Source organism: Bidens hawaiensis, unplaced genomic scaffold (genome assembly GCF_021521415.1).
Source record: "Bidens hawaiensis isolate Kalapana, Puna unplaced genomic scaffold, B.hawaiensis_p1.1 tig00026651_1, whole genome shotgun sequence".
Lineage (NCBI taxonomy): Eukaryota > Viridiplantae > Streptophyta > Magnoliopsida > Asterales > Asteraceae > Bidens > Bidens hawaiensis.
The window spans coordinates 107,966-180,054 of NW_027494295.1; the positions used below are offsets into that span (position 1 = coordinate 107,966).

A 72,089-nucleotide genomic window follows, 5' to 3' on the forward strand; every position below is an offset into this window, starting at 1 on the left:
CTTTTTGTACAACGTCCCCTTATTACACGTACGTATGTCATGTGCCAAATAACGCCCCCTAGCTATTTTTATTATATAAATAATGATAATAGTAATTATTATTTAACGTAGTTAATTTAATGAATTAAATATGCATTAATTGATGTTTATTAAATAATAGGGTGTTGATGGGTATTCTATGACAATAAGATTACAATCTTGTGTTGTCATTTTATTTTTACTCTCAATTACCATGGATTATCTTAAGAGGCATAACACAACCATACATACCATAAAAAAATTAAATTTTAGTGATTAAACTTAAATAAATAAAAATATTCATTAGCATTAAAAATTTCATAATTCAAACTAAAAGAAAAAAAACAAATCTAAAAATCACAAGGTCGATTATCCCTTTTCGCCATCTCATGTTTTCACTTAGTAATAAGAATATGTAAATTGTAGATATATGATTTATTAAGAAATTAACAATTGGGATTTGTTTCACATGAATATGATAGGAATCATATTCTAGCTTAAGTCTTAATTGTCATTTGTCTATTTTGGGAAGGGGTTAAGTGTAATTGTATTTCTATAAATAGGTATCAATAACCAATAGGGAGAGGAGAGTATGTTTTAGGTTTAAGATGGCATTGCCATGGCTCCCGTGTATGCGGTGAGAGAGGGCTCGGCCCTGGAATTATCATGTAATCTTTCTTTACGTTTTCACTAATACAACCTTTCGGTCCTTTGTATTTCTTATTCTTTTATCCAAACTTAATCAATTACAACCAAAACATATCAAACTCTATCATTGGTCCGACCTGCCTTTGACCTGCCATTTTATTCAGTCAATCATGGAAACCCTAAATCAGCAAGCTCGTCTGGATATTCATGAACAACATATTCAACAACTTCAATCGGATGTAACTGAGATCAAGGCTTCTCTCTCCACTTTAATTGCAGATTGGGAGGAATCAAGGGAATTTCGATTGGCCTTTTTAGCCTGGATGAAATCACAGGAGAAGCTCGATGGTTCGTTTAGCTCCGGGATCTCCGATCTAGAATATTCATCCGGCGCCACACCTGGTTCGGGAGGCAATTTCGGTGAGTTCTTTCCCTATTCTCGTTCCAACTCTGATTCCGGCACGGATTCTGGCCTCAAATCAGACTCCGAGGGGGATTTTTCTGGTGGTCTTCCATCTGTAATAGCTCAACTGGAGGCACTCGTGTCCAGATCTGATGAGAGAGAAAAACAGAACGTCGATGGTTCGTCGGGATCTGGATTTTCCGGCGAGGTTTTCTCTGGGTCTGATTCAAAATCTATTACTCCTACACCATCGATTTTGGATTCAGCTAAATCGGAACATGAAGTCTCGATATTAACATTCAAATCAGATTCAAAATATATTACACTACCAGATGCGTCTCTAGATCTGGAAATTGGCTATGTGGTGGATCGTTTCTCAGGCTCTATTCCTAATTCTCCATCTCTACTCGTTCAGTTGGAGGCAATAATCACCCATTCTGAAGTCAATTCATTTAGCGTGGGTAATCTACCCAGATCTGACATACATTCAACCTTTGAGTGGAAACGGGTTGGGACTTTGGTTGGCTCGCCTATACCCGACCTCCTGCTTTTGCTTTGAAGCTGTTTGTTTTAGATGAGGATCCTAAACCACCTGATCCGTATACAAACCTTAAATCAGATTTGTTATGGAAACTGTTTCATGGTTGATGCAAGACTGCAAGTCAGGTTGCTGTGGGTGTTGTTGGTTCATATCATTTGTGGATAGTGCATGGGCAGGGTCGACCACCTGAAGACGCAACCAAGACGATCTCCATATTGGATTTGAAATTAGTTAGCCGATTCCAGTCTTGAGGACAAGACTGTTGATATAATGCTAAATATATATGTTTCCCTTGTTTAGTTAATTTAATATTTTAATTGTTTTTGTTCGTTTTTAGCCAAGATTTGTATACTACTAACATTTCTATGTTTCGTAGGTTCTGGGATTTGATCGTGATTAAAAAGGGCGAAAAATGAGCTAAAACGAGCCGAAACGGAGATCCGGAACGCGTCAGGAAGAACCGGAACAGAGAACCGGTCAGACCTGGCCGATCCGACCGGCCCCCATGGAAAAGCACGCCACGCCTAGGGGAAAGGCAAAAATCCCTTAGCGCGGCGTCTAGGCACTACTGATGGGTTTTTAATTCGTTTTTGGTTATTGTCGGGCCAGGTTTTCGCTATTTAAACACCTTTAACTTAAACCTGACATAACCTGAAAGCCACCAGCCGATTTTGGGAGTTCTTGGAGCTATCTTACGAGTCTTGTGATGATTTTAAAGGCAATAGAACATCCGGTGAAGAGCTAGACGTTTAAGATCGAAGAATACGGGTTTTATCGCATTTAATCTTTCGTTCTTTATTATTACACCATGTTTTCAGTTTCTATTACCTTGTTTGATTTAGATTATATGATGCTAGGCTAAACCTCATGAACTACCTAGGTCGTGATGAACCTTAGTTCGGTTTGATTTTATTTGGATTTTCGTTTCGTTATGGATATTATGTTCTAAGTAAACGGTTGAGTTTGATTTAGCTGATGCGTATGATTGCTTGGTTTTGTTTACTTGAATTTATTGTTTCACATTGCCCTTGTTGGTTGTTTCATAGGATAAGGTTTTGTTAGGTCATTTTTGTGTGTTCTTGACTAGTTTATTATTGATATCGATTAAGATCATAGAAATAATAAAATCAATTAAACAAATAAAAGTGAGCTGCTAATCTAAAAAGCTGTAAAGTGATAGGCTATTAATAGATTTTTGCTTGTCGGGATTGCTAGATTTAGTTCTTCATAAGGAGTCCGTCTAGATTTGATTGTCAGCTTAGTCTATTAAATTAATTGGGTTTGCTTTGCTATCTTTTGAATTCCGCGCTGTAAGGTAGGTTTTCGTCATAAAAGATACTTAGACATAAGCAATTAAATAACCGTAAGGAAGTTTAATATAAAACTGGTGAGTCTTAAAACTTGTTAGAAATCCATAGGCGTCTTCTTGAAGTTCAAGGGTCTTGTTCGGGTTTTCTGTCAAGGGTCTATCTTATGATCCCGGTTCCATAACTTACGTTTTTCCATTTAAATTAATAACCGTAACTTTGGGGATTCCGGTCTGGGTAGTTATTTTAATCATCTGAATTAATCTAAGTTTTTCTAAATTGTTTATTAGTTAAAACTAATTAGGGTTTAAGTTTTATTAATTAATTAATAAGTAATGATTATGTTTTATTATAATTATTATAATAATTAGGGTTTGTTTTATTATTATATTAATTAGTTTATTAATAGTTAAATTAAATTAATCATTAGTTAATTATTATTAGAGTTTTAATTAATTAGTTTTAAAATCTCCCTCAAATATTATTAATAAATAGTCGTGTCTTGTAGTTGAGTCTAATTTGCTAGTTTCGTAATTTAAAGAGTCTCGTGGGTTTGATATCCGGACTTACTTAGCTGTACTAGAGTCGACCGGTTCACTTGCCGGTTAGTAGTTTAAGTTAAGTTTAAGAGTCTAGAATTATTACTTAGTGTCTAGATTAGTTTATTTTTGTTAATAATTTTTTAACTACTTTAAGCACATCAAGTTTTTGGTGCCGTTTCCGGGGACTTTTGGCGATTGTGTTGCTAGCTTTGATTGGACTTACTTGCTATATACATGCTATTTTGTTTTTGCTTTTGAGTTTTTAGGGTTTTAGTTGATTAGATAATTACGTGTTTATTTATTTATTTTTTTTTCTTTGAGTCGTAGGTGTCTAGTTGTCTGTGTCTTTTGCTTGTTTAGATTCTTATAATTATGTGTGAAATTTGTAATGGACCTCACTCTACCATTAAATGTCCATACAATAGTAACCTTAATTGTGATACGTGTGGTGATCCTCATTTACATTATGATTGTCCATACAAGGGTTCTCGCTTTATTTGTTATAGATGCGCTGGTTGTCATATGACTCGTGCATGTCCATATAATCGTACTAACCCTTCTGTGCAGCCGGTACAAAATTTTTCACAGGGACCTTTTCCCTATTATTTTGATAATTCGTATCAGCAACCTCAGCAAAACCAGGAGCAGTGTTATGATCAATTTTCTAAAAGCCATTCTGATGAGGATGTAGCTGCTATGGGTAGGATAGAAAAGATGTTGGTCCAATATATGGCTACAGATACCCAAAAGATGCTCGTTGAGCATGATACCATCTTCAAAAATCACTAGGATATTATTACAGATCTCCAACGTCAAGTAGAAGAAATTTCTAGGAGACTGGATGAAGAAGATGAAATGGAGATGTTAAGATCCTTGGAATATGTTGAGCACTCAGATGAGGAGATCATTCAAGTAACTGAGACAAAAATGGATGTTGAAGTTCCACCTCCGGTTTCACATGCTATTATTGATTTTTGGAGTGACTCTGATGATGAGATTAACGAAGAGGAGAGTGTACAGCTGGAGGAGCAACCGACACCTGGTTATAAGTATGACGCGGAAGGCAACTATTTGGGATACATGAATCGGTTAGGCGAGTTGTTCTCGACGTTTCCAGAAGAAGGGAAAGAGCCAGTCATGGAATATGTAGATGAAGAAGAGGAGCTCATCCCGGATACGGAGACACAAGTGGCTGATGAAATCCCACCTCAGGTTTTACAGGTATATGTTGCTAATTGTACTGAGTTTTGTAGTGACTCCGATGATGATTGTGACGAGGAGGAGTGAGCTGCATATCTGAGATCAGTTATGGTGAAACCTGTGTTTGAGGAAGAGATAGAATTGGGAGAGTCATTTGAGCTAATGTTTGGTGTTGAGGATATGGTTAAGGTTGATAATGAACTTAATGAGGAAGATGAATTCTTGAATCTGGAGTTGGATGGATTGTCGGATTATGACGGGGGAGACACATTAGACGTTAATGAGGATGTTGCGTTTCTCGAGGCCCTACTTGTAGAGGACAGTGTAGATGAGGATGTGGTGTTAGAGGAAGAACATTATTGCCGACCCGTGGACTGTGTTTTGAATGCTTATCGGGAATTAAAACCACGGGAGAAGGTCGAGGATGATAGGTCACCTGAAAACCGAAGTTGAGTTTACTTTGGAAGATGGTCTACGGGAGTGAAAAAGCCATTACAAGTCAAACACGACCAGTCTTCTCGATACTTACAACATATTCGGCTCTTGCCAGGTAAATTTAAATATAGGTGGTTTGACCCGTTACTGACTTTTAATTCTAATTTAATATTTTGCGGTTCCATCATTGATATATTAATGTTTGATAAATTTCGGGTTGAACTAAACGGGTTAGATAGGGTCCAGATAAAGAAGAAACCTCCTGATTAAGTTCAAGTGTGGGGAGGTTTCGCGGAGTTTGTATATTTAATCGAGTCACTAACGTAGATTTTGTAGTTCGTCTTTGTTTTTTTGCGTTTTTAAGTTTTGTTAGTTTGAAGATTGAGTGAGCTAGAGAAACGATCCCAAGGAAGAATATAATGAAAAAGACAAGCGTGGGGATGATGTAGCAGTGGAGCCGTATACTTTATATTTATTATTTGCTCCTGATTTTTCATGATTATTTTATATATTTATCGGTTGGTGAAAATATTTTGAATGCTTAATATCTATCAGTTTGATAAGATATATTTCTAGATATTGTTTGTTGAATTTTTGCCGCTTACGGTCGTGTGTGAGAGAAGGAGTTACTATTTGCTGATCACGTTCGTAGTTGGAAGGCATTCATGGAAGAAGACTTTGGCATTATGTTTCATGCGCAAATTACCAGCTAAGTCTTTTCCATTATCTAGCTTGTTAACTTTTTATTTTGCTTTAGTTTTTATTTTTTTAAGTCTTTACTTTTTTGTAGTCCGACTTTATTTTATTTTATTTTTGTTTTAAGTCATCCTTATCCTTGCATTGAGGACAATGCAAAATTTAAGTGTGGAGATGGGACACAATTGTTTTAACTAATTTTAGTTTTGTTTTTGTTTTAGTATTTGGTTTAAAAAAAATAAAAAAAATAAAAAAATAATTAAAAAAAATGTTTTAAAAATGTCCATTGAGTCTAGTTTTTGTTGCGTTAAAGTGGGAGATGATGATTTTATCGGAAATTGGTTTTTCAAACTACTAATAATATGAGATAAATAAAAGAAAGAGCACTTAACTTGGGATGTGTCGGTAGGCTCAACCTTGAAAATGAAAGGGCAATTTGATAAAATGGGTCGGAAATCTCTTGTGGGTAAAGCGTTTTGTCCGTAGAAAATAAGTAATGAAAGGTCGGGCCATACTCAAGCCTCAATTATTGGTATGAAAAAGTGGAAATATTATAGAGTTTAAAAAATTCTGAATACGTTATCATATGATGCTTGGGTAGGTTTAACGTTAGAGTATGCCGTGTAGCTTGTGATATAAACTTAAAACTGCTAGTTTAGTGTTTTACACCTCATTGGCGTATGGTTTTATAACCTCAAATCTTGTATTGATGGGATGCTTCGAGTCCGGAGACCATGGGTCTGTATGCCGACTATTCATCTGGGTATTCACAATTCCAAATGGGGTTGTGAATATTTAAATAAAGCCAAAAAGAGCAAACCCTTATAAGTCTAGAAACATGATCACAAGAGTACAAAAGTACAAATTCACTACATACTTGATCATCCACGCTGTTAGCCATGTGGGGTCCCCTTGCTCGCGTCTCATTACCATTAAGAAACGGACCACAAAGGACACACCACATGTAATCCTTACAGATGAAATTTTGCATACTCACCTATGTTGATGGGTTCGGGGTGTTGCTTGATAACGGTGGTATGTCATGTTGTGGGGAACACTAGCTATAAATTAATTGAACTTTAATCATATCTAATGGCTGCTTGGTAGACTTTGATGCTTAAGCTTAGGTGGATAAACAATACCCTTGATCGTCTTAACTATTCATGAAAAAATAGAGCAACAAAAGTTTTAAATTTGCTAATTTTGAGGTTTAAGTCAAGTTGGGGTGGTCTGGTCCGGTAAAAACTGAAAATAAGCAGGTCTTAATTGTGTAAACCACTGAGTAAAAAAATGTCGGATCATATTTGTCCCGGTAAAGATTAAGGCATGGGTTTAAGTGGACAACAATATCGGTGATCGCGGTTTTTGCGTTTTTCTAAGCTTTAAAATTAACCTATATGTTTGTTAGACTGTAATTTTCCGATTCTGATCCAACTGCATCAAACTTTTTCAGGGACGAAAAAAGAATAAGCGTGGGGATATTTGATATAATGCTAAATATATATGTTTCCCTTGTTTAGTTTATTTAATATTTTAATTGTTTTTGTTCGTTTTTAGCCAAGATTTGTATACTACTAACATTTCTATGTTTCGTAGGTTCCGGGATTTGATCGTGATTAAAAAGGGCGAAAAATGAGCTAAAGCGAGCCGAAATGGAGATCCGGAACGCGTAAGGAAGAACCGGAACAGAGAACTGGTCAGACCTGGCCGTTCCGACCGGCCCCCTTGGAAAAGCACGCCGCGCCTAGGGGAAAGGAAAAAATCCCTTAGCGCGGCGTCTAGGCACTACTGATGGGTTTTTAATTCGTTTTTGGTTATTGTCGGGCCTGGTTTTCGCTATTTAAACACCTTTAACTTAAACCTGACATAACCTGAAAGCCACCAGCCGATTTTGGGAGTTCTTGGAGCTATCTTACGAGTCTTGTGGTGATTTTGAAGGCAAGAGAACATCCGGTGAAGAGCTAGACGTTTAAGATCGAAGAATACGGGTTTTATCGCATTTAATCTTTCGTTCTTTATTATTACACCATGTTTTCAGTTTCTATTACCTTGTTTGATTTAGATTATATGATGCTAGGCTAAACCTCATAAACTACCTAGGTCGTGATGAACCTTAGTTCGGTTTGATTTTATTTGGATTTTCGTTTCGTTATGGATATTATGTTCTAAGTAAACGGTTGAGTTTGATTTAGCTGATGCGTATGATTGCTTGGTTTTGTTTACTTGAATTTATTGTTTCACATTGCCCTTGTTGGTTGTTTCATAGGATAAGGTTTTGTTAGGTCATTTATTGTGTGTTCTTGACTAGTTTATGATTGATATCGATTAAGATCATAGAAATAATAAAATCAATTAAACAAATAAAAGTGAGCTGCTAATCTAAAAAGCTGTAAAGTGATAGGCTATTAATAGATTTTTGCTTGTCGGGATTGCTAGATTTAGTTCTTCATAAGGAGTCCGTCTAGATTTGATTGTCAGCTTAGTCTATTAAATTAATTGGGTTTGCTTTGCTATCTTTTGAATTCCGCGCTGTAAGGTAGGTTTTCGTCATAAAAGATACTTAGACATAAGCAATTAAATAACCGTAAGGAAGTTTAATATAAAACTGGTGAGTCTTAAAACTTGTTAGAAATCCATAGGCGTCTTCTTGAAGTTCAAGGGTCCTGTTCGGGTTTTCTATCAAGGGTCTATCTTATGATCTCGGTTCCATAACTTACGTTTTTCCATTTAAATTAATAACCGTAACTTTGGGGATTCCGGTCTGGGTAGTTATTTTTAATCATCTGAATTAATCTAAGTTTTTCTAAATTGTTTATTAGTTAAAACTAATTAGGGTTTAAGTTTTATTAATTAATTAATAAGTAATGATTATGTTTTATTATAATTATTATAATAATTAGGGTTTGTTTTATTATTATATTAATTAATTTATTAATAGTAAATTAAAGTAATCATTAGTTAATTATTATTAGAGTTTTAATTAATTAGTTTTAAAATCTCCCTCAAATATTATTAATAAATAGTCGTGTCTTGTAGTTGAGTCTAATTTGCTAGTTTCGTAATTTAAAGAGTCTCGTGGGTTCGATATCCGGACTTACTTAGCTGTACTAGAGTCGACCGGTTCACTTGCCGGTTAGTAGTTTAAGTTAAGTTTAAGGGTCTAGAATTATTACTTAGTGTCTAGATTAGTTTATTTTAGTTAATAATTATTTGACTACTTTAAGCACATTAACTGTTTTGAAGGGGGAGGTAATGATAGGAATCATATTTTAGTTTAAGTCCTAATTGTCATTTGTCTATTTTGAGAGGGGGTTAAGTGTAATTGTATTTCTATAAATAGGTATCAATAGCCAATAGGGAGAGGAGAGTATGTTTTAGGTTTAAGATGGCGTTGCCATGGCTCCCATGTATGCGGTGAGAGAGGGCTCGACCCTGGGATTATCTTGTAATCTTTTTTTACGTTTTCACTAATACAACCGTTCGGTCCTTTGTATTTCTTATTCTCTTATCCAAACTTAATCAATTACAACCAAAACATATCAAACTCTATCAGACATGATAATTTCAGGTTGTGTCCTATGTAGAAATATGTTTTACTACTTTCACCTATAAGAGCATTCACTAACAGCTCATCTATGTTTATGTGAGTGAGTGAAGAAAAAGGAAAAAATTACTGTTTATGAGTAAATTTGGAGAAATATCTTTCGTCATTTATAATTATTTTTAATGTTTTTGAAAGTGATTGTGAGTTGATGAACGAGAAATAATGATAAAATGATTAAAAATATATATTATTTATTTAAAAAGGAAGTGAGAAATATGGTATTTTTTAGGATAATCATAGAGATTAAGATAGACTAGCCACTTTGAATGCTATAAGAGAACATGTCCTCAATATTATTGTGAGCGGGTTCTTTATATTATGTAGAGTAATTGTAAGTGGAGTAGATATAGAAACTTATGTTGATGAGTAAATTTGGAGAAACATTGTTTACCCTCTATAAACTTTTAATGTTTTTTGAAAGTCACTGTGAGTAGTAAAAGAGAAACAAATGTAATTATAAAAGTATAAAAATTATTATTTAATTAAAAATAAGGGATAAAATATAGTGGTTTTTAGTGTAATTATAGAGATGAAGATAGAGAAAATGTAATAATAAAAGTATACTTTTACTTTTATCATTACATTTTTTTTCTACTCCACTCACAATTTTAAAAACATTAAAAAACTATAGAGGGTGAACGGTGTTTCTTTAAATTTATTGATTAACAAAAGTTTCTTTATATACTTCACTCACAACCATTAGCAACTACTCTATAATATATATATATATATATATATATATATATGGTTGTTGGGTATGCAACTAATATATAATACTAGCTTATCCTCCATATTACGGGGTTGTTTTATATTATTCGTTTATAATATATATATGTATATATATATATATATTTGGATTTTAATTTTATTTATCGTAAAGAAGTTAATAATAATATACTTAGGATTTGATAATGAAATGGTTTCACAAGTAAATGAGATGTTATAACCCGGTTGAAAAGCTATATATGTTTGGTGAGACCCATAACCCACTTATTTTTTTACTACAAAATTGTTTCTTAATTACAAATATTTTTTTTTTTTTGAAAAAATCTATATTAATTTTTAGTATGTCCCTATTTTATTTGATTTTCATATCAAATATTTGGTGAGATTAATTTTTAATTTATTGAGATGTTATAACTCATTAAAGGACTATCTGGATTTGGTGAGATGTATACCCGTGAATTCGGGTCAAATGCATGAGAAGCCTACATTTACAAATAACGCAATCTGATGACTTGAGTGAATATAAGGAGCAACCAGAGAGTTTTTAAAGATTTCGTTTATATATATTATAGATTTGAAAATGAGTATTGACCATGCAAATATCAACCATATATCTATTTTAATAATTAATATTCTAGCTTGGGGCACCTCAAGGAACCGGTTATAGAACCTGGAATCACAACTCGAGAAAGGAAAAAAGGGAGCCAGCAGGTGGACCACTACGAACCCAAGCTACCCGATGAAGGTACCCGAGCTCCACCCCCACCACCATTAGTTAGTGTCACAAAAAGTAACTTTACTTTTTAAAAAAAATTATTATTATTTAATATGAATGTGTCAAGTGTTGTATTGTTGTAAAACTCTTAAAATCAAAAGCTTGTAGAAGACAATGGTCATTTCTTATTTATGGTGCTCTATGTCTTGATTTTGGTTTCCCATCTTCTACTTGTGTGTACTTGAGTGTGTATGCTTTTTTAAACTTCCATTTCCCTTCGATCTATGTTCGAAGGGTTTATAATTCTTCGGTTCCTAGTCGTGCGAATCTCGCAAATTGTTCCCTTTCTCATCCTTTAAGAAACTAGACACCTTTTCTTTGCTACTAGATTCATACATGTTAGGAAATAAATATGTAAAAAGGGAATTTCCTAATCCAATATTCTTTCCAAAACTTTGTTTTATTGTGTAATCCCATCTTTCTTTCGAAGAAAACCTTGACGCGGACATCATTTGCTTTCAACTCCTTCTCAACTTTTATAATATTCAACCATGTGCTAGGCAGGGCCGGCCCTTGGGAGGGGCAGCGTGGCCAACTGTCACAACCCAATTTAAGCTTATTTAAAAAAGAAAACTGAATTTGCACATTTAATTCCATGTCATAAGTCATTTACACAATATAAACCTATTTAAAATTTAAATCCATATAAAAAAGCTTAAACTTTGGATCCATATTTTTACTCGCATTGGCCTAGGAAATTCTTAATGATTCTCAAGGACGGCACTGCCGCTAGGAATAATTTGTATTGCCATACATCCATAATCCTTATTAGAAAGATTACATGTATAGAGATGATGCACAAAAACCACAAATTCGTTATCGTAGAATATCCGAAGTAGTTAAAAACATCTTAAGATTCTCAACACAGTTAAGCATGTTCATATATAGCTTAATATGTTAACACCTTATTCTTATCTAAATCACATAATTTAATGATAGATATAGCTAAATATATTTGCCCCTCACTTTTAAAGATAATAAACTTCTATCAAAACTTATAAATATAAGATCACATTAAACTTTCTATATTATCGAGTCCTTGCGAATCTATTTACTAGTGAATTTGTTATTTTTTCTCTTGCAGATAAGATCACGCTAAAATTTATACCCTGATCACGTAGCATTACATATGGTCTAAGACTAGATTTGGATACACTGAAGTTCCAGAAATAATTAGGACACATCAAGCTTTTGACGTTGTTCTTGAAAAGGTAGCTAGAATTAGTTTTCATCTTAAAATGGAAACTGTGGTTTTTTGTATTAATAGATTCATAGGGATTGTTTATATGGTGTCAAGCACTATTTGCACATATTAATTACAACCTCTATTTCTATTCTTTAATCCAGGTAAGGCGTTGATGCGCATAGCTTGAATGTGGAACATTTATACAATTACATTAAGTAATCGCCAAGGGCGATTGTGACATGTACCAAAAAATTGGTCTATGACAACCTTTATTTCACAAAAAAAGTTGCATTAGGTGAAGTTGTATTAGACCTGGTGCAATCTTTTTGTTAGATAATGCAACTGTTTCTTTCAAATGCAACTCTTTAAAAGTGTTGCATTTGAAGAAAACAGTTGCGTTATCTAAGAAAAAGGTTGCACTAGATCTAATGCAACTTCACGCAACTTTTTTTGTGAAATAAAGGTTGCCATAGACCAATTTTTTTTGTAGTGGTGATTTGTTTAAAAATTTAATGATGCTCAATGTAAAGTATTTAAAGAAACACTTATTAATGAAAGTAAAGATCTCAATAAATCTTTAATTTCTCGCGCAAACACCTAGTTTTTCGAGTCTTGATTCTGAATATATGTGGGTGTGAAGTCGTGTTACAATTACGAATGTTTGGTCACCTTATGAATAGGTTAGCTCGACTTAGCTAATTGAGTCAACTTAATGTAGTTAGTTAAGCCTAAATGAGTCACTTAGGTAGTTAAACCGGCTCATAAATATTGTCATGGAATGATAATCTCAATCTTATTAAATTTGCAACAATCCAGGTGACAATACCTCTTTGATTCAATAGAACCAAAGGTTACCCAGAACAAAAATACGTATCAAATATAGAAACGACGATACTAGCAGATTGCCAACACAACAATCTGGAATACAAAGAAGACCAATCAACAGTGAGAAGATTGATTAAACACGAAGAACACCGAAACCCAAGTTTGGGAAGATAATGGTAACAAATGAAACGAAGCGATGATATAACATTAACATACTTAATACATCATCATTTAAACTATAACACAACTTGAAAATTAACTTGCATAGAAAATATATAACATTTTAACAAATATTCCCTCAAATCCTTGGTATCAAAGTTGTCATACCTAAAAACCCGGGTGAGCGAATTAAGTTGAATTTACACATTTAAAGACCTAGTTATTATACAACGGAAAACAAAACAATATAAAACCAAAATGTTTACATCTTCAGCTACATCATAAATCAACTACTAAGAATAGCATCTAACATGTGACCTCTCTTGACACAACCATCATGCTCACGCATTAACATGCGTGAGCACACAATTGAGATCCCAGTCTAGGTTCGGTAAGGTAATTAAATGAGCTCCTCTTATCGGTGTCATCTAGGCACACCTAGGGGTCGTGTCTAAGAATGACGCACAACTTCGCAAAGAATATATAATAACCTACTTACTTGTACCTACATGTAGATTTTATTAATAGCTAACAAGTTAACATGTAGCTTTTAACCGATACACTTAAAGATGCAGTACTCTCATTTCTTCGGTGGTCTTTAAATATCAGGATCCACCATAGTGGAACCGTGTAGGCATCGCACAATAATAACTATTCATTCACTTATTGTAAATAATATCCCTAAAGACTCGTTCATAGATAACTTTTTTTTTTATCTTATGTCTAGACTTACTACATCAGTTTCTCTTTTTCTCTATAACCTACAAATATAAAAAATAACTATGAGTAATATATATTTTGTATCTATATTGAGACTCTTAGTACATTACTTTAAGTGTGGCTAGCGTAATGGTAGGTAAGTTTTCAAAACTATATACCTTATTTAGTAATATTGGCTAGAGTAGCTATATTAACAAATGATACTCTTGTTGTGGGTTGTCATTAGCGGGCATATGTTAGGATCATTTTTTTCAAACTATAAGCTTTTATAAATAACCCAAACACCGATAACAACCACGAACACCCACAAGTTGCTTTCACAACCGGGAGAGCAGCCCTAAAACAACGAAACAACGTTACATAAGCTCAAATTTACACAATTTCGACTAATTTAAGGATCTGTTTTTTCTCCTATTTTTAAACAAAAAAAAAATGATTTTATGTCTTCAATGATATCATCAATATTGACTTCTTCGCCTTCAAACACCTTATCATTCTTCGCTTTTCAGATTTTCCAACAAGCTATTATAACCAAGCCGTGAAACACCTCTTTCTCCTTCGTACCAAGCTTAACAGTCGTGTGCATCACTAAAAGATTCTTTACCAAAAACAAAAAATGTGAGGAATTTTACACCAACGCCTTGTTTTTTCTCCTATTTTTAAACAAAAAAAAAACAATTTTATGTCTCCAATGATATCATCAATATTGACTTCTTTGCCTTCAAACACTTTATCATTCTTCGCTTTTCAGATTTTCCAACAAGCTATTATAACCAAGCCGTGAAACACCTCTTTCTCCTTCGTACCAAGCTTAATAGTCGCGTGCATCACTAAAAGATTCTTTACCAAAAACTAAAAATGTGAGGAATTTTACACCAACGCCTAATATGTTCCCAAACCACCGGCGGAACCACACAACATGTTAACAAATTATATGTTGTTTCCAAACCTATCTCTCAAAATACACACGGATTATCTTCCACTCTTAAATTTCTTCGCTCCAAGGCTCCCGGAGTATGAATTATATTCATCTCAATCTTCCAAACATGTATATTGCACTTAACTGGCACCCACTTGCTCCATTTCATAACAAAATTATTCCCCACAAAATTATTTTTGAGAAACAAACCTTTTATCGATTGTCATTAGTTTTAAAGCGCGATAATGGTTTAAAAACGTAATAAATTGTATGATTTATAGCCGTTATAATGTTAATTTATCTCTAATCCTTTCTTGTTATGGTAAAATGTAGAGTATGTATGTACGACTACTTCAAGACACATAAGCTTACGTTTACCTAATGCGATATCGACTGATCAATGACCTACATTGTGGAAGTACAACACCGGAGTAAGGTCAACCCACTTAATGAAAAAATAAGCATTAGTGTGTGCGCGTGCGCGTGTGTGCATAAAAGGAAAATCCCTCGCAATGATTAGATATTTATTCAAACTAGTTAACGATTGAACCTATAAAGAACAACATTTCTAAAAATATATACTAATTATCTTAAACCGGTTAGCAAACTATCAACGAATCAGTATTACAGACTGGTCTATTAAGCTATGTGTAGTGGATGAGCTGCAAAATGAGATGATTTGCGTCATGTGGCGTCAATCAGCAAAGAGTGAGTTTTGTTTTAGGGGTGTAATGATGTTGTAGCCCAATGTAAATATATATATACACACACATATATATTACACACACATATTATAATAATAATAAATCAACAAACACATCATGCGACAAATATTCATCCCCCCTATCGCCCATATTGTCGCCCCGGGGGGGGGGGGGGGGTGTTCCCTTGAATCATCGCCCTCAATGTCCCATTGTTGCCCACTATGAGCAGCCTTAATGGGTCCATTAATTTTAAAAAAAAAATACCGTAGCCTCGGTTTCCGCTGGAAACCAATTTGCCCACGGCCCACCCCCATGTCCCCTTTCGTAATTAATGACTAAATTCCGACTAAATAGCTTTCTTTAATGAGTCCAATCAGTTCTTTTAAACAAACGCTAGACCATGATTCTTTTTATGAGACTTAACTGTACCCACTAATCATAAATTACGGTTACTTATTTGAATATCCATATTAATGCATTATATTATTATAATAATAAAATTATAGGTGATTGTTAAGGCTTAGACTATATGTAACGGAGGATATAAAATACAGCGATTTTCGACACGTGGCGTCACATTAGCAGATAAACGATTTTTTTTAATTGTATAATGGTGCACAAACCTTTTATTGTTTTTTTTTTAATTTTCAAACATACACCAGTGACAAAGCATAATCCCCCACACCCACCCACTCGCCTAAAAATCAGCGGGGGCGGTGTGACTTTGAAAATCGCTCAAAAAAACCACCACTTACTACCCCGTTTCGTATAGCTTAAGGATCCTTGAAGTCCCAGGTATCTTGAGTTAAGTAGGTTTCCTCCTTAGGTGAGCGATGTCCAGAGTGTTTAATATTTCGTATAAGAGGCTCACTCGGGTATCGTAGATAATTCAAACTATCTACAAACGTTATTAATAAAAACATTTTAATAATAATATTAATGAAACGGTAAAAAGTCAAAAGAACATATTTGACACGAATTCCGAGGCAGGTCCACTAACCTATAGATACACATCATTGTATGTATACATGTGTGTATATATACACAAGAAGAAAACCACACTAAAACACACACATAGAAGCTTAAACATATATATAAATATATAAATATTAACCGATTAAAGATGGAAACTTATGGATCGCAAAACACACCATCATCATCATCAGTAGCCACGCCGGAATTTGACTCAATTCCGGTGGAGAACTGGAATGCCGGCGATGGTCCGATCGGACGCATTTTGAAGTGTACACGACCGACTCTTGACTCTGAGTGTCATAGGAGCAATGTCGTTTGGTACATCCAACAACTCATCCACACATATGTCGGAGGAGGGGTTAAGGTTGTTTTTATTATTATTATTATTATTATTATTATTATTATTATTATTATTTGTTTGTTTTTAATTTTTTTTTATATTTAACTTTTAGTTTTTGCATGAGAATTCCGAGTCGGATCCGGGTCGGGTCAAAATCCGGGTCAGGTTTGATATTATCAAGTATAGGGTTTCGTTCATTCAAATTAAGAGGAACGGTGTCGTTTGGTACATCTGGCAACTCATCCATAAATCAATTTTTTTAAACTTAATTCTAATGTTTGCATAAGAATCGGATTCGGTTCGGGTCAAAAGTGGAGTCGGATCCGGGCCGGGTTTGATTTGATATTTGGGTTTTGGGGTTTTGATTAACGGGTTCTGATTACTCTTAATTACAATTGAGTTTTGAGGTTAAATTTGCTATCTTGTTGAATGTGTGTCATGATGATGTGTCATAGTTTGATGGCTATTTTGAATCTTTTGAGTTATGTTGAATTTAAAGTTTGAAGCTTTATTTTATTTTGGATTTAGGTTTTCACTGTTTATTATAGTTTTTAAAAGAAAAAGATAATAAATAGAGTCATAAATTTAAGTTAGTGTTTGAAAATTTTATCTTGTTATAAACTGAGTTAATGAACATTGGAAAAATTGGTTATTTTTGTTTTTTTGTTACAAAATGAGAAATGGGATAATATGATTAGTAGATCAATAATAATAATAATGTCAAAGATTATACTTCTTGTTAAGACTGAAGACTTAATCAGATGTAAATATGTAATGGTTCATTCGTATCGTCACACGTTGAATCGATGCTCTTTATGGAACTATGTTCATTGTGACATTTCGAGTACTTGCTATGATCTGTTTTCATATCATATCGTCGTATTACATTTTTACCTTTTGCGGCCATTTTACGTTTCTTGTTAGATGTAGCTATAAGGGTTTCTTGCTAAATGTTATGATACATTTGATAAGACCTATTTATTTCGTTAATAATTTTTTTAGTCTTGACTAACTTTTATTCTTGTAGGTCTTGCGGTACGGTTCTGGGCCTTTGAGAACATACTTACCAGATGGAGACGTTGATCTAACGGTCGTTAGCGATGTTCCTCACTTGGAGTGTGATTTGCCTCGCATTATCTATAGTGTTCTTGAGGCTGAGATACATAGACTAAATGGCCAAGGCGTACTAAAAGAAGCCAAATGCGTCAGCGCAAAGGTTCCACATACATTATACTTTTAAATGAATACTAGTTTCATGTTACATTAGATTAGTGTTGGATTTCATATACGTTATTGATCATTTCGTTAATTAGTTATAATGTTTCGAATGGCAGGTGAAACTGATTAAGTGTGTTGTCGATGGTATTATGATCGACATATCCTTCAACCAAATAAGCGGACTTTATGCGCTATGTTTTCTTGATCAGGTATGATCAAGATTTATTTCCATATTCCTGAAAAGCGCGACATCTTTTAATCAAAATTTTAATCGTGTTTATGTTTACTAATACAGGTGGATCTCTATATACAAAAAGACCATCTTTTCAAACTCAGTATCATTTTAATAAAAACATGGTGTTACCACGAAAGCCGACTTATGGGCGCGGCTCGTGGCCTGATATCTACGTACGCATTGGAAACTTTAGTTTTGCATATATTCCATATGTACGATACATCCCTTGACAACCCACTGAAGGTAATCTTTTTAAACCTTGTGAATATAATTCGGTTTTTAATATCTAGCCTTATATCACTAATAAATATTAAAACATTTTTTTTTACGAATTGTAGGTACTTTACAGGTTCCTGGAATACTACAGCAAATTCGAGTGGAACAAATTTGCTGTTAGTATTCGTGGTCCTGTTGATGTATCGTTGCTACCTTTCACGTGTAGCGTTGTTAATATTATCGATCCATTGAAATCAAGCAATAATCTTGGCGCAAGCGTTCATTCAGGTAAGTGATAATATTATATTAGTAGAGCAATTCATTACCGCTTGTTCATAATATAAACGTTTTTTATAGGAACGTTTGCTCGTATTACGATAGCACTAGATCTAGGTGCTCGTAAACTTGGCAGAATCCTGCAGTTGCCAAAGGAGAGGATTCCGGAAGGGATCTATGACTTTTTTCAAAACACGGTGAAGATTTATCCGTTGAGAGTTGATCTCAATCCCAAAAGATTGGCGGATCTTTTGGGAAATTATGAAGATAATGAGAGGAATCTTATAGCCGTGCAAAGTAACTTTGCACACCAATGTTATCCATATAACTTACCATTGGTTAACCATTGGATACACTGGGCCCACCAAGGTAGTTTTGAAGCAGGCCCGTCCTCAGGCGCACCTTCCTTGGTGCATACACATGTTACGGCGGTTAAGTTTGGGTCTTTTGATCCAAATTTCATGTCCAGTGTTGAGCCTGAGCCGACTGACGTTGGAAGACGCGGCAAAAGGTAAACTAAATATATATTTACCCATTTTCTGGTTTCCTATTATTTCATTTTCCGTTGTGTATATATTACTCATGATATGTTTTTGCATGTTTTCAGGGTCCAGAACGCGCCTTTTCCGATGACCATTGGTGCAGTCAAGCTCTCTCCTTTGGCAACAATGATTAATACTTTAGCATTGTGGTTCCAGCACTAATCTTGTTAGTCGAAAGTAGGGTTGACCCGTCGTGTACAAGTTACTAATGATATTATGCATAGTGTGTATATCTTCTGATGTTAATTAACAATTGTTCTAAATTTCTAATTGTTATATGGTTATGGACTTATGGAGTTATGGTTATCATTTTATCAAATGCCTTTAAATTTAAATATTTTTCTACTATATATAATAGAAGTAAATTAAACACAACATTGTATAACAGCATAACTAAGGTAGGTAAGTAGGGATGATAATATGTCGGGTTTGGGACATGTAAGGGTATTCGAAGCGGCAACTCTGATTAAAAAATCGATTTGGTCGGTTGGTCCTACCCTTGTGAGTTTCTTAATGTGTCTAACATTGAATGCTTTGATATATCATTTAAGAGATTTCCTGTTCGTATCATATGACAACACTTACTTGGCATGTTGACCAGCGGATGATATTATGGACCGATGTGCGAGTCTGATAGTAACTTATTCGTAGCTACATGTTCAGTACAAGCATTAATGGTAGAATAATCCGACACCCCCATGGTATAAATGCCCTATAAAAGGATAATGGATTATTAAATACTTGCATTTAACGCTTAATAGCACGTACTAATTCCCCTAGCCATCTTTTGAGTTTAAAAGTGTGCGCGTGAACACACATCACTAAACAACAAACACCGGTAGGAGTCCACTCAAAATACTACAGGGCATCTTTGCATAGCAAGAATGTCTTTGCAATGACATTAATTCCATTATACCGTTCTAAAACTTCGTTGTTAGGGCATATGAGTTATACGGATTTTTTATTTTATAATGAGTTGTTAAGACTTAAGAATTAAGATTAGTTCAGTTAACCTTTGTACATCGAACTCGTTACCAAAAAGGTTTTTAATGAAGTGTCATTTTCATTTGAAATAATTATGGTGTTAGCTGATCAGATGCGAAATGCAGGTTTTCCAATTTATAAAATATGAACATACGAACTTAACAACAAGCACCAGTGGTCTAGTGGTAGAATAGTACCCTGCCACGGTACAGACCCGGGTTCGATTCCCGGCTGGTGCATTTACTTTTTGTTTCATTGCAATTATATGAGTAGTATTTTAGGTATTAATTGATCAGTCAGTTAATTATATGATTTTATTTTTGAATTGTTAGCAGTTTTAACTTTTAAACCTTTTAACACTACACTTTTTCAGTCCCTATGAATTTTTAAAGTATTACATTTTGTGTCATAACAGATTACATGTATTTTAGGTATTAGATTTGTCAATTATATGGTTTTATTAACACTTAAATTTGTGATAGTTTATGTGTTCTATCATATTACACTTTTTGGCTTAGTTTTTAAAAGATTCTACACTGTTGATTCACAAATAAGACGTTTGATTCTTGAAATAGATGTTTTTACGTTAAGTTCTGATCATTATACCTATGCACTCAAAAAACAAAATAGAAAACAATAATAAAAATATCTTCTTTTCCGTATATGGATAACATTGTTTCTTCATTTCCGAAAACCTTTCTTCTTGACCTTACTAAAGGTCCAACTATTTGATTTACACTCATTTACTCGTAAAGTTATAGAAACTGTGATTCATGATCGATCTTATAAGAGTTGGGATCATTATACGTGGGCTTGTTTTTACATACATGCAATTATATCCTCATATCCAAAAAATATTACTGATTGTAGCTCGAAAATTTAGATATTTATACATGTTAAGGTAGCAAAAAGTATATGTAAGAAATCTACAACGTGATTGTTAATTATTAACACTGAACTAAAGGAAATCAAACTCTATTTTTGAAGAGATATATATCCAAAAAATATCCACATTTTTATCAATTATAAATTTGACATAATTCACCGGGCCCAACCAACCAACAATGGCCCATCACAAAGTAGCCCACTAAAAAAGAAAAGTAGAATGTAAAATGTTTAGTTGTTTTCTTGATTTAGGTGCATCTTTGCTCATAAGCCATGCTAATTTTCTTTGTACCGTTCCAATTTTATCGGATGCCCTGAAGGAGACAAATGTTTAGCCGTTTAGATAGTGGCTTTTAATTTGTATGTATTTAAATTTCTTTTACGTAGATATTATTTCTATGTCGAAAATCTAAAGTTTCAAATGTGTTTAATATTTTGTTTATAAAATTGAATTTATTAACGTGAGTTTTATAGTAGGTTGAGAGGTTGATTAATAAGTCGGAGATGAGGAATGTTTACAAAATTACCAGGGAAATAAGTTAAAGAATAAACCCTCATATTAAGGTTGAAGATCAAAAAAAGAAGAGTAAACTTTTTTTGCATGGCCGTCTTTTTGGTTACATTTTCTTGTTATTTCGGTCCACTTCACTGACATTGTTAGTTTTTTAATTAGTGTAAAATGACTAATACACCCCTTAATAATATTAATAGTAGTAATATTTATAATAATAGTATCATGAAAGGACATTTACTCTTATGAAACCAACATATATTGTGAAGAGACGTTTGTTTGTTCATGCAAGGAAAACAACAAAAGTTGTGCACTTTGATGTAAAGAAAAATAACTATTGAGATTTCTTTTTGCCTTTTAACCATTTATTGACCCAAAGTTTTACACTTTTACTTGTAACCTATATGACCAACCATTTTTGGCATCCTTTTGGAAAACCATCACCATATACATCAAAGTTTTTTTCTTTTTTGATTATAAATACATACACACACTATATATATATATATATATTATTACATTTATTTTCTTTATTGGTGGATATAATTATAGAAAAACAGCAAAATATTTTTGTGTTGTCACTTTGAACAGATGGGAAAATGTGAAGTTGGGGATATTGAGTAGTACTTGGTGTTGAGATGTGTTTTTTGTGGTGTATGGAAAGTGACTTGTCAAAAAATGGAAAATAACACATATGGAGGTATGGATAAAACCTTCCAAGACAACATAATAATTCAAACTCCAGAAGGTTATATTTTCTATATTTACGAAACCTAAGCTACCCCTTTTACTTAGTTGAAACTACTATATCAAGATATATGTACTACTCTTAATGCATGGTATACATGTGTTGATAATTTTATGGGTATGAGATTTTTGGATCTAGGAAATGGTTTTGCCTGTGGTCCATTGGGTTGGCTCTGGGGATGTTATGAGTTATGGACCTTCTCTGTGGTCCTTAACCTAATCAAATTTATATGCACTATCTTGTGTCATTAGTTTCCATGTGAAGGTTTCTTGTCATTCCTCTACATTTACTACTAGTTCTATAGCGCAAAACGGTTAAGTTGAATCCGGACTTGCATTGATGACTTGTATAGTATGCTTCAAATATTGTATGTTGTTCTAATTTTAAACATTTTATGTTTGGAGAATAAAACAGTCGATGTCTCAATCGATCTGTAAAATGGCGATAACATGAGGTATGCCTGATCATTGTAGTTTTTGAAACGGGTAGATCAGAACTTTGGTGCATAATGATTAATAACGATATTCAAGGCCTTAACAAATTGTCCGTAAGCAAAATGAGATAAGACAATTTGAATACATGAGTAAATGACTACATGCATAGGTAGAACTTGAGTAGGTCCATTGACCCCTCTTGTTGGTATAAATTTTTGTTGATACATGTATTTAATACTGTTGTACGATTTATCATAATTTGACCTCTTAATTTGTCGGCAGATATGTTGCATAATTTTAAAAATCAGATCAATGCCGTAATGTTAAAATGTTTTTTGGTCCGTTTGCGATTGGTTAACCATGTTAAGGTCCAAGGGTTTATGTTTATGCAATATTTCATCTACAACTTGGAGGGCACTTGATATATCCTTCCCTAAGAGAATGGTTGAAGTTGCTTTACTCCAAAGAATAATGACTTGTGATCTAGTGGTTACTAACAACATATTTTGTCAAAATGGACAAACATGTGAATATATTTTACAACTTTTAGTTACAAATTTATTTAATATAATACCTTTTAACTTAATACATTTAAAACTCAAATCTAATAAGCTTTCTTGACAGAAGTTCAATAAATAATAGTCAGTTTCTAGTTTCTACAAAGACTTTCACATTTGCTTTTAAAACTATTTAAATAAATACATGTAGACAATTTTCAAATATTAACATTTTTGTCACCGCATTAATCTTAATCATCCTAATAGTGATATCATTTGTTTAGAACACCTCTATACTCTTGCAGTTGTAGAATAATCCCAATTTAATGACATGTGCTATTATAAATTTATAACTTTGATAATTAAATGAATACCATTAAAATAAAAATTATTTGGTAAATAATGTTATCTATCAATAAAAGAATTAAGGACATGATATATACATAAACTTAGAAATATAAATATTTTTTTCTTTAGGTTATTTGTATTATATTTCTTTTAGTTCTTAGTGCTTTAATTTAATCAGTGTTCACGTGTAGGGGAATGGAAATTATTAGAGGGAAAAGATTTGTGATAAAAGAGATAGTGAGTTAATTACCCTACATTTCATAATTTTGTCACTGGTTTTCAGACAAGTGCCAACTTCTTTGTAATAATACAGGTTGGTTTTATTTACATGTTATCACTAACACTCGTTTATTCTAATCATTAAATGTCAATATCACTAACATGAAAAAGTAACAAATTATGTGTAGGTAATTTTAGGTTTGAGATTCTTGGCGATAATGTTTGTGATCTATAATTATACATACCCGTAGATATATAACATAAAAGTCACAAGACGAAAAACAATTTATTACGCGACAAAAAGATTGAGACAGTCACAAAGGTATGAAATTAAGAGACTAAAGAGACTTTTAAATTTGATGACTCGAAGAACTGATTCACCACTAACTGACTAATCGAATAACTAATTACAACATAACTAAAACACACGAAATAATATGCGCACGTGGAAAGTCAACATATCCGAAGCTCTATAAACGTCCAAACAACGTCTAAACGATGACATAACATTTTCTTTCAATGATCAAAAATAACAGGGTAACCTTGTTGTCACACAAAAGTACATGTCATTCAAAGTTCTAGAGGTTAAATCAAGATTGTAAAGGCCATAACAAGTGGATTGGTCACACGCATGAAACAAAGTTTCATGGGAGTGACATTTGTGAGAGCAATGGAAATGGGTGGAGTGAAACAAGCTTGTGAAACTCTCTCTCTGTCATGTCTACGCCACATCAGCTTTCACATACCTATTTCACATCCACATTTTTCACTGGAAATACCCTGTGTGAAACAGAGTATGTGAAACCTCAATTATTTTATTATTATTTTTTTAATCTTTTGTTTTTTATATTATATAATAAAAATTTAATTGATTAATAAAAATTACAATACATTCAAAGACTAATAAACATAAATAAAACATTACAAGAAACGTTACAATAATTTTAAAATAAAAGCATCAATAAAAGTTACGTAAATAAACTACTGATTGCTTGAACGAACGTGAATACATTCGATCAAGTCCGTCGTTAATGCGTCATGAATCTCTCGGCTTCGAATTTCTTTACGGTTTCTTCGTATTTTGTCTTCGTTGATTTCTTCGTACATAGGCGCATCCTCATTTGGGTTATGTTGACAAATCGCTAACCCATTGTCCTCTAAAATCATATTATGAAGAATAACACAAGCGTACATAATGTTCCTCATTTTCACTTGAGAAAAACACTTGGATGGACGATCCACAATGTGCCACTTAGACTTCAACACCCCGAATGCTCGTTCAATATCCTTTCTTGCTGCGTCATGAGCTTTTTTGTACGTTTGTCGTTTCACGCCGATGGGTTGCGAAAGCGACTTGACAATTGTCGAGTAATTCGGATATATTCCATCGGCAAGGTAATACCCACGCTTGTAAAACGTCCCTCTAAGCTCAAAAGAGGAGTCCGGGGCCGTCTCGTTGATCCAATCGTCAAATACGGGAGATTGATCAAGTACATTTATGTCGTTGTTAGAGCCGGCAACACCAAAAAATGCATGCCAAAACCATAAGTCTTGTGACGCCAACGCTTCTAGAATAATACTAGGATATGGATTATCACCTCGTGCAAACTGACCATGCCACACAGTAGGACAATTTTTCCAATCCCAATGCGTGCAATTGATGCTACCAAGCATGCCGACAAAACCGTGTTTTTCGGCATGCTTCGCCTGTAACTGTTCAACCTCACTAGCCGTAGGCTTACGTAAATATCTACTACGATACAACAAAACAATAGCTTTAGAGAATTTGTAGACACATGACCTGATGTGTCGACCCGACATCTTCAAATATTCGTCGAACATATCACTAGCGGTTTCATACGCCATATAACGAATCGCGGCGGTACACTTTTGCAAGGTGGAGAAATCGACTCGACCTCTAGCATCAACCCGTTGGGTAAACCAAGGAACTTCTCGTTCGATGTCGTGTAGTATTCTTAAAAACAACTCACGACTCATTCGAAAACGAGTTTTAAACTCTGAGGCCGTGTAAACACACGGGGTGTTAAAATAGTCGATTCGTAGTGCTTCGTGCGCAGCCGCTCGGTCACGGTTTAAACGTTCACGTCGGGTTTCGTGTCGTATTGACGAACCCGAGTCTTCTTGTTGTTGCCACCACTCATTACACCCCGTTGCGAAAGCACGAAACATAGAAGCGTTTTTTTCTTCGCTCGAAGACGAAGAGGAATAAGATGGTGATGACATTTTTAAAAAAATAATAGGGAATTTTTATAGATTATAAAGAGGAATAGAGTAGTTTTGTGTGTTTGTTTCTATAAAATGAGAAGGTATTTATAGATAAAAAAAAGAAATGGAAAAAGTTTTTTTTTTTTATTTAATAGCCGACGGCTATATTTTAAAAATATTACCGTTGAATGGGGCTCACATGCATCTCTACACCAACATTTTGGCCGTGAAAGATATGGCGGAGAGGGGTTGGTGCCCCCTTCACGGAGGAAGGGGGTGGTGTTTCGCGCCCTTCACGGCGCCAAAGTAAGTCTCACGGGGTCTCACAGCACCATTTCCACTGCTCTGATGTGAACTTATGTTAAAGCTTGATTATGTTGTTATATATGACATAGTGACTACTGTGAAGAAATAGTGGTTTCATGGGCTAGTCATAAGTCATAACCAAGAAAAATGCATGGTCAGGGGATATGACATCTTCAGTAGATCGTGAATGACTAGTTCTGTCACATATTATTTTTTATCTTTACTATAATAAAAAAAATAGTACATTAATTTACAATTTAATCATGTGTGCACTAACAAGAAGAACTTGGCTCTAGAAGATTTAACTGATATTTGAGGGCTGGTTGTGTGGGTTAGAATGCTCCGTAACGAAGGCATAATCTAATGTTCTAATGGTACCGAGATGTTAAATAAGGTTTTGTCTTTTCAAATCATGAGAGTTCAAATTTCATGAATGAAATATAATATAAAAAGGTCCTAAATAGTTCAAATTAGAATAAAATCAAATTTCTAGCGACATCTACCAATCAACAATTACGATGAGACCCTTAAAACCTTATAAATAACGCGGTGGGAGTTTTTCATATGCCTTTCAATCTTACATTATAGAAATTAGAAATGCTTTGATTAACAATCATTGAAGTGTGGTGACCAGGATCGATAAACACAAAACGAAAGTTTAGATCATAAGCTTGATCTTTGTAATTCTCATTAGCTCGAAAATTACAATACTAAAATCTCTTATTGATATAACCCACAAGCTCGGGTATATATACTAGTTTAAACATGAAAACCTAATTAGACTAGAATACAAACTCCTTATCATACTCAAATACTAATTAGTAAAACCATATTTAAATAATAATTAATTAATAAATTCCTTGTTGTCCAAGTCATTTGCTCGACTTATTCACCAAGTAATTTATTCCATGTAAACCAAGTCACGTGCTCAACTTGATAAACAAGACACGAACTCATCATAGGCTCGATAAGTCGGCCCAACGGAAATTACCTCTAACAATCATTACCTGCTAATTTTTTAATTATTTCTCTGTTTATTTATATTCGATTTTACTCTAGGTAATATGTATTTAAATATATAATTCTGATTAAATATTCATTAAATTAATTGTTAAGATTGAGCTTGATCAAATTTTTTAAACATCAATTTCTCAGGATAGCAACAACTTGCATATGTGGAATTGTAATGGTAAATCCATGCTTTTCCTTTGTTGAGATTCATGGAAAAAATATGCTCAATTCTTGATAATTGCTAAGTACAAGTATCAAATAATTCAGTATAGAGAACTCTGTTTGAAACATAATTTTTGTTGTCTAGTTAAGAACTAGAATAACAATTGACTCCTTTAAAAAAAGAAAGAATAACAATTGACTTTATGATTAATAATCAACATAAATCGTATCTTGCAGTCATTTGTCTTCTTTGCACTACTTCAGTTTTAATCGGATTAAATCATCTTATCTCTCTATTTGGACTAATTAACTAGTTAATTAAAGTTTGTAACCAAATGCTTCTAAATCATTTGTCAGGTGGTATGACTAAAAATGTGCAAAACAATTTCCTTAGTGTAAATGACTTAAGGTGTGAAAACAAGGTAGGGTAATTATTAAAGCCAAATGGTAAAACATGCAATTCCATAGAAACCCGTTTTACAGTAAAAAATGATAATTCCAATTTAATCTTTTTTTTTTTTTGTTGTTATTACATGCATTTTACAGAATAAGATAATTAATCTTATGCCGTTTTCTGTGTACAACAAGTTGGGTTTAGGCGAGCCGAGGCCTACCAAGATGAGTATCCAACTAGCTGATCCTTCTGTGAAATACCCTTGAGGTGTGGTCGAGAACATGCTCGTTCGTGTTGATAAGTTCATTATCTTTATAAAAACAAGGCCCCGCAGAAAACAATTTTACAACCATAACATCGCTTGGAGTAATAGTAGAGTTATATAGATAACTATCTCTTACTTCATCCTTAACCCATTTTGGTAAAAAAAAAAGATATTTCTAACTCCCGTTATTGTAAATGATTGAAAGTGTGCAAATTGCAAAAGGTTCAAAAAGAAGACATCTAGTGTAATTAAATGAGTCATATGGTAAAATGTGTAATTTTATATAAACTTGAAGTACATAAAATGTAATTTACGCTAACTAATATTTCTTGGTATCATACCATCATAGATAGAACGGTGTAACCTCGTTAAGGTGTGCAGTAAAAGTGTTTATTTCCAGTTTTCCACCAATTATTTGAGGGTTCTAGCCTCAAAGTAATATTTTTTTAGATTTAGCATATTATAGAGAATGTGTAACTTAGTTTTCTAAAATTCATACAGGATATGTTAACACGTGAGTTTCTCTGTCGTTAAAAAAAAGTTAATGTAGTTTACTTAGTAAGACGTATACTAGGTGTATACAGTAGTACCAAGTTCTTCAATTATCTACGAAATTTATACCTTTTCTTTTTCTTAATATTAAGAATCAAAATTTTTTATCACCTATAAGGAAAAGAAAAAAAGAAATGTGTTAAAAGAAAATGTCTTTTAAAGAGGCTATCCAACCCAACATCAATGTACCACGTCTCTTTTGGTTTGTTCAATTTTAAAGTCTCTATATTTTTATTTTTTTAATTATTGTTTTTGAACTCTATAAATTAAAGGAGTCTAAAATCTTTGTTAATAAATAATCATTTAGCCGCCAAGCTGCATATAATAGTTATGTCACATTGTCACCTTCAATCTAAATAAATTCAAGTGAAAAATAGAGTTAGTATTTATTATTTAATTAACCAGCTAGTCAAGGAGGCCAACTCGAGATATGTAGGGCCACTAAATCTCTTCATCTAACATGATCTTTAACAACTTAAAAAAGGATTGTGATGTGAAGAATATTATGTAAGGCTGTAAAAGAACCCCTTGTGTGATCTAGTTCTTAACCGCGTCAAGCACCGAGAGGAAGATGGCGAAGCAAGATCGACTATAGTTAGGTTTCGGGAAGCTCACGACTAGAAGAAGTGATTCTAGAAATGAAGAAGAAATCAATATTGACGCCAGAGAATATTACGCGATTTTTAAAAGATATAATTATATAAAGGTTTGAAGTTGATTAATATGAATCAAGGATAAAACTTTTATGTTGAGATTACACTATTACATTTATATTATTATGTATTTTATTTTAGCTAGCTGGGGTGGGTCCCCTCTTTGAGGAGTTGCGATCTAATTTAAATGTGAAAATTCGCCGTTAAAAAAAAGCTAGATTTTAGTAACTTTTGATTATATCATCAGTCATCACCCACTTGGCCACTTTTCATTTAATATAAAGTTTTTATTGATCCTTTAATATATATGTTACTAATACTTAATTTGTTTTATATAAACTTTTATAAAAATTAAGTTATCATTTTATATAAAAATAAAGTTGGATCCATCAACCAACATTAGAAAAAGAGGTCTTTCACTTTAAACAAAGTATTGAAAGCCAAAAGTTGCTTTACACTACATTTTCCCTCATTTCTTCTTGGCATAATGGAACCTATGGACCCATTTTACACCCTTTGTCCCAATATAAAAAATAAACAAATAAAATATAAATATATATTTTCTATTCGAAGAGATTGCATTTTACTTCCTTATTTTATAAAATAAGTGTAGTTAATATCCGATCTTGACGTATCCGAATGTGGAGTCATTAAAAACACCTTAGAAACAACACTTTGTTACATTTAAGAATTTCAGCAGGCAAAAAAGCATATAACCGTATGTTAGATACTTACTACACGTGTGGGGCCCACTTATTAATATTATTTGTATTTTTATATTTTTACTTTCATATTTTTATTTGTAAAATTTTAAAAGGTAAAGCTAGTTTTGTCATTTCACGATCACTTTAATAAAAAACGTTAATGTTCATCCATGTCGAGAACCATTTTATTACTCACATGCGTAATTATAGAATATATCAAATACATGATACCGCACAAACGTTCTTCGTATTAAACAATAATCATTATATGAAAACTACAATATGAATTCCAAATTTCTATTTGTGCAATTCGCACCAAAATAGTTCAAAGATTGATGACAATCATCTCTCATCTGCATCACCTTCTCTATCTTCCATCATTTCTTTTTCGGTTTTCTCTCTCATCCCTCCTCGCGCACGTCATCTTTCATCGTTCATTCAATTCAATGACTTTCTTCGTCTCTTCACCGTATAAACTCCAAATAAGCCATGAATTTTCGCACTCATAACTAGTTTTAATAGTTCACAAATGATAAGTTTCACATAGCTTACAAATGACTTCAAAACACATGTGGTTTCCATACCACCTTAAATTGACACCTATCTTTCCAACTCTCAGATAAAACGAACTTGTCAGTTTGTTGTAAATTTTGTCTCCTTTTTCTTTCAAAAACATCTTCAATTTTTCCAAATTGTCAGAATTTTCCCTTTTTAGAAAGTGATCCAACTTGTAACACCAAAATTCACCATAACTTTAACCTTTAATAATAATAATAATAATATTTAACATATGAAACAACACTTAATCTAGTTAACAAGTCAAAGATCTGGCAAACTGAACCAGATTTGCTCAAATGCTTTAACAATAACATCATGGTACTCATCTGAATTCAATGAAAGATAACAAGCAAGAAGCTCTTCTAAATCCTTTGATGCCCGAATATTATTCTCCTTGATCATCTCCATCATTGACTCCTTAAAATCTTTTTGTGGATCAAATGATGACTTCACAACTGCAAAGCTTTCATTCATGTTACTCTTTCTTTGTGAACACTTATTATTATTTTGAACATTTCTTTTATTGTTCAATATTGCGAGTTTCGGAGAATTCGACCGCAGTTTAAGGCCAGATACTGACTTTCTCGCCGGAGTGTGGTTGCTTTCTTTATCTTTAACTTTCTTTCTTGAAACTAATGTATGTTGGTTTCTTGGTGTAGCTTTTGTGATGATGGGAGGGAGTTTAAGGTTGTTTTCGGGTGAGAAATCGATCTTTTTAGGTTCGGTTACATCGATTATGATATCGGAAGTGGAAGAAGTTAATCTGCATGTGCATGAGGTGAGACGTGAGTGAGTTGACTCAGAGGATGGAGATTGGATTGTGGTGGGAGAATAGAAGAAGTCTTGAAGGGTGTGAGTTGACTCAGTGAGTGAAGTGTGTTTAGGTGAAGGTTTATAGATGGTTTTTCTATTGGGTGTTAATATTTTAGATGATTTTCTTGGTGGGTCATGAAAATGTGTGGATTTTGGTGTGTGGTAGTTTTTTGGGTGAGAAAAGTGGTGGTTTTGTGGTGGTGGTGTGGTGGTTGATGATGAATAATAAGAAGCATAAGGTGGTTTCTTGTGGTGGTTGTTGGTTTTGGTGGTGGTGGTGGTGGTGGTGATCTTGGTCTTGCTCATGTCTCTAAGCTTGTAAAACCAAGCATTTGGTAGCATATCTGATAATCTAAACCTGTAATTTCCCATTAAAACTTGTTTATGACTCTTTCTCTCATAGAGTCTTGTTCTCTTTCTCTTGCTTTCTCTTGCTTTCTCTTTGTATGTTTATGGATGTGTGAGTTTGTCTAGAGGTGAATTAATATATATGTGCATAGAGAGCAAGGTGTTAAAATATATAATGGCTTGAACTTAGCCAACTCATCTTTGTTGTAAATAAACGAAGGCAGTGGCGAAGCTTGGACTAAGACACCGGGGGGGTCGGATTCATAATGTACACAAAATTTCACAAACGAAGGTGGCCAGGCTCAAATTTTCGGCCAAAAGGGCTAAGTTTACACTACGTATAAAAAACTTCGGTTGAAAACGGCTAAATTTTACACTACCTATAAGAAATTTTGACCGAAAACGGCTAAATTTTACACTACGTAAAAGAAATTTCGGCCGAAAACGGCTAAATTTTACACTACGTATAAGAAATTTTGGTTGAAAACAGCTAAATTTTATACTACTTATAAACTTGGGCCGAAAACGGCTAAATTTTACACTACGTATAAGAAAGTTTGGTCGAAAACGGCTAAATTTTACAATATGTATAAAAAATTTGGGCCGAAAACGGCTAAATTTACACTACGTATAAAAAATTTTGGACGAAAACGGGTAAATTTACACTACTGCGTAAAAAACAGGGGGGCCGGGGCCACCCCTGGCCCTAAGCAATCTTCGTCGGTGAGCGAAGATAAACTCGCTCATTGACTCGTTCATTAGTTTGCTCGATGGTTTCGCTTGTTTGGCTTGTTTAAATTAAAGGCCAAATTTTATTTTAATATATTTAAATTATATCTTAAAATTTTATATGTATAAATAATAAATTATGTAGTTTATAAAGCGCACATTATTTGTATGTTAAAATTGTTATCTTTTGGTTTTATGTAGGAGCGTTATTTTAATAATCATGGTGAGTTTTAAGAACTTTAAGAACTCAATTTTGAATCATACATTTAATTAAATGATATGAAATATGTGGTTGAGATTAAATTTAATTAAAAAATGAAGCATGAGTGAGAATAAGTATTTTTGATAATTACCACGTTAGTTACACATATGTAAAAAGTCGTTTCGGTGTGTACAAAAAATACCGTAATTTTTTGTACATCACTTACACTTACGTATTATACATGTGTAAAAAGAATTCGGAAAAAAAAATTGTTACGTTGAGTTCTTTCGAGTTCTTAAAACTCAAAGTGGTTCTCAAAATAAATCAATCCTATTAATATGTCTAAAATGGAAATTTATATAAACATTAAAATAAATGAGTTGTTTTGAGCTTTTTTACGAGCCGATCGAGCTTAACACTTCAATTGATTAAGTTAAATGATTCAAGTCAAACCGATTAGTTTAAATTATTGCCCAAGCCCAACCGAACTCTACAATAACAATAGAGAATAATAATTGAGTGATACATATTGCGTCTTTAATTTGGTGAAATGGCACACCAATAAAAGTTGCCTGATGTAGTTATAGAACCTTTATAAAACAACTAAACAAAGACCTAAATCAAGAGGAGAGAAAACAGAGTTAACTGGCATGTTAGGTCACACTTTGCCACATGGCTAATTACTTTGCGGGTGGGTGTTAAAAGTCCTAAGTCTTGGTATTTATGACATGTATATCTTAGCCTAACGAAAAGAGAAAAAAGAAAGAAAAAGAAACTAAGTCTAAAAGTATCCACTTAGGGGCTGTTTGGTTCATTCAGATCTAAATGAGCATCTGTCTTATTCAGCAACAAGAATAAGTCTGAATGATTCAGACCAAATTTAACCATTCAGATGTTTTTCTATTTGAGACCAAACAGTCTTAAATTTGAATGAATCAGATGCTTACATCTTAATGGTTCCATTCAGATGTAAACAAACAGCCCCTCAATATAGCAAACGAAAGAGAAAACTAGAAAATATAGTTGTGGTATGGCCAAAAGTGTATCAAAATGTATCTAGTTCGTTGTTGATGTGGTGGGAACCGTTTGGTTTATTATGGCACCAGAACTCGCTATAGCAAATTAAAGGGGGGGGGGGGGGGGTTAAAGTTGTGACAAGTTTTTTTTAAGTTAACCAACGTATATTGAGTGGAAATTAAATATATTTAAAATGTATATTATTTAAAATATAAGAGTGAAATTAAAAATAAAAAAAAATCAAAATCAAAACACATGAACTATTTGGTGCCACATGAACCTAGGGGTGTTCAAGTTAAAGTTCGAATATCCGAATCAATCAAATTGAATTATTCAAATTTTGGATTTGAATATTATGACTGAACATTTATCCTGAAAATTGTTTACTGAGTTTGGAGAATGTTGATGGTCCTTAATGTATCCCTAGAACTAGAGGAGAGTCCAAAACGGTAATTGACGGGTTTTGTCACAGTTACGTTGGAGCTCGAGGAAGCTCAAATAGCCCTTCTGGAACTTGATGATGATGGGGTTGTTGGTTGCTGCAAGTAGTGGGATTTGACATGGTTTTAATTGTCGACGTCTTAGCTGGTTATTGGGAAGTGGAGGTTTGGAAGACTTGTTTAAAGATTACCGATGACCGGGTTGTTGTGTTCTTGGATAGTGGGCCAAAATTTACCGCAAGGTTTTAAAGTGGGAGACTGTTACGCTTGTAAAGGCCTTTTAGACCTATTTTTGTTTACATTTAGAAGACAAATGGGGACGACCCATTTACTTGAGGAGGGTATGATTTTTTTGTTCCCTAAGTCATTTAACCTAGTTGTATCTTTGTACTAAGCATAATACGAAGAGCCCGTAAATCTCGTCTCATATCCATAAACATTATACACCTTGACCATACCGCTTAAAATCTCGTCTCATGTAAAAAAAAGAGTTGCAATTTATATGAAATTTACAAAGATTGTTCTTTTGTATATGGAGTATTATAGCTTTCACTTCTTGCTTTGGGCTAGACAGACTGTCATATCTTGGAGAATACGCATCATTCATTCTGGATACGTATAAAGTAATGTTACATTGATTCTTCAACATTTTACTCATCCACTCAATATAAGATCACAGTACAAAAAAATACAATAATGGTGTTAAAGAAACCCTTGATAAATAAACAAGTGTTAATAAACATACAATGATCATTATTTCATAAATCAAGAATGATAAAAGTCTATGATTCTAAAAATAAGTTAACTAACAAAACAAATAATATATAGCTCGGCTTCATTTATGGCCGACTCTATGTACAAAAATTTAAGGCTACTCCCAACTTTTTGTTTTTCAATACATATATAAAGGGAAAATTTTAATTACGTAAAACATGTAAATATAAATAGAAATTGGTTTGTGGCATGGGATTTGTAGATTTTATTTGTAAATAAATAAGTTATCAAGTAGAAATATTTAAATAATACGGCAGGGAAAAATAATAGTGAACACAAATGAATTGGATGAATGAAAATATAGTTGTTAGCAGTGTTGTAGTGATCGGTAGGCGTTAGTTGGACGATAGGATAAGGACTAATGATTAATTAAAGATTAATCAGAATTAATTGAAATTAACAGGGACTAATCGAGGGCCGGCCCATAGGGGTGGCGGGGTGGTCGACGGTAACAGGCCCGACGCCCTGTTAGGCCCGAAACTTTTTAAAAAAATATATATATTTATCTTTATTAAAAACAATATATATATTTAATGTTTAAACTTAATTACAAGACCTAGCTTGGTCTAGTGCAAAGAAGTATTACTCTCAACCAAAAGGTTATAGGTTCAAGTCTCATTAAGACATGTTTAATCCTATTTTTATACAAAAAATTTTTACACAACTCAAATTATAACCAAGTAAACCTATATAAAAATTTAATTGTTTAAACCAACAAAATACTCCTTTTTAATTAAGGGACAAAAAAATTTTCACCTTCAGCCCAAAATTTTTTTTGCTTTCTCGGAGCCGGGCCTGGATTAATCGACACCTAATCAAGAATTTTACAACCATGGTTGTTTGTAGTTCCTCTTAATTAATATTCATTACTGAATTATGTTATTATAATAGGGTAAAGTTAAAATACAAAGGGAGACAAAATGAGAATTGTGAAAATGATTTGTATCCACACAAAAAACCCTTAAAAATAAATCCAAACAAAAATAATAAAAAAATCATAACTCAAAATATAAATAAAATTGAAACAAATTAAAAAACTAAAATGTTTCCGCCATAATTCCCGTTCAAAAAATAAATAAAAAAAATATAAAAAATTGACGAAAAGACACAATGCCGAGATCAAAGACACAATGACGAAAGTGAACAAAATACACATTTATAACTAAAAAAAGGCACAATATATCACAAAATATAACAAAATGCCGAACAAAATATAACACAATGTTGAGTAATATAACACGATATAAAGAAAAAAGACACAATGTCAGGGAAAAAAGACACGATCATTAACAAAAATAAACAGAAAACACAAGGATAAACAAAATGACACGACTTTTTTCACTTACCATTGTTTTTTATGAGAACGAGAAAGATGGGGGAAACATTTTTGTGTTTTTACGTTTTTTATTTTTTTATTAACTTTTAAGTTATGAATTTTTATTTATTGTTTTTTAATTTTTTTGAGTGGCTAGAAATTATTCTCATCCTTCTCATTTACGTATAATAAATGTATGCTAGTATATATTGATTGTGGCAATGTGGCGCACTTCATGTTCACTTCAAAACCATATTTTGATAACAATACGTTAAAAACAACGAAAATCTCATACAACACTTATACGTCACGTAGAACAAAAATAATTAACGTGGTGGTGAAAAAAAATGAGACAGTTACATAATCATCTTATGTATTGGCTTACCACATATAAGTACGTTATGCGGTTCTCGCAGCTCCACATATTTGGTTCAACGTATAAGCATGCCTGAGGCAGTAGGACTACTTAGTCGTGTCCAACGGGTCATGAATAGTAATGTTATGACATTACATTCTATGAATGTTATTTTTAGACGACTACGTTTTGCTATTCAAAAAGGACTATCAGAGCAGCTTGTTGTTCGTTTGCCTTTTGTATCGATTAAGAATAACTGAATAAGACTAAAAGAGTTGACAGCTAGAAAGACAAATGGAAACACGAGACATTCAAATCAAAACACGAAGACGATGATAGATAGACTGCAAGAATTCATAGTATATATGTTCAGAACAAAGATTCACTATAGAAAGAAAAACCAAAACAAGTGAAGACAACTAAACATTCACTAGAAAACCCTACATCAAAACATGTCAAAGTACAACATTCATCATCATCATCATCATCGTACTCAGTATATCCCACCAATAGCAAAGCTATAGTAGGGTCTGAGGAGGGTAAGATGTAGACAGCCTTACCTCTACCCCATAGGGATAGAGAGGCTGCTTCCGGTGAGACCCTCGGCTCGATAGTAGTTTTGCATCAAGCCTTGGACATAAGACACATAACACTCAACCATCGGGACACCGACCGATTGGTCAAAGTACAACATTGTAATCAAGAAATGAAGATAACGTATAGGGAACAAAGACCATATGCCAGTAAACTTTGTACATGAAAATATGTAGAATATATGACTCACAAAAAGTAAAAGCAATTATTAAAGATATTGTGTTTGGCTCGATTCTTGAGATGCATTATTATTTTCACAAAACCAAACAAGAGAATTGTCCTAATATGTTGTCAACATGTTTGATGCTAGGACATTAACAATGACATTGAAAAATGAAACAATCTAATCTGGATTGTTGTTTCGTACTAAAGTATTCAGTTGTTGACATATTAGGAGTACCAAGTGGGAGACATAAGATAGAAGTTGTATAAAAGCATGATCGATCCCGATGATCTAAGGCTATGATCACATTTAACGTTGTTAGACCAAAAAACACTGGTAAACGTATCCGTCACAACGTTGGGTTTTCACTTGTCTTTTACAAAAATACACTGGAAAGTATTTCCCACATACATTTTTCCCAAAACCAGTCTTTGTTGAAAATGTGTTAGAAACGATGGATTCCAACGCATAGGAAGTCAAGCAATTTTCTAGTAGTGATGTTCTTTAGCATTTGGAAAAGAAAGTTACTAGCTGGAAACGACCCATTGGCCATATTGTGGTTTGCTATTCATATATTATCCCCATCACATCTTTAGAGAATATTAAAAATACTAAGAATTCTTCACTTTTGCATTCTACATCATGATTCTTGTCCATAAAATTTGAAGAAAAGTTACAGGGATAAAAGGCTACTGTGAATGCTCTAAGAGAATATTATACGACTAAGTAGTGTGCTAAAGCAAAATGTTGAGTTACAAATGACACTGATCAGTAGCAGGCCTAGGAAAAAATTTCACAATGGTCAGAAGAGGGTCGGTGTTAAAATTTCATACGGGTCGGATGGGACTTTAACATATATTCACCTTGGAAAATATTTCACAGGGATCGACCGACCCCTATACCCAATGTGTAGGTCCGCCATTGTACATGATGCAGGTTGTGGTTTATTATTCTTGAAAATCTAAGAACTTTGGTTAATATAAAGTTGTGAAATAAGAAATGTTTGAGATAAAAAGCAATAACTTTTATAAATCACACATATAATTTATATAAATATTCTGATTTAATGTAATTCATTGCATTATTTTAATGTCGTAATTAATACTTTTAAAAAAAATTATTATAGACTGAATTGTGTAAAAACAGACATATATAACGGTATTTAAAGAGTTGGTTAAAACTTTCTCTTCTCAGATCATGAGTATTCAACTCTTATGATTATAAGAAAGATATATAGTTTAGAAATTAAAGTGTGTTAGTTCATTCTAAGAAATACATAACAAGATTATTTTAAAATTATAATTTTATTATTTAGGAAAAGAAATATCATTGGAGATGATTTTGTTGCCCTGCAGAGGCAGCTTTAGGAAAGTGTTTTAGAATTTTTCATGCGCTTGAATTATAATGATTATATTTTTTGACCTTTCTATTGTTTAAAGTTTGTATTCACACATGAGTGTTGGAGTTGCTACTTATGAACCTTTTTGTGCCCACAATTGGAGTTATGTTATCATCAAACAAGAAGTCTATAAACAATTAAAAAGAATAATTTAGTGTACCTTTCGCTCTGTAATAACCAACGGGTTAGGGTTGTCATCAAGATTTCGAATATCGATAGCAAATACTAAAAAATGGGTCCTTTTAAAAAAAGTCACAGCTTGACAATAATTGTGATCCTCGTCAACAAAGGTATAAGCACTTTCATTTCCTACAATAAATAAGAAGTTTTAGTTACCTATATACTTTAGAATTTGAATACTATATCAATCAATAACACAATATGCTTTAGAAAATAAGAAACGACCTTGGTAGCACTGTAGCAGCTCAAATGGTGATGGATGAGTGAAAGGGTGAGCAGCCTGGTAGTTTATTATTTAACTTAATTGTGAAATGGTGAATGGGTGATGGACGCTCACACTAGGTTAATGTTACTTTAACATAATTGTAAATGTAAAACAATACGGGCCTCATAAAATAAAAATAAAAATTGTGGGCCTTAAAACGGTTTACCGGTATGAACCGGTTTTCTATGAAAACCGGCCGGTTCGATGTCTCCCAAAACTGTTCAACTAAACTGGATATAATATACCGGGCTTGTTCCCGAAATCCGGTTCAACCAGTTGAACTGGCCGGTTCAAACCGGTTTTTAAAACATTGAAAACAAGCTTATGTTAGCAATAAACAAAAACAAAACAAAGTTAATTGAATCATAAAACTCTCTTTGGATTTTTCGAAGCAAAGTTGTTTGTCAGTTCTTCTTAATTGATACTATCTAACAAATTTGCTTCGCCTGCCTGATTGTGATCGATCGTTGATCGGAGATGTATGTCAGGAAGATATTGCGACGTTTGATTCTCTATCCAACCGGTTCTTTCTTTTTTGGAGTTTTAGTTATTGGGATAATGTATATGTATTGGGCTTAAAATTTGTTGGATTAGTTGTGTATTGATTGAATATTTAGGCTATATATATTGGATTGGATTAAGTGAAAGTGTGTACCAAATGATTGGTCATGGAGGAGATTGATGTCCTACTCGTGAAACCGCTTATCGAAGCAACGATGGAGTCTGTCTCGACTCACGGGATTTTAAGATTGATATAAAATCAATCGCGTTCTAGAAGTTACATCCCACATTTTAAAACTTTGTAGGAAAAAAAATAAAAAAGAACCCGCTGTTAACAAAGACATAATGTTGTTTCTTTCTTTTCTTTGATTTTTTTTTCTTTATTTTTTTCGTTAAGAAAATGCTATATTAACATAAGAAAAACGGCATAGCCCGATGCAAGTGTCAAAAACTATTATAATCAAAATACATATCCTAAAAGAAAATATATGTTTTCATAACGAAACTGCTAAAATGAATTGAACCATTAATAGACAAGGTTTAAGAAACAAACAACTTTAAAACTTTTGGGTATATGGTTCGGGTAAACGAGTATGTGGTGTCGCATAATCGAGTCGGGTATCACCTGATCCCGTATTTGTCTTATACCCTTGAATTTTTTTATAACTAATCATATACATGGTCCCATACCTATCAAGTTTCGAGTATACCGTTCTCAAATCTTTCGCGTTTTGGATATAAGGTGGAATGCTTTGACATGCAATAAGAGGCCGTGTGTTCGTATCTTATAACAAAACCGACTTGGCACATCTAGCTATAGAGGTAGGGTACCAAAAAGACCTAAATATCCTTAAATAAGGCCCGCGGGTCAATCAGAAGTCCCTCATAAGGCACCCACGGGACATATAAACTATCCGCATAATCAATTGAGGAAGAAACACTCTCATAGCACATGCGGAAGCATCATAACACCCTCAGAAGTCATCCGCAAGAAGGAATAACCTTCAGCGTAAATGGCCACGAGGTAATGCTCCGGGACAGCTGTCACCTTCTAGAAGATTTACCAAGATGCTTTCTTGGGTAATACGTGATCTTTAGGCCAAATAGCCAATGACATCTGGCAAGGTCGTTATAACTGTGCACATGGCCAATATTCCTCCGATAACCAAATATAAAGAGACACGTGTCCAGGTTGTTATACATGCACATGCAACATATAGGTTGAACCTATCACATAAAGACACGTGTCCAGACGGTTATGCAGGCATATTCTTAAGGGACAGCTGACCCAATCACCTTCCCACATCCTTCGGCTATAAATACTCTTTCGATCATCATAAGGTATTCATTCACAATCAATGTACTCTCTCAATTTACTTAAGTACTTTATCTTCTCATCAGGACTGTACTTATTCTCACGCCGGAGGGTGGTTACGGGAAGACCCCCCACCTCATCCTTCCCGTAACGAGCTCACGGTGTTCTGTTTTGCAGGATTCACGTCATTGGACTTTGGAAATTGTGTTCATATCGTATTGAAAGTTAACCATATACTACTCTGTGGATTCATCAGATCTAGGACCCATCAGTGGGGAGTAGATCCCTGTTTCTTCATTGGCGCCATCCGTGCTTGTGTTAGAACAACAGAAATTTTTTCCGTTCTCTTTACGATATGGCTCAGTTACCTAAAGGGCCGACGGAGAATCAAACACAACCTTCACGTGATCTGAACCTTGAAACACGTGAAGGAGCAACATCTGTGTTTAATCGAATTACACCTCCTGCTACACAACTGATGCAATAAACCATGGAGGTTTTACCTTGGGTGGTTCAATGGCTCGGGGGTTGTTTGCTCAACAGGAGGACGTCACTCCGGCGGACACCGGAAACGTTGTTACACCAACTACTGACTTGGGGTATATCACAGCCCCAGGAGGTTCTAATATAAAGAACCTAGAACGTATTCCAAGAGAAGTCCATCGAACTCAGTCAGAGTTAGGTTTAGAAGAAGATTCCGTTGACTCTAATCTAAGAAGAGCTCACCGTCATAATGTCAGATCCGAAGAAACTTTGTCTCCGGGCGAGTGGCTTCGTGTTCAGCAAGAAAGTTTAAAAGCAGAGTATGAACGCCGGGTCCGGAATGAGTGTTTCCATGGCCGTACCTTGACATACGATGAGCCTCCCAGGAGATCAATTTCTCCTCCCATAAGGGGAAGCCACATCCAATACAGTTTGCCACCAGAGCGAAACATGAGCGAAACCCGAAGGTTGCGTCCTCGTCCCCGCATAGATATGCGGGTGCCATTATATGAGGACGAACTGGACGGGTACGACTCATCTTTTCGGCCGGATGGTAGTTTTTATAGCGAGGATAGTCGTCTTCCTTCTTACGGAGGAACTAGCTACCCGCGACCAGTTGTCCGCCATGCGGAATATCACAGCAATGCTGAACATGATTTTTCGAAACCATACCGTCCGGAATCTTTTGCAGAGAAGTCGAAATTTATTCCAAGTATCGCACATGCTTCATTTCCAGTAAACGTGAAGATTCCAACATCTGTCGGAACATATAATGGAATGACAGATCCTAGCGATCATTTGTTGAGATTTGTGGCAGTCGGGGGAGTCAGCGGTTGGACTCTTCCGTACTGGTGCCCCATGTTCGCACTCACACTCACGGAAGCTGCGAGAGAGTGGTTTAAGAAACTTCCTGCTGGACAAATCAAAAGCTGGAATGATTTTATAGCAAAATTCTCCCAACATTTTAGTCAACAAAAGAAACATACTCGTGACCCTTCGGAGATATTAGATGTTACAAGGCGAAATAACGAGTCTATTGAGGACTTCATTACTCGTTTTACTAACGAGAGCCTTAATATCGGAGGAGTAAGTGAAGACATGTTGCGCGGAGCATTTTGTAAAAACGTCCACAGCAATGCCTTGATCCGTACCTTAACAGGAAGGGACAGAATGCCTGAGTCATGGGATGAAATCATGAAGGCATCAAAGTTGTTTGCAAGAACTGAAAGAACTCTAAATTCCGGCAGTCAAAAGCAGTCTCCAAGGGTCAAATTCCAAACTCCGAGACCAAACAGACAAGCTAAGGGACCAATATGGTCAAGACTTCAGCCAAGTGCAGAAACGCCTAAACCTTTTGATGCAAGATCTTTGATTGGCAACAAGGGTAAACGTAATTTTTCAGCTCGTTCCACCAACAGTTGGACTCAGTTATCAAAAACTCCCTCAGAAATTCTCACAACCGAGAATTTGACTTTCCGGAAGCCTCAACCAATACCAAGGAAGTCATTCCTTTATACTAAAAAACATTGCTCATATCATAATGATGTTGTACATAACACGAATGAGTGTGTGGCCCTCCGAACATAAATTGAAGCAGCATTTAAAATTGGTAAACTCGAACATTTGGTTAAGGGCGTACGAGTAGGGACTGGAAAACCTCCCGCAAAGGATAACCAGGGCCCAGCTAAAAGGCAAATCAAGGATCTGAATATCCACATAATTCAAATGGGACATTCAGGTAAAGGAAAGAGGAGGGATTATGAGGACGAAGAATGGAAGAGTGAACCGGTGATCTTTCCTCGGATCAAAGGCGGTCCGTGTAATAAAAACCCACTGATAATTACTGCCGAATTTGGTCACTACTGGTCACAATATGTATTCTTCGACACAGGTAGCACGTCCGACATTATGTACGAACCGTGTTTCGAACAGTTGGACGATGAAGACAAAGAAAGACTACAGCCAATCCATGCTCCCGTCTCTGGTTTCGGAGGAGAGATAATGCACCCGCGCGGTGTTATCACTTTCCCGGTCACATTAAGCGATGGAGTACGTTCGAGAACTGAAGAAGTATAATTTTTGGTCTTACCAGCAACTTCCTAGCATGACATTATTTTGGGACGAGAGGCGATTGGAGATTTCAATGCCCACCCGTCCACAGCATATGGTGCAGTAGGAGTTCCGACTCGCACTGGTGTGGCAATAATTCACGTAAATCGGCATTGTTTTGCAACAGAAAGCTCAAGACCAAGCAAGGTCCCAAGACAGGCTCAGAGGACTGAGCCAGAGAAATGGATCCTCAATAAAAAGTTTCCGGACCAAACCGTAATAATTGGTCCGTCCATCTCTGAAATCGTCTGAACCTTTCTAAAGCAGCTATTAATCAAAAACATCGACATTTTTGCATGGCAGCCTGCGGACATGACCGGTTTCCCGCGGAGCATTTTAGAACACAAGTTGAAGGTGAATCCATTAATCACCCCAATGGTATAGAAGAAGAGAAAAATGGTCCCGGAACAAACGAAGGCCATGAATGAACAAGTACAAGATCTTCTTCATGCTGGGATTATAAGAGAAATCAAATACCAAACATGGGTAGCCAACCCAGTGATCGTTCCAAAAAGCAACGGAACGTGAAGAATGTGTATAGATTATAAAGATTTAAACAAAGCATGTCCGAAAGATTGTTACCCACTTCCGGAGATCGATTTGAAAGTAGATGTTGTAGCCCCATTTAAGTTCAAGTGCTTCCTCGATGCCTACAAGGGCTATCATCAAATCCATATGGCAGCTGGTGATGAGGACAAGACAGCATTCCGCACTGACCAGGGAACATTCTGTTACAGAATGATGCCTTTCGGGTTAAAAAATACGGGAGCCACATATCAACGACTAATGGATCAGGCCTTCAAAGGACAAATAAGTCGGAATCTTGAAGTCTCTATGGACGATCTGGTAATCAAAAGCATTGAAGAGGATCAAATGTTAAGGGATATCGAGGAAACTTTTGAAACACTGAGAAGTATCAACATGAAACTTAAACCAGCAAGGTGCTCATTCGGGATGGAGGAAGGGAAGTTTCTCGGAGTAATTGTTACAGGCACCGGCTTTAAAGCTAACCCAGACAAGGTTCAAATAATAGCCTGCATGCCATCTCCCGAATCTCTCAAACAAGTTCAAACACTCAACGGCAGACTAGTAGCATTAAACAGGTTCCTGGCAAACCACGCTGCTAAATCTTACCCGTTCATTTCAACATTAAGGAATTGCCACAAAAAGGTACAGTTCAGATGGACTCCGGAAGCCGAACAAGCATTCCAGGAAGTCAAGAAGTGTTTAATGGAATTACCCACGCTAACTGCTCCTCACGCGGGCGAACCATTAACACTATATTTGTCGGCATCTGACATTGCCGTAGGGGCGGTCTTACTGACGAATAGGAAAAATGTTCAAACACCAATTTACTACGTCAGTAGAACACTATCGGACCCGGAAACAAGATATTCAATGTTGGAAAAGCTGGTTTTGGCATTGTTATATGCCGCCAGACGGCTCCGCAGATATTTCCAAGGCCACCCCATCAATGTATTAACCGGGTACAAACTCAAGAACGTGTTGAGTAAACCCGAGCTGTCCGGACGACTGGCGAAATGGGCTATCGAATTGGGTGAACACTCGATTGAATATAAGCCGAGACCAGTGATCAAGGGACAAGTACTCGCGGACTTCGTTACGGAAGTCCCACAGTACAAAGAACAAGAATGCCTAATCGAACAACAACCCCAAGCATCTCCGGAACAAGGGAAAGTTTGGTCATTGTTCACGGACGGAGCTTCCAACAGCGAAGGTTCAGGTGCAGGCTTAAGATTAATCAACCCAGAGGGGCATGAATTTACGTATGCCATCAAGTTGGACTTTAAAAGTACCAACAATGAAGCGGAATACGAAGCCTTCCTGGCGGGACTGCGGATAGCAAGAAAGCTTGGAGTGAAATATTTAGAGGCTGGGGTGGATTCTATGCTAATTTCGGGCCAAATAAATGGAACATACGAAGCTAAAAACGATGTCATGGCTTCTTATTTGTCACAAGCACGGGTCTTGATTCGCCAGTTTTCCTCCTTCAACATTGTTCACATTAAGAGGAGCGAGAACAAGTCGGCGGATGCTCTTAGTAAGCTAGCTTCAACGAATTTTGAGCATTTTGCCAAAGATATTCGTGTAGAAGTTCTAAACCATCCATCCGTTCCACAAAATCAAGTCCTGGTAATTCAAACTGGTGTCGAGTCTTGGATGTCACCCATTATAGCTTACTTATCTTCCGGAGCACTTCCAGCAGAAAAGGCTGAGGCTCGGAAGATCAAGCATAAAGCTTTGAATTACCAGTTGACTGATGGTATCTTGCACCGAAGATCATTTCTTGGCCCACTCTTGCGCTGTGTAGACTCGGAAGACGCAAATTACTTAATCAGAGAAATTCATGAAGGCATTTGCGGATTACACGCGGGACCAAGAATGACGGTTGCAAAAAACATGAATGCAGGGTATTATTGGCCCGGCATGCACTTAGACGCTGTGCAAGAAATCAAAAAGTGTGATTCGTGCCAGCGCCATGCCCCCAACACCCTGCGTCCAAAGAACGAACTGATTCCAGTAACTTCTGCCTGGCCGTTTCAGAAGTGGGCTATTGACATTATAGGACCTTTCCCAGAAGCCCCGGGACGAGTCAAGTTCCTGATAGTGGCCATTGATTACTTCACCATGTGGGTGGAAGACAAACCAGTCGCATCAATTACGGCTTCAAGCGTGAAAAAATTCCTTTGGGAATTTATCATTTGCCGGTTCGGTCTCCCGCAAGAATTGGTAAGTGACAATGGGACCCAATTTGCTGACAGTGGATTGCAAGCATGGTTGAAAGAACTCCAAGTCATTCAAACTTTTACATCCGTTGCTCATCCACAAGAAAATGGTCAAATCGAGAGGACCAACCGAACTATCAAAGAAGGGATTAAGGCAAGACTAGGGACGAAACGAACAGGGTGGGTGGATGAACTGCCTCATGTACTTTGGGCTTTTCGCACCCAAAATAACTTCAGCAATTTGGAGACACCCTTCAGCCTGACATACGGAACCGAAGCCATGATCCCCGCAGAAATCGGGATTCCATCCGCGAGAGTTCTGCTGATCAATGACAACGATCACGAACTCAGGATGAATCTGGATCTGTTAGAAGAAAGAAGAGAGCTAGCATTGATTCGTGAACAAAATTACAAACGACAACTTGAAAAATATTACAACTCACGAGTCCAAAGTTGCAAGTTTGATGCGGGAGACTTTGTCTTCCGCAACAATGAAGCTTCCGGCCAAGAGCCTCTGGGCAAACTAGCCCCAACTTGGGAAGGACCTTACAAAGTCAAACAAGTACTAACAAAAGGTGCCTATAAGTTGGAGAAGTTAGATGGGACTGAGGTCCCTCGAACTTGGAACGCAGCACAACTGAAAAAATGCTATATATAACAGTTTTGTTCATCTTTTTACTTTTTAGGCCTGCGTGCCCACATAGATTAGCAAGATATGCAATTTCTTTTTGTAAGGCTTCTGCCCAACGAATACAGAATGTCCAGTTATTTCCATGACACTTTAAGATGTAATCTTTTATTGACAAAACCGAAGTTCCGGATAAGCACTTATATTATAGTACATAAGACAAAGTGCACCGGAAGAAACATAAAGACTTCTTGTTTTAGATCAAAAGAGATTACAATAAAGGAAGCAAGATTTACAAAATATAAGTACATATACATCTACGGAACAGCTTTTTCGCCTTCCGCAGAGTCTTCGGCGTCCTCATCGTCTTCCTCTTCAATGTCTAGCAACTCCTTTAGTTGCTCGATGGCATCCTCTTTATTTGCAAGTTCCGATATATGGTCAGAAAGAGAAAACTTCAAAGTATCAAACTCCTTGGTTTTCTCCACAAGGATAGACACAGTATCCTTGCCGGCCAACACATATTCTTCGGGAGACAGGCCCTCGGAACCAAACTTATAACCCTCCTCAAAACCCATTTGTCGGCCCGCCTGCTCGGAGGCACGGAGGAGTATCGCAACACAATTCCCGAGATCATCACTGTTGCGAACGTCGGTAATAACCTGTTAAGTCACACAAGTATAAGTAAGCACGCATAAACCCGGATCACTTATATCGGTAATAAGACTCGATACCTTGGGAATCGCTGTCGATAAGAGCCATTTTTTATCCGCTTGAGCCCGGAGGAGATCCATTTTATGACCAGCACATTCCAGAGCTTGGTCCCGACTCCTGGCATTCAGGCCAGACAAACGTTGATCTTTTTCCGCTGAGTCGGCTTGAAGGGTCTTGATAAGCTCAGCCTGTTCATCCAGTTGTTTCTGGAGAGCAGTCTTAGCCTCCTCAGCTGCAAGTTGCGCGGCTTTCACCACTTCCATAGCCCGGTGACTATCTTGGGCGTCGGTCGGCGCCTTAAGAGCCTCTTTCTTGGCCCCAAGCAAGTTCCGCTCAGTCTCCTCCAACTCGTCATTCATAGCTAGACAATCCCGGCGAAGTTCCTGATTGGTAGACACAGCGTTCGCCACATGATAAGAGTTAGAGTCGAACAGTTCTTGGCGGATGCGACGACGTTTTCTTTCCTTCTCTGCAGGAGGAAGGCTCTCGTCGAGATATTCCTGACAGACATCCGCATTGCTCAGTACCGAGTTCCGCCGTAATGTCCATCGAGGATGATATGGAGCAATGTCCTCACCCACCTGAGAGGAGGAAGCCTGTCCCCCGCGTTTAAACACACCTACTCCACCCTGATCTCCAAAAATATGCTCATGATGAGATGGAGATGTGTGAAACTGTCCAGCTTCACCAATTTCTTTATTCTTAATAGGAGAAGAGTCCGACAAATCAATCGGCTCTTGAATTATGTTAATTGGTGAAGTGGGTGGAGTCGGGAGTTCAGTAGCAGCAGAATCCTTCAGACCTAAAATAAGAACCTTCAAGTTATCCTGAAGCAAGGGATTAAGAAATAATAATAAGAAGTCAAGTTTTACCTTTCGAAACGTCATGGGCAGCAAGCTCCCGAAGCCGAGCACCCAGAGCCGGGACCTCAACCTTGGTCTTTTTCTTTTTCTTCTTCTTGGGCTCAGCATCGGAAGCTCGTACCTTCTGTTTCCCAGCAGCCTTGGAGGCACCTACCTCCACAGCCTGAGGTTCACCCTCAACGGATTGAGGACCACCCTCCTCACCTGCGGACGGATCGGTGATGGTCTTCAAATCTTGCTTACGGGTCAAACCAATCGATAACTCCCCCTCATAGAGTGATGACTCCTCACTGGATGAAAGAAGAACTATCACTCCGCTTGAGGTAACGGCGGTTACAGGGCGGGGTTGAAAAATACCTTCACATTTTTTGATAAATTTCTCACCTTGGGCGTACATAGCCTCGGAGACAATAGGCTCCGGCGTAAGGCTTGTGGAGAAAACAAAATTACTTTGTGTACGCTCCAGAAAGGGTACGTCACGCTGAGTGATAGGACGGCGAACCATCATGCCTCCTCTCGTGTCCACAAGCGTAGAGAAAATCGTACCTTCACCTACAAAAGAAAAACGTCAAAGAAAGAATACTAGGAACCAGCAGTATGACAAGTAAACACTTACTCCCATCGGAATTCTCGTAATATGGTTCCAAGGTAGGAAACGACCACAATCGACTCATCCGGGCATGAACCATCGCCCCTTCGTGAATAGGACGCATGGGCGTTGGCGTGCTGGTCAATGTGTCAAACCACTTGTGTCCCTCATATTCAATAACGGAAATTTCGGGCGCAGCGTCTTCCGGTTTCCATTTCGTCATGGCAAAAGGAATGACATCTTCCCGAATCCAAAAGAACTTGGATTTCCATCCATGAATACTCCGGATCCATTCGAAACCAATCGGACCCTTTCCGGTGGTAGCAAAACCGTACCACCCATCACGATATGTCATTTTGTAGAAAATGGCAAACATGTTAACAGGCGGTTCGTAATTGTGGGATTGGCAACAGAATTCAAAGTGACGAATCCTCAGCATCCCGAACGGGTGGATTTGAGATAAATGGAACCCATACTTTCTTAATATGGAACGAACAAACTTCGTCACGGGCAACCAGAAATTACCCGTAGTGAAGTGGTCTAGGTATACGGCCATCTTCTTCGGTGGCAGTGCCGTTGCAATGGCCCCAGGGGCAGGGCGTTCAGCCTCCCACTCCGGGGGAAAACCGTATACATTTTTAACATCCTCGAAGTCTTTTTCTTTAATATCACATCCAACTTCACTAATGGTGGGAGAATTCCTTTTCTGAGCAGCCATGGGAATCAAGTATTGAAGACAGGTGTATGAGAGAAGAATTCTCTGATTAAAGGGAAAAATTTGTAAGTAATAAGAATGGTTGAAGACATCAAGGCCTATTTATACTCATCGCAATTAATGCGACCGTCTGACTAATAGATGAGAGAGAAAATAAGGACCATGGGATGATGGACACGTCAGGCGGGAGAATCGAAAAAGTGGTTACAGGCTGTCAAACAAACGTCCTGTCAGCCCCCGCCCAAAATTTTCTCTCTGCCAAGTCACCAGTATTATCCATTCAACTTGCACAAATCTAAAATTTGAAGACAGATATTTTGCAAAGATTTCTTTCATTAATATCCAAAATGGTGATTACAAAAGCATGAAAAGAAAATCACAAGTGTAAGTTTTGACACATACATCTACCCTATGGATCCTAAAGCGTCGTGCCTTTCGGAGCATTCTTGTCCGCATCATTAGCCTTGTCATCACTCGATTGGTCATCATCAGACTCATCGTCAGACTCGTCATCAATGTATATCCGCAACTGCTTCACTCCATCTTCAGACAAGGCAAATTCCGGAAGCATATGTTGCAGCAGAAAGACCAAATTATCATATTCTTGAACCCGCATGTCAAGTTCTTGCTCCGCGTCAAGTCCGTAAAGAGGATGGCTCTCGACAGGTTGTCCGGATTGGGCAAAGGTCAACCCTTCGTTAAAACCTTTCACCCGGCCAACCCCTTCAGAAGCAGTCGTCAAGTTCACAAAGCAATCTGTGAGCTCCGTACTTCTATTAACATGACGGATGACCTATAGAAGCGGTCCGTTAAACGTCATAAAAAGAAGTAGACAAGGAAATTAAACAATATCCAAGAAAAAACTTACCGAGTCAAGACCGCGGGTGAGGAAATATCGCCTCTCCTGCTCAGCGTGCTCCGCCCGGCTATGAAGTTGTTGCAATTCGGCGGAGGCGCGGTCACCAGCTTCAGTGTGAGATTGCAAGAGAGAGTCGTATGCGGACTGCATTTCGACAATAATCTTGTCTTTAATCTCAGATTGTTCTCCTTGCAGTCTTAAAGCTTCCTCGAGCTCTTGAATCCGGGCGTTTTGTTGAGACACTTCATCCTGTGCCTTCACCTATTCATCCTTTTTTCTTTGAGTTTCTGCTCGAGAAGCTTCAAGGGTGGCATTGGACCTCTCGCAGGCCTCTTTCCACCGCTTAGCAGCATCAGCATTCCGCTTCTTTTCTTGTTCAAGTGCAGCCTCAGCATCAGATTGTTTCCACCTAGCTGCACTCGCCACTTTGCGGTGCTCTTCGGCCTCTTTTTTGGCAGCTTTCACTTCATCGGAAGCAGCACCAAGCTTACCACCCATTGTCCGCCACTCCCGTAAGATTTCCTGACTACAGGCTAGACTGTTAGTCAAGGAAACGGCTAAGTCAGAATGGAGTTCATCGCGGGAACGGGTCAGCTGGTATGCTTTCTCAGCCGGTGGCATGCAGTGTTCAACAAAACTCAAACAAGTCTTGGAAGAAGTAACCCGAGATCCGTTGACAATGTCCCAAGACGGGACAAACAAATCATAATCTCCCCCCAATTGAACGTTCTCCAAATACTTGGAACTAGATGTCCCGAGACGAACAGGAGTGGAGGAAGATTATTGAAACCCACCTTGGGTGGAACCTCCCCCAGCTTCATGGACATACGGTCCAGAAAAGAAATCATCTCCCCCACCCGATGAGAAGGGTAAGGAGGTAGGAATAAATTGAGGAACAGACTGAGGAAAAGTTTCATCAACCCTAAAACCTCCCGAAGTATCTTCAGGATTCTCTTATTGAGGACTAGTGGCTTCAACATCTTGGAACAAATGGTCCAAAGACCCGGAGGTTATTGATTGAACGTTAGATCCCTCCTCGACTGCCTCAACAAGAGGAGTAACTGGTTTTTCCCTCTCCTTCTCCGGGGGAGGTGATGGTTGTTTCTCAAAATTCGGAGTTGGCTTGGATAGCTTACCATTCACCGGACGCTCAGCAATAGACGAGTCTGCATAAGAATACCATAGTCAGATCCCATTACAACGGTTGACAAAAGTTAGCAAGTAAAAACTTACCTTTTACTGTCCCCAAACGCTCCGAAAGGTTGGGTGGTAATGGCTTCCTCGGTCGGTGCGTCCGGTGCTTCTTCATTTTTGGTTCCTTCCCGGCATCCGCAGCACTGGTGCCCACGTCACTTGCCTGGGATGCACGAAGGGACCTCTTCCGGTACAGCTCTACCAATAAATAAGAGACAGATGAAACTTCAGGAGCATCATCTGAGCTTTCCTCCTCGAGAATGGCAGAATCGTCACTTGGAATGACGATTATCCCGTCGGAGGTCAGCATGTTAAGAGGAGGAGGGTTTAAAATGTATGCACCTGTTTCAAAGATAGCTTCCGTAACAACTGGTTCGGCACGTACTTTAATCGGAAAGAGGAAATATTGGGCAGTCTTCTCTAATATAGGCGTATGCTTCACATCGCGTATAGTTTTACTCACGCAGTCCTTGTCATCCTCAAGCACGTTCAACATCGGACCAAAACCTGAAAGCAAATAACACACGTCACCAACAAAACCTCAAAAACACGAAAAAGTAGAAAAAATAAAAACAGTAAGACTTACGGCAGTTTAATTCAACGAAGACAGGCTCCATGAAAGGTGAAGACCACAACCGGCTCATTCCCGCCCATACAAGGGCCTCCTCGGGAAGTGTCCGCATTGGAGTGGGTGATGCGGTCAACTTGTGGAACCAGTCACGCTTCTCGTGAGCGGCTGAAGCGATATAGGGCATCGTTCGGAGAACGACGAACCATGACCTCCGGTATTACATCCTCGGAGATCCAGAAGAATCTTTTCTTCCATTCCTTGGAAATTTCTTCGGTCATATTGCCGATAATCCTATCCGGCACACTGTGGCAAGTATACCATCCGTTCCGATTCGCCATCTTATAAAATACAGCGAACCGATCCAACCGAGGAACTAAGTCGTGTGCTATACACACGAACTCAAAATGTCGAATTCATATGACAGCACGCGGGTGAAGTTGGGACAAGTGAATCCCAAATGCCTTAATCACCCGTTGGAAGAACTTCGTAATAGGAAGACGGAATTTCCCATGCTCAAAATAATCGGCATATAGCGCCATCTTTCCTGGAGGAGGAAAGCTGGCTATAGAACCAGTAGAAGGGAACTCTGGTCCCCACTCCGGTGGAATACCATAAGTCGTAATAAGCTTTTGGTATTCCCCTTGGTCCCAACAGACTTCTATCTCATCAACCTCAGATTGCGCAGGAGCCATTGGAAACACTTGGTAAAAAATGTTTGGATTAGTTCAAAGGAATTAAACAGAAGGATCGAAAGATAGAAGAAAGAAAGCAAATCCGTAGTCAAGATTTGAAGGCGATAAAACTTCGAAAAGAAGTTAACTCTCTCTATTTATACTCACTGCAATTAATGCGATGGGATATGAACAGTAGAGAGAGGAAAAACCGGCCAGTAACATATCGCCACGTCACGCAGGAAATTCGAAAAAGAGAAAAAGTTGTACAGTCGGGTACAGTAACAGCCGTCAAAAACGTCCTGTCACCTACACACGCGCCTGCAAATGGTCAACTTGTCTTTTTTCATGATTATTACAAACAACAAAAGATATTTCCCACCAACTTGCAAAGTCAAAAACCCCCAAATCCATATCAAGTCCAGAATTCCATCCGCATAAAATACTTCACACGGAAGAAACACTGGACTGGGGGGACTTATAGAGGTAGGCTACCAAAAAGACCTAAATACCCTTAAATAAGGCCTGCGGGTCAATCAGAAGTCCCTCATAAGGCACCCATGGGACATATAAACTACCGCATAATCAATTGAGGAAGAAATACTCTCATAGCACATGCGGAAGCATCATAGCACCCTCAGAAGTCATCCGCAAGAAGGAATAACCTTCCGCGTAAATGGCCACGAGGTAATGCTCCGGGACAGCTGTCACCTTCTAGAAGATTTACCAAGATGCTTTCTTGGGTAATACGTGATCTTTAGGCCAAATAGCCAATGACATCTGGCAAGGTCGTTATAACTGTGCACATGGCCAATATTCCCCCGATAACCAAATATAAAGAGACACGTGTCCAGGTTGTTATACATGCACATGCAACGTATAGGTTGAACCTATCACATAGGGACACGTGTCCAGACGGTTATGCAGGCATATTCTTAAGGGACAGCTGGCCCAATCACCTTCCCACATCCTTCGACTATAAATACCCTCTCGATCATCATAAGGTATTCATTCACAATCACTGTACTCTCTCAATTTACTTAAGTACTTTATCTTCTCATCAGGACTGTACTTATTCTCACGCCAGAGGGTGGTTACGGGAAGACCCCCCACCTCATCCTTCCCGTAACGAGCTCACGGTGTTCTGTTTTGCAGGATTCACGTCATTGGACTTTGGAAATTGTGTTCATATCGTATTGAAAGTTAACCGTATACTACTCTGTGGATTCATCGGATCTAGGACTCATCAATGGGGAGTAGATCCCTGTTTCTTCACTAGCCATGACAGATTCGATGCTACATGTCTTGGTTGCTCCATACACGCATTAAATACACCGATCCAAAAATCCCGGGCTATGAATACGCTCTTAGAGATGTGAAATATTAGTTACACACATTTACCATTTAGCACATTATGTATCTCATATTAGGAGAGAACCCTAGCTGATATGCATACACATACACCGATATTTATATATGTGGAAATGAATGTATACCAACTTACATGTACTATCTCTTTCTTGAAATAATACAATAACAAAATGTTTTATAATAAGTTCTTAATACTTAAAATTTGTCACTTAAGTAATAACCTTTAGTATTTGAATTCAATTCCAAAAAAATCTTTATTTAATGTCAATTTCTTTTAAAATATATTTATCGTGTTAGCTTATAAGCTCGTCTAATCATTAATTAAAAAATGATATTGATTTATTAATTGTAGTTCTCCCGTTAATAAATTATGAGGTTTACCAGAAAGAACACAAAAGCACCAGTGGTCTAGTGGTAGAATAGTACCCTGCCATGTTACAGACCCGGGTTCGATTCCCGGCTCGTGCATATGCTTTTTGTGTTGTTTGAAACTGATACTCTTAATGCATGGTGTACATGTGATACTTTTCTGGTTAAGGAGATTTTTTTTTGTTAACCTGGGAGAAGGATATACCGGGTCTGGTGTGTGGAAATCATGAGTTTGCGCCATCTTGTGTTACTAGTATCCATGTGAATGAAGATTTGTCATAAATCATAATGTCATCCCTCTACATTTACTACTATTTCTAGAGCTTGAAGTGGGTAGGTTGAAACCGATCACACACTGATCGATGACTTGTATATTGTACTTCAAGAGTTGTATGTTCTAACTCTAAAACATATTTTTGGTACGAGAAATAACACATTCGACATGGAGAGGATTTGATATTCTGTACCTTAAGAGAATGGTTTGGTTGCTTCACTCAAAAAGAATAATGGCTTGTGATCTAGTGAAACAGTGGCTACTAACAAACATACTTTGTCAAAATGGGCAAATATGTTAATATATTTTATGTATTTTAATTAGAAATTTGTTTAATATATTTTAGTATTTGCTTGGGTATGGTAACACATGCTCTTTCAAAGCCTCAAACATGGTTACCCACACTTAAAATAGTAATTATAATTTCTCACGTATTTAGGATAATATGAGTCGTGCGGCTACCTACAAAGCATTGTTACTCGCACATGGCGATTTTTGCGTAGGAGCGTGTTATTTTACTCCACCACCAGAAGACAAGATCATGTGAAAAACATGGAATATGGTCATATGGAAAATGTCCTTAGTATAGGTGGTGTTTCCTCCATATAATTTCTATTAAGAGGTAAGGTGGTAAAAGCGGAGTTGTACCCGCTAACCGACTTAGAATCTTGTAATCACGGGTAGAGATTTTCATTGTGAACCTTTTGAGGTAAGGACCTACTTTTGATGGTCAAACCTATTTTGAGAAAAAGGGGGGCGGGGTGTTACACATAAAGATGTCGAGTGTGACAAGCTCGAATTTGGAAAGATTTGACGCATTAACTATAATGAAAACCAACACCAATTTGTAGTGTCTAAATTTATTCAAAGCCTACAAAGATTGTCACTTGTTGGTTACACAGAAAATACTCGAATTCTAGCAAGTAGTTCTACTTCTACATAATATTGTAATTTTAGGTTTTACTAATACACGAATACCCGTCTCATACCCAACTGGTCAACTATGTATCTATAAAACTTGCTAATATCACCCATTCTCGTCTCGTTTGCTTATTGCCTCACACTTTCATACAGTTGTGAGTTTGCCATAACTGCCTCGAACACGAAACCCTTTTCTGTCCGCTTTTTTTTTTTTTTATAAAAAAAGTGTACATAAATAGATACATTATAAATGATCACAAAAGTTATGTTATTACAGTGCAAACAATCGGACATTTGAAGATAAAAAGTTATAAAAACTTGTACGCATCAAAACGTTGTCGGTTATTAAGTCCCCGATTCACCCAGCAACCAATAATCAAACAGCCAGCCATCTAGGTATGTTCAAACATTATTACAAGAGAGAAATTTCAGCATTGAAGCTATAAAGATTTAAAAGGCATAAACTTTAAGTCATATGCTTCAATTTCACAGATTTAACTACATAATACCACACTAACTTTCAACATAAAACTACATAAACAACACTAATTCAACTTAAAGATGCAACTTGCCACTTGTGCAAAATAGACTTACAAGGGATTAACAATAATATATATTCATAAGATACAACCGCCCACGAGGTCGGGCTTCGGGATTTATTCATCAGCAAAATAACAAACAGTATTAAGAGAAGAAACACGAGAGAGGATTGTGAATAACCGAATTGACACTGAGTTGCGATTTAGAACTAGTACTCTCAACTTACTGAAATTTATCAGGTTACCAAAAGCACTGGAATGTGGATCTCCTGTGTGAAGCTCTTCTAACTTTTCCAAGCTACTAAAATCATCAGGCAATTTCTGCAGTTTCGAACAGTGATAAAGACGAAGGGTCACAAGATGCTTTAACTCACAAATAGAGTTTGGAATGGTCTTAAGTCTCCTACATGAATCAAGATTCAAGAAGCCTAGATTAGAGGCATACTTAATGGATGATGGCAGTTCTTCTATTTCATCACAATAGCAAATATCAATATGTGACAGTTTAGCCATGCATTCAGACAATTCCGGGAATCTTTCTAGAGACTCGCAGTAAGACAGAATTAGATTCTCTAAGGATGCCAACTCCATCCTGGAAGGCAGACGCTTGAGATTATCACAACCACTCATGTCCAAGTGAACAAGCCTTTTGAGGAATCCAAGAGACTCGTCAACCTCCACCAAGTTCGTACAACTTGACACGATCAAACTCTCAACCTGTGGTGCCCCTGACACATCTGGAAGCCTTGTGAGGAAATCCATATCGTTAAGACGAATGAACTTCAAGTTCTGCATATTCTGTATATTAACAACAGAACTGTAAGCAAAATTACTAAGAAATGAATACATATTAAAAAAACCTTCTACTTGTAAATCAATATACTTTTATACTTTACATGAAATAGTATCAAAAGAAGTTTTGGTATATTAGTGTCTTAAAACTTGTAAAGAATAATGGAAAACTTACTTTTTCGTGAAAAATAAGAAGCGGATTGGTATTCTAAGGTATCAACTCATATTGCCTACGAATTTAACAATATTACTAAAAAGAAATCGTTTCTCTTTCATATTGTAAATACCTTTTTCCCCTTCCATAAATATTCAATTTGGCCGAACTCCATTTCAATCCCGACAAGTTTAGGCGCGTCTGCTACTGGCAGAGAAGAAAATGGGTATGTATTCCAACAAAGCCATCGTAATTCATAAGGAAGAACTACCAGTTTAGATGAAGTAAATTTTCCTTCAATATCAAGTAGCCGAAGATCCTTCATGGATTTGAAGATATCAACGTTAAAACACAGCTTCTTATCATAGGCCTTGTCACCACATTGCCTTCTTGGTGTCACTAAGGCTTCAACTCCTTCTAGATTCTGCCACAAAGAATATCAGACCCAACTCATTTCAATATACATACATACAAACATTAAACGTACAGTCACACACACACACACACACAAAGGGTATGGATCAAATACAAAATAAATTATCGTGCTAACTGTGAGAATTAAGTAGTGTAATTATACATAACATCATAGTGTAATTACACTACGATGTAATTACATAATTACACTACCTGTAAATATAATTACACTATTTGATTCTCACAGTTGGCACGTTAATTTAATATGCACGTTAACTTTCCCCTATATATAACATATATATACACACACACGAGAGAAATGTTACCTTGTTTTTCTTGATAAAATCATAGATTACATCAGTTTGCCATAGCCTGCTGTGCTTGGCACCCTCATGTACTATTCGCCAACCCATTTCTTGTAAGAGCTGATGCATACATAACCTATTATTTGACACAGTTATCAGAGATTTTTTAATCAGAGAACTAATCCCTATCTCCGGGTAAAAACCAAAGCTACCAAATACTTTGGTCACATATTCAACTTCTCTGCCTTTGTAAAAGCAAGCGATGTCTAGAAAGATCTTTTTCTCCGAGTCTTCCAATCCATCAAAACTTAACTTCAATGCCTTGAAAATCTTGTCATTTTGTGTTTCGGCTAGTCTATCTAAAGCACTTCCCCACACACATGCTTCGGTTCCACGGAAGAAAGAGCCTAAAACTTTCACTGCAAGAGGAAGACAGCCAGTATAAAGTATTGCACGATTTGACAGCTCCCCGGACCCTTTTGGAGGGCTATTTTCCAGAAAAGCATGCTTGCTGAAGAGCTCAAGAGCTTCGTGCTCTGTTAACAGAGGGGGTTCATATTTAGCATTTGCATGTGACAGAAAACGCTCGTTTCTGGTGGTTATTATGATTCTACTTCCCGGGCCAAACCACTCATGAGTTGCAGCTAGGAACTCTAGTTGGCTACCCCTTCTTGTTGCATAGTCTCTCTTGTATCATGTCCGCTCCATCCTCTCGATCCTCAATCTTGAATTCGTGATTCACTGCTAGAATGTCTTTTAGAATCTTTGTTTGTAAGGCGCACATCTCTCTCTTACCAGAACTATTTTCTCTAACATCTCTAACGAAGCTACTACCATCAAACATGTAAGCTATTCTTTTAAACAATGAACGGGCAATGGTTGTCTTGCCGACCCCTCCCAATCCATGTATCCCTATAAACCACACTTCTTTTGTGATTTCTAATCTCAACAAGGAATTCAAGTTGTGGATATGTGATTCCATACCAACTAGATTGTTCTCCCTACGACGAGCTTGTGTATCGCTTAAGACCTCTTGAACAATCTTGTGGATTGGTGCAGATTCACCCCTGTTAATGCATAAACATAGGGTCAGGCTAAACGTACCCCCCCCCCCCCCCGGTTGCTTGTCATACCCCCCTCCCCCTAGAAAAACCAACTTTCATATTACCCCTTGAAATCATATAATTACCAAATTAGCACAAAATTAAGGATTTCATATTTCTTTTTTACAAGTTGCGCTTTTTTATTTCGGGTTTAGGGTTTTGGGTTTCGGGTTTGGCGTTTAGGGTTCGGGTTTTGGGCTTATTTTGGAAAAGATAAAGAGGTAAAATAAGGATATTATAAATATATATACTATTAAAATTTAAAAAAAGATATTATAAATATTTACAATATTAATACTAAAAAATAAATTAATAGTAATACTTGATAATTTTAAATTTGATATATGTAGTGGAGAATATTAAGTTAAAAAAATGTTGTAGGGACTAATATGTATATAAATAATGTTAAGAGGAACTAGTAATTTATCTAATAAGTTCAGGGGGGTGTATATTTAGTACAAATGGTGTAAGAGGGATACGTTTAGCAGCACCCATAAACATATTGATAAAAAGCTTGGGGTTGAAGACCAAAACAAGAAAGTTAGTCATGACATATGGCTATTGGGCAACACCGTTTACAAAGTGTTTCTTAGTCTTCTAACTTAAAATTCTAATAACCAAATTTCTTTCGATTTTGACTTGAGTGTTTTTTTCCAACTCTTGTAAGAATACTTAATCTAGGCAGGCAGAAACTTCTACAACAAATATCCATATGTTAAATGATCATGTCTCCTCCACTTAAATTGGATATCTGTATCTTTATCGTTGAACCCAATACAGTTAACAAACACAAATTATCAATCTCTTATGATGGATTGATAGCACAAAAACAAAACCAAAAAAAAATAATTAATGCATGGTTTCTCTCATATGTGAGTTGTTTATAATGACGTGCGTCTATTTTAGTCCTCGTTATTTTATTTCGTTCTATAGTTATTTTATTGCCTTAACTTATGGCCTTGATTTAGCTCCTTGGTTGAATATAACCAAGCTCCATTACATCGACCATCAACTAAAAGTCAAAACCTTTATTCACTGTACCCATCGATCATCAATCAAAACCTTTATTTTCTGATCACATCTTTTACCATATAGTAAATTTTTAGTTTTACTAAGTTTTTTCCATAAATATCTCTTTGAAGTTACAAGATGGAACCACTCAAGCAATCTTAAGTATTTTCCTTAAGTTCCTTACAAACTTCTCTCTTAAGTATCTCTCAAATGTTATATATAATAAGTCATAACTGTTAAAAAATTATACAAGCACGTGTGTTTTAGCAAGACTCCTTAACGTTAAGTTTTAAAGTTTGTTTGTTATTTGAATAATTCTAGTCCGAGTCCTATGGGATGAACCGTTGTAATCCTCTCTATTTAAGAGAGTTTAGTTTCTTTGTGTTGTATGCCATCTTGCAATATTCAATATTAATTAAAAGTCTTGTTTCAATTATCTTTAATTATTTCAATTCTGATTCCATCATATTGGTATCAAGGCAATCTGGTATTGATTAATCGTCTTCTCCAATCAAACAACCCTAATCTGCCTAAAACCCTACCCTCACTTTTTCCTTCAAACCCTAATCTGCCTAAAACCCTAATCCACCTCCTTCACTCACGGCCGAGCAAACAAGCATCCTATCTACTGCTCCAACTCCAATCCATGTGTTCAAAAGAGAGGGATATGAGTATTGGAGTATCCGCATGAAGACGATTCTAAGATCACGTGACATATGGGACCTGGTACAAGACGGTGTCAATGATACTGAGAAAGATCAAAACAAATTAAAGAATGCTCACAAGAGAGATGCACATGCTATGGCAATAATTCAACAAGCGTTGCATGATACTCTCTTCTCACATGATGCTGCTGCCGCAACGGCTAAAGAAACATGAAGAAAATCTTAAAGATGGAGTTTCAAGGTGACTCGCAAGTTCAGGCTGTTAAACTTCAAAGCCTGAGGCGTGACTTTGAGAACCTTTCCATGAAATAAAGGGAGGTTATTAGAAATTACTTTGGACGTGTTATGGCTCTAGTAAGTCAAAAGAGGGCATATGGGGAAACTATTGCTGATCAGGTTGTTGTTGAGAAGATACTACATAGTCTAACACCGAAGTTTGATTATGTTGTACCTTCTATAGAAATCAACAATGATCTCTCTACTCTCACTCCCGTAAAACTCATGGGGTGTGTGCAGTCCCAAGAAGAAAGAATAAATAGCAGATGAACATGCCCTTCAATCCATTAGGGTGTGCCAGGACAAACAAATGGTGTTTGGATTGCCCAACATCCCGTTAGCAAAAAAGTGTGAGGGGTGTGTTGTAGGAAAACACTCTAAGGAATCTTTTCCATACAATTCATGGAGAGCTACAAGGAAACTTGAATTGGTTCACTCAGATGTTTATGGAGCAATGCAAGTTCCAAGTCTTGGTGGTTTCTTTTTATAGATGACTATACTAGGATGTGTTGGGTTTACTTCATAACCAACAAATCAGAGGTTTTTTTCAAAATTTAAGCACTTTAAACTTATGGATGAAAAAGAAGAGGAATGTCCTATAAAGGTGTTTGAGGTCTGATAGGGATGGAGAATATACCTCCACTGAGTTCAACAAGTTCTGTGAGGATCATGACATAAAGAGGGAATTCACTGTCCCTTACACTCCTGAACACAATGGTGTGGTTGAATGAAAAAACCGCACTGTTATGGGAATGTCAAGAAGTATGCTCAAGAGTATGAGAGTTCCTAATTATTTTTGGGCAGGGGGAGTTGCAAGAGCCGTGTATCTCACCAACTTAGCTGCTACAAAGGCTGTGAGAAACAAGACACCTCATGAGGCATGGTATAATAGAAAACCTTCTATTAATCACCTCTAGGTGTTTGGATGTGTGGCATATGCCTTAATACCTTCACAATTCAAAAGAAAATTGGCTGATAAGTCAGAAAAGTGCATCTTCATAGGCTATTCAACTCAAAGCAAAGGTTATAGGTTATTCAATCCTATTACTCAAAAGTTTATTACAAGAAGAGATGTGAAATTATTTGAAAAGGAGAAATGGCAATGGACCAATCAAACTCAATCTCAAACCTTTGAAGCCATCTTTGTTGATCCTTTCCCAACTATCACTGATGAATCCCCACAATCATCCAATCATCATAATAGTTCCAAACCTAATTCACCTTCATTCACAATAGCCCAATACTACTTCCTCAAATAACTCACCCATGTCTCACAATAGCCCAAATACAAACTCTCAAACTTCCAATCTAATAAACTCACCTCCAGCCGCTGACTCATCACCTACGATTCCTGAATCACAGCAGGATAACACCTACACTCCAACTTTTGCTCCTAAAACAAAAGGGTTGAATGAAGTCTATGAAAATGCTATGGAAGTCAATGTTGACAGCGACTTCTAAAGTTGTCAATTTGCTTTAAATGTTGTTGATCCAATACGCTTTGAAGAGCCTGTTAGTAAAAAGGAATGGCAACATGCCGTGGTAAAAGAAATAGAAGCCATCAAGAAAAACATGACTTGGGATTTGGTAAAAATACCACCCGGGAAAAATCTAGTGGGGTTGAAGTGGTTGTACAAAACTAAACTAGGTGTTGATGGGTCTATCTTAAGGCATAAGGCAAGACTTGTTGCAAAGGGTTACTCTCAACAAGAAGTTATAGACTATCAGAAAACATTTGCTCCAGTTGCTCGATTTGAAACTATCAGAATTGTTTTAAGTTTTGCAGCTCAGATGGGTTGGCACATACATCAACTAGATGTCAAGTCAGCCTTCTTAAATGGTGACTTGACTGAAGAAATCTATGTTGAACAACCTCAAGGTTTTGTTGTAGCAGGCAAAGAAGATCATGTCTACAGGCTAAAGAAGACTCTTTATGGTCTTAAACAAGCACCAATGGCTTGGTATGGCAAAATAGATGGTTACTTTGTGAAAAATGGATACCTTAGAAGTAACAATGAGCCTACATTATATGTGAAGAAAAGTGATACTCACAAAGTCATTTATGTGTGCCTGTATGTAGATGATATATTCTGCACAAGTCCATGCTCTAATCTAATTGTTGAGTTCAAGAATGGAATGAAAGATGTGTTTGAAATGACTGATTTGGGGCTACTAAAATTCTTCTTGGGTCTAGAAGTTCATCAAACTAAAGACGGTATATTCTTGGCGCAACAGAAATTTTCAAGAAATCTTCTTGAAAGGTTTGGAATGAGTACATGCAACATAGAAGAAACTCCCATGAATACCTATGAAAAACTTGTGGATGATCATGCTGATAAAGTAAATGAAACAACCTATAGAAGCCTTGTGGGAGGTCTGATCTATCTAATTCACACCAGACCTGATCTTGCCTATTATGTGAGTGTGGTAACTTGATATATGCAATCTCCCTCTAAAGTTCATCTTGTAGCAGCTCGAAGATTTCTAAGGTATGTGGCTGGAACCTTATCTTATGGCTTGTGGTATGATAAAGGAGCCAAGATTGAGTTGAATGGGCATACAGACAGTGATTGGGCAGCATGTGCAGATGATAGAAAGAATGTATCTGCTAATGTTTTTATGATTGGTAGTGGTGCTATATCTTGGAGCTCTAAGAAGCAATCAACAGTTGCATTGTCCAGTACAGAGGCTGAATACATTGCTTCTATCACTGCTACATGTCAAGCTATATGGTTGAGAAGAGTTCTCAATGATCTTGGTTTTCCTCATAATCAAGCAACTCAGATGTTTTGTGACAATAAATCTGCTATCAACCTCATCAAAAATCCTATCATGCATAGCCACTCTAAGCATATTGAGCTAAAGCATCATTTTATAAGAGAAATGGTTAAAGAAGAACAAGTGAGACTTGAGCATTGTAATACTAATGAACAAGGTTGCAAAAGTCACTAGGCGAACCTTAGGCGGCTGACTGAGGAGTTGGGTGTACTCGGAGTACTCGGGGAGTACTCGGACATGTTAAATATAAAGGAAATTAGTTTTTGGATATTATTATATGTCAAATATCGCAAGTTTACTAATATTTATAACATAATAGGTGAATATTAATATAAATAAAAGAAAAACATTTTTAAATAATAAAATATTCTAAAAGTTACTAATCATTAATTAAAAAAATGATATTTGTTAGTTAATATTATTGAAATACGAATTATGTTTTACTTTTTAAAGTCGAAATCGGTCCAAGTTCAACGATAAGATGTGGTTATGGCTGAGGTTGACCACATTTGACCGATTCTTAGTAACTAGGCGGATTTACAGAAACTCGTTATTGAAATACGAATTATGTTTTACTTTTTAAAGTCAAAATCGGTTTAAGTTCATCGACAAGATGTGGTTATGGCTGAGGGTGACCACATTTGACCGATTCTTAGTAACTAGGCGGATTTACAGAAACTCGTTATTGAAATACGAATTATGTTTTACTTTTTAAAGTCAAAATCGGTCCAAGTTCATCGATAAGATGTGGTTATGGCTGAGGTTGACCACATTTGACCGATTCTTAGTAACTAGGCGGATTTACGGAAACTCGCCTCGGCGACATACCTTGTAGCAAGTACTCGGAGAGTACTCGGCCTTGTAATCCTACTTTTACAACATTACTAATGAACAATCGGCGGATGTGCTAACCAAGTCTGTGACTAGAGAAAAGTTTGTATGCTTCATGCATTGGCTTGAATACCTTGGAGTGATGGAGCATGGATCAAGGGAGGGTGTTAAAAAAATGATCCAAGCACGTGTGTTTTAGCAAGACTCGTTAACGTTCAAGTTTTAAAGTTGTTAGTTGTTTGTTATTTGAATAATCTCCTGTATAATCGGTCTACCTGTTTAGTCCGAGTCCTATGGGATGAACCGTTCTAATCCTCTCTATTTAATCTAATCCTCTCTATTTAAGAGAGTTTAGTTTCTTTGTTTTGTATGCAATCTTGCAATATCCAATATTAATCAAGAGTCTTGTTTCAATTATCTTTAATTATTTCAATTCTGATTCCACCAATAACATCGTCTGCTCCTAATTGGGATTCCTTAAGTCACTAACTACTTGATCGAATTTGTAACTTCCATGTGGTTGTCAATTTGGTACAATTCTTCAATAAATACAAACCTATTCATGAATTTTTCAACAAGGGAAATAAAAATATTGTGAAGTTTATATCACTGAAAGAATTGCAACTGAAACAATACATATATAACGAAACTGACCCGCTAACTGCCGAGATATGATAGCCAGATAAATTGGCAGCTGCAGTTAAAGCTTCCCTCCACTTGTTTAATTCATTCGTCTCTCCATGAAACTTCTTTTCATGTTCTTGAAAGGCTAGAGCAAAGTTTCCTGTCTGTTTGCGAATATCTGATGGATCAACATGGTAGAACACCGGTAGCACCTTATGTGCCATGCTATAGTGGCACTCCATGATTTTGGCAAGCTCTTGCAAACACCAAGAAGAGTTGGCATAGTTTTCAGAGAAAACAACCACTGCAAACTTTGACTCTTCAATTGCTTTCATAAGTTCTAAAGAAATTGATTTGCCTCCACAAAGCATCCGGTCATCTTTGAATGGATGTATGCCATTCTGAATGAGAGCTGTATGCAAATGATCTACGAAACCGTTTCTAGTATCTTTACCAGTGAAGCTTAGAAACACCTCGTGTGTCCATCCTCGCTTTGGTAATGAATATGATGAAGATGAAGAAGCCATTCTAGTAGTATATGAGGAAGATCTATCTGCAAGAAGAGAAAGTACTTTAAAGAATAATAGCGCGTTGACAAGTTAACACATATATGATAGTAAGAATTACACACGTACAATTAAGTAGTACATAAGACCGTGTGTAGTGGGGCGCTTCCTCCTTCCAAAGCGCCGGGGAACGCTGCCCCCGGGGCGCTTTGGAGAGGGGTGCTTCCGACAAAGCGCCGAAATGGGCGAAGAGGTGGAAGGTGATTGGTGGGTTTGTTTATTTACCGCCCCTGGGGCGCTTTGGAGAGGGTTGCCTCCCACAAAGCGTCGAAATGGGCGAAGAGGTGGAAGGTGATTGGTGGGTTTGTTTATTTGTTTCTTTTTTTTTAATAAAAAATAATAAAATAATAATAAGGTAATGATTTGAAGAGACTCCTTTTAGCTAAAAAAACCCTTATTGTGACGTAACGCCACATAATGCAAAATGCCCCCATAGAGGCTTCATCCATTACACATGGTCTAAAACATATTCTTCTTAACAGCTAATAAAAGTTCTATGTACAACATAACAAGCTCAATGCACAGCAAAAAAAAACATGAAATAAAAATAATACAAGATGCTGGATATGTCCATTATATCCTAAAGTCTTGAAAGTGAACAAAAAATCAAATATAATAAGAAAAATAAAAAATTGTTGCCATAGATTATTGTCACTAGCAGTGAGGTGAGCAAGCCGGCCCCTTTTGTCTTAAGTGTTTAACTGTTTATACCCTCACCTACTCCTCTATTATTGCCATCACTGGATTCATTCAGAGCTTATATTAAATCTATATTTGTCATTACTAACGAACAAAGTAGTGTTCCTTTATAAAACACTTAAGTATATCTAATTATCTATGAAGACCATAAACATGGGTATAATTACTATTATACCCTCCATTATAAAAATAAAAAATGTTAAAACATCATATTCCTACTTAAAATAACTCTTTTTTTTTCTGAACGGCTAGCGAATCCTCGAAATGGGTTATTGGCTAACTTCATCACATCAGGATACACTCGTCTTTCGATATGGGAAAAACCCTCACCTAAGGTCAACCCCCGTGAACACTTGCATGACGGCACGACAATGCAATGAGATAAAACTCGTTCAGTTCAAGGATCCAACTAGTGAAAGCCACGTAAGCGCCTAATCTCTCATCATCACCTCACCCTGGTGCCTCTTAAACTAAATGTTGGGGGCAGGAATCGAACATGGGTCATATGAAACACCAAGTCTCTCCCTTACCACTCCACAGCTAGCTCATTGACTTAAAATTACTCTATTAGGCTAAGGGGTACACACACTTAACATCATTCTCCTCATTTGCCACGCCTGTGTTAGGTTAGTTTTCCTTCCATCATTTAACATCACCCTTCAACACTTTTCGACCTAGGGTATACATCTTTCTTCATCATTCTCCATTTCTTATTTTTCTTTTTTATTTAATACAATTTTTATATTTAAAGTATAAATTTGAAATTATAATATGTATAATTTTCTGTATTACATATGTTAATATCCTTAATTAAATTAGCCCCAAAACAAAACCCTATTTTATCTTTATCATCTTCATCTTCAACCTAAACAAACCGGCCACCATCAACAACGCACCACCACCCTCTTTTTCAACCTTCTTCAAACTTCTCAACCACATTCAAGCATCAACCAAACCACCCCTAGTTCCAACCAAAATAAAAAAGATAAAAAAAGAGGTGGGTTAAACGATTTCAAAGTTTTAATTGAACCATCACTCATATTTGTTACGTGATTAACAAGGTCAAACACCCGTTGCATCGAGCGGACACATGACTAGTAGTAATTATATAGAAATGAGAAGGAAAACTACTAGATAAGATTATAATAAGAAAGCGTTGGAAGACCAATACCCCACAGGGAAACCGAGTAGTTAGTGACGTATACACGCGGTTTCAGGTTATAAATAAACCCAAAAGGTCGATCGCTTTCTCTATTTTGTTTTCTTCATCGTCTCCACCGAATACCGCCACTGTAGGATTCCGATCCACATCCGTTTGCTACTTTAGGTACGTAACATTACGAACTCAAAATCTCGTTACGTGCATGCATGATTAGTGACAGATTAAATCACTAATCATGAAGGTTTGGTTATATATATTAGATATAGTTAAAATGTAATTGAACATATTTTTAATACAGATAACTTGGCTATATAACTTTAAATTAACCTAATTGCAGTATAATTTTTTTTTATCTTTGTTGTTATCATTTCGTGTCCTGGATCTTCCGTTAATATTTATCATTTATGTGGTTAAAATTATCATTCTTTATTTATGATCCTCTCAAGTATCATATTATGTTGGTGTTTAGTTAAAATTGATGGTACATTTAAATTAATAATTATTTTAAACTAAATTTATTATTAAAGTTTAAACTGTAAAATCAAACTGGAACCAGGATGTTGGTAACGATTCGGTTTCAACTTTCAATGGCCGAGTTTGGTTTTGGACGACAAAAAATCAGTATTAACGGTTAGGCTCACAAGTTTAACTTTAAAACCATCAAAACCGACACTGAACACCCATACGTAACATATTAATTTATTTAAATTGAAAAAAATTATAACAATATCGTATTCAAATTAAAGAGAATAAAATACTAATTTTTATGTTGTATTTTTTTTATAAAAATATTAACGTATGAAAAGGCTATAGTCGTTTAAAAATCATGGGTGTGAAGTTAGTTTAAAATTTAAATTAAAAACATAATATGGTTAAAGATGAGGGACCAAACTTGTAAGTTAAATGGATTGTGTTTAAAAGACAAGTTTACTCCTACTAACACATGTACCTTATGTTTTAGAATTTGTAAAACTCTTCAATTCACTCCATTTTATTTTTCAATTTTAATTAAATAATACATTTTAATACCTTTATCAATATTTTTATAACAATTTTACTAACACACCGCTTTCAGAAAACATTAAAAAATTATACGGTGTGAACAGTGAAATCTCAAATTTAACTTTTTCGTATAACATTTATTCTCTTCTCTACCCACAACCACTTATAACCATAACATATAATTTATAAAACACACTCACATAATTATAAGACACGAGCTGAGAGATTATGACAAGGGTGGAAATTAAAAAATGAACCGGAGGGGTTATGACAAGGGTTATCCTGGGGATACATCATAGTGCTCGGAGTTACACTGTTTCATTAAAGGAATGGTTGCCAATGGAGAAAGTATTTTCTTCCGGCTTGACTGGTGGGCTCGAGACTTTGTTTTTCTATTGGTCAAAAACAGGGGGAAATGGTAGGACTTGATTGTGAAAAATGGTGTAACTTTTTTAAGGTGCTGTAATCGGGTGAAATGTATGCGTAATCGGCTAGGCTAGTTCCTTGCTGGTCTAGTTTTTATAATTAAACAAAATAGATTGTTCCAAAAAAAACATAAACTACTCAGTTATATAGCCTTATTAACTTTTCCTTTCTTAAAATGAATTTCCTATAACTAAGTGGGAGTTTAATAAATAAATCAGAAGGCATCGTAAAAACCCAAGTTCGATTCCCATCTGGTGCAAATGTTTTTAATTTAATTTTGACAAATTCTATAAATTCCTAACATTAAATATATTTCGTAAATTTTAAAACTGTTGCCTTTTGTTTTATCATAACAGTTATAATAACAGTTATTGATAGCTTTAGTGCCCAAATCATATTACTATTTTAGTTTTAAAAAAATGATCACGCGACATAAATAATTACAAAACATATACAACTTATTACACAACATATACAACTTGCTTTTGATTTGTGTGTTTTGGTGGTGAATGAAAAGAGACATGCCAAGAAATGGGAAATACCACAAACAACATAACTAGAAGGTGTATTTTCTTAATAAAACAAACCTAAACTACCCCTTGTACGGAGTTGAAATTACTGAATCAAGATAAATGTACTAGTAAGTCCAGTGGGTGGTGGCTCAAGGGATATCATGAGTTATGGACCTTCTATTCTATCATGTGGTCCCTTAACCTTATCAAATTAGTTTTGCACCGTCTTGTGTCACTAGTATCCATCTGAAGGTTTCTTGTCACCCCTCTACATTTACTACTATTTCTAGAGCCTGAAATGGTCAGGTTGAAACCGATCACGAATTCTTGACTAGTATATTGTGCTTCAAACATTGTATGTTGATCTAGTTTTAAACGTATTTGGAACGAGAAATTACACATTTGGTGTCACAATAGGTCTGCCTTATGTCGATTTCAGGAGATATGCGTAATCATTGTAATTCTAGTTCAAAAGTTGTTAATTCAAAGTAGATACATTATTATAAATGACCACAAAAGTTATATTATTACAATTAACATTATTAGCAATCGGACATTTGATAATATAAAGCTGTATCAATAAGTTGCAGGCAACTTTCGACACGTTTACATTTCCTTTTTAACAAAATTTTATTTTCTTGATTTGTCGTTATAAATAATCCATAATCAAACCGGTCAACCGTCTTTTTTTTTTTTTTATGAACGGGAATCAGCCAGCCCTGGGTACGTTCAAACATTATTACAAGAGAGAAATTTCAGCATTGAAGCAATAAAGATTTAAAAGGCATAAACTTTAGTCATATGCTTCAATATCACAGATTTAACTACATAACACAACACTAACTTTCAACATAAAACTACATAAACAACACTAATTCAACTTAAAGATGCAACTTGCCACTTGTGCATAATAAGACCAACAGAAAAGGGTTCAGAATTACCAGATTGCCACTGCCCGGCCCGTCCCGTCCCGTCTCGCCTTCTTAGTAACCATTGTTGAGTTTGGAAACATAAACCCGAGATTTAAACAATTTATTCCCGATTCTAAACCCGGGTGTGATCATCAGCTCTACCTTATACCTTCCTTTCTGCTCATCTAACAATCCTTCAATACTTTCCATATAATAATCAGAAAACTCGGTTCCACGATTCACGACAAACATTTCACTTTCGGGCTCGGAAGCTGCAATGCCCTGAAGAAGCCACACCCATCTTGCCATTTTGACAAATAACTGATAAAATGGCGTTATCGGATGCTTTCCGCTTAACACAAAGTTTTTTTGATCCAAATTTCCGAAAAACGAAGCTTCCATTCTCGGATGAACTATTAATAAGTACTTGGTTCTGCAGAATTCAGCAAATTTACAATTCGGATCTTCGATTAGTACATCGATAGGATCGTTAAACCTCAAAACATCGTCCACATTGTGGGATTTTAAAGAAAATCTATAAAACATTCTCCTTGAAATGTAAGCTTCAAACGCGTATTTCTTATGAGATCTAACCGAGTACACTACCGAATCTTGGATTGAACTTGCGGCTTCATCTAGATCCCATCCTGAAGCCTTCATTAGCGCGATTAACGGTTTAGCAAAATCATGAATACCCTTTGAAACCTCCTTAACAACATTGTCTACGGATGACAAGTTCAACCGCTTTATAGCTTCTCGTTCTTTACACTTAATTTCCTCCGTTAACATCCTGTTTTTCCCATCTAAATCTTGAAACTCTCGTTTCAAATAGCTTATTTCGGCATCTTTTTTCTTCGCTTGAGCCTTTAATCTTTCTAATAATTTCTCCTGAACCTTGATTTCAGCGCGTAGAACAGTCAAACAAGCGGAAAGCGAGTTCGACTTCTGAAACTGACTCTCTTTAACCGCGCGTCTAACCTTACACAACTTATCAAGATTCGACAAAACAAGCTCGTCAGCAGTCTTGATCTTATCCGGGTCATAAGGAATATGAGCTTCTTGAAGCTGAACATAAGCCAACTTTAGTTCAGACATTATGTCGAACACCTTCAAGACATCATCATGACCAGACCAATTACTATTACTACACACCTCGATTAACTC

The 72,089-nt window shown here is 36.1% G+C and overlaps 4 protein-coding genes, 2 non-coding genes and 1 pseudogene across 6 annotated transcripts in view; 2 read left to right on the forward strand and 5 right to left on the reverse strand.

Moving 5' to 3' along the window:
• Nucleotides 1-16,531: 16,531 nt before the first annotated feature.
• On the forward strand, nucleotides 16,532-18,688 carry LOC143573834 (uncharacterized). The gene is made up of 6 exons (XM_077058620.1): nucleotides 16,532-16,747; nucleotides 16,836-16,910; nucleotides 17,751-17,939; nucleotides 18,058-18,150; nucleotides 18,237-18,419; nucleotides 18,515-18,688. The coding sequence occupies exons 1-6, from the start codon at nucleotides 16,532-16,534 to the stop codon at nucleotides 18,686-18,688; spliced, it is 930 nt and encodes a 309-aa protein (XP_076914735.1).
• A 1,674-nt stretch (nucleotides 18,689-20,362) lies between these two features.
• Nucleotides 20,363-20,433, forward strand: TRNAG-GCC (transfer RNA glycine (anticodon GCC)). The gene has a single exon. It is a non-coding gene; the product is annotated as a tRNA-Gly (tRNA).
• An 869-nt stretch (nucleotides 20,434-21,302) lies between these two features.
• LOC143573846 (U6 spliceosomal RNA) lies at nucleotides 21,303-21,404 on the reverse strand. The gene has a single exon (XR_013142491.1). It is a non-coding gene; the product is annotated as a U6 spliceosomal RNA (small nuclear RNA).
• Nucleotides 21,405-24,817: 3,413 nt separating this feature from the next.
• LOC143573835 (uncharacterized) lies at nucleotides 24,818-26,080 on the reverse strand. The gene has a single exon (XM_077058622.1). The coding sequence runs from the start codon at nucleotides 26,078-26,080 to the stop codon at nucleotides 24,818-24,820; it is 1,263 nt and encodes a 420-aa protein (XP_076914737.1).
• Nucleotides 26,081-30,630: 4,550 nt separating this feature from the next.
• LOC143573825 (transcription repressor OFP1-like) lies at nucleotides 30,631-31,870 on the reverse strand. Its single transcript, XM_077058611.1, has one exon. It carries the CDS (start codon nucleotides 31,850-31,852, stop codon nucleotides 30,929-30,931), a length of 924 nt encoding a protein of 307 aa, XP_076914726.1. The 5' UTR covers nucleotides 31,853-31,870; the 3' UTR covers nucleotides 30,631-30,928.
• Nucleotides 31,871-56,745: 24,875 nt separating this feature from the next.
• LOC143573820 (disease resistance protein Roq1-like) lies at nucleotides 56,746-66,220 on the reverse strand (annotated as a pseudogene).
• Nucleotides 66,221-70,997: 4,777 nt separating this feature from the next.
• The window catches only part of LOC143573836 (protein GRAVITROPIC IN THE LIGHT 1-like), a 1,299-nt gene continuing 207 nt past the window's right edge, over nucleotides 70,998-72,089 (reverse strand). Inside the window, exon 1 of the mRNA XM_077058623.1 lies at nucleotides 70,998-72,089. This exon is cut by the window's right edge and continues 207 nt beyond it. Within this exon, the coding sequence (XP_076914738.1) occupies nucleotides 70,998-72,089 (1,092 nt within the window).

Coding starts and splice junctions, on each gene's coding strand:
- LOC143573834 (XM_077058620.1), top strand. CDS start 16,532: ATGGAAACTTATGGATCGCAAAACACACCATCATCATCATCAGTAGCC. Junction 18,151..18,236: donor CGCTATGTTTTCTTGATCAG/GTATGATCAAGA, acceptor TTACTAATACAG/GTGGATCTCTATATACAAAA. Junction 18,420..18,514: donor CCCTTGACAACCCACTGAAG/GTAATCTTTTTA, acceptor TACGAATTGTAG/GTACTTTACAGGTTCCTGGA.
- LOC143573825 (XM_077058611.1), bottom strand. CDS start 31,852: ATGGGAAATTACAGGTTTAGATTATCAGATATGCTACCAAATGCTTGG.
- LOC143573835 (XM_077058622.1), bottom strand. CDS start 26,080: ATGTCATCACCATCTTATTCCTCTTCGTCTTCGAGCGAAGAAAAAAAC.